This window comes from Coenobita brevimanus, chromosome 46 (genome assembly GCF_032717465.1).
Source record: "Coenobita brevimanus isolate Jiangsu-jjx chromosome 46, ASM3271746v2, whole genome shotgun sequence".
Classification (NCBI taxonomy): domain Eukaryota; kingdom Metazoa; phylum Arthropoda; class Malacostraca; order Decapoda; family Coenobitidae; genus Coenobita; species Coenobita brevimanus.
This window is the reverse complement of record NC_136999.1, coordinates 17,678,956-17,751,044: the sequence shown is the minus strand read 5'-3', so window position 1 is coordinate 17,751,044 and position 72,089 is coordinate 17,678,956.

Genomic DNA, 72,089 nt, shown 5'->3' with positions numbered 1-72,089 from the left:
TGTTCAAAAAAAAAAAAAAAAAAAAAAAAAACTTCCTGGTCACCTTTTAATACCTCTTCCTAACCTTACATTTTAAGCTAAACTAGCCAAGCTACTAATGTAACCTAACCTAACCTAGCAGTTTAACATAACCTAACTTAACAGAGATCAAAGTTGGTGTTAGTAAGTCTGTTATCTCAAACGTTTGTAAAACAATGTTATGAATGAAGATTTGCCAGTTAGGTAGTCTCGTACCTTAGAGACGTTTCTGGTACCGTGAGTTCCTGTACGAGTAAGAGTTGCCAGTTAGCCTGCTGTTTGTGAGCGTAGTTATTTCGTAAGTTATGCATCAGTGTTTGTACTCTTTTTCATTATAATATTTTATTAAAGTGATTGCTTGTTAAATTATGTAATTCAAGTTCGTATGGTAAATGACTTGGAGTGTTATGTAATGTAGGAAAACTCTAGCATGTTTTGATGTCTCGTAGTTGGCAACTGTTGTTGCTAGGGACTGATGCAAGACAGTATGTCTTAGAATGTTAGAGAATTAGAAGTTTCGAGAGTAATGCAAGCTTATATAAGGATAGGGTAGAGACTGTTTTGAGTTTTTAGTCGGGTTTCAGTTCAGTGTGAGTGAAGTGCAGTCGGTTTTGGTGCAGTGCTGTTAGTGAAGTTTGTGGAGAGTTGCTTTGCAAGCATTAAGTGTAATTACTGTCTGTGAAGATTGTATATTTTTGGTACTTGTGAAAACAGTGGCAAACAGTGACGGGTTATTGAAGTTTGTATATCATTGGAAGTTGAGAAAACAGTGAAGTGTTGAGCATTAAGTGTAATAACAGTTAGTAAAGTGTGTATAGCTCCAGTGCTTGTGAGAACAGTGAAGTTGGAAAGAATTAAGTGGAATTATTTGGAAAATAAAGACAGTGAACTTTAGGGAGCCAGTGTTTATTTTCGTCTCAGCTGATCTTGTGTACTGCACACCTAAAGGCTGACCATAAGATAACAACTCACTGGGCAACGTTCTTCCTGTACAATACTACTGCTGTTGGAGCCTGTGGCAGTGTGGGGATCGGGACGTAACACTGGTGTCAGGAGTGTGGGATTATTATTTCAGGGCTGCAATGAGTCTAACCTTCGACGTGGAAGAGGAAACGTGTGAAAACAAGGTCTCTAGCTGGACAGGAGGAGGAAATTTCCCTGGCGACAATCGTGAAGCTATTACAGGAACAAACGAAGGAGCTCAGAAACGAAATCAAAGAACAAATACAGGCACATACTAAAGAACTCAAAGAACTGATACAGGCACATATTAAAGAACTCAAGGAACAACTGCAAGCACAGTGTGAAGAACTAGAGGCACAACATGAAGAACAAAAAGAACGAGATGAACAGCTTCAAGAGGCATCAGAGGAGCAACAGAGGGAATCACAACTAAGGATGCAAGGACAGCTGGATGCTTTCATGGGGGAAATGAAGGAAAAACAGGAACAATTAAAGGAGGACGTAGATGCTAAGGACTTAGATGCTAAGCTAGAACAGCAGAAGTATGAGGTAAACTATGATGTGATGGAGTGTAAACAGCATGTAGATGACCAACTGAAGACAGCTAATGAGGAAATAGTGATAGAGTGCAAACAGCATGTGGACAACCAGCTGAAGATTACCGAGGGAATTGTGACAGAGTGCAGACAGCATGTAGATAGCCAGGTGAAGCATGTAGTCGATCATGAGAAAATAATTAGTGAGAAAATTGAGGCTGTAGAGATATATTGCATTGCTGAGCCTCAGGTTAGTGTACAGGGAGCATATGAAAGAAATGGACAGCATATGGTGAACCTTGACGGATCCTGAGCATCTGAAGATGGCATTGCAGGGTTGAATAATCAGAATGCAGAAAGTTTAAGTCCTGGACTTAATTATGATGCCTCAGTTTCTAGGCCTCAAACTAGGGAAGTGCATGGCTATAATGGGGATCCAGTTAAGAAGAAACCTCAAGAAAGTGGTGGTAGAGTATCTTGGGAAGCTTACCGTGCACATTTTGAGTTACTTGCGGATCAGAATGGTTGGGATGATAAGAAGAAGGTTGCAGAAGACCCACCACTGAAGAAATGCAAGAGAACCTTGATGAATAGTGTGCGAGAAGACAGAAGGACAGACGACATGCATCGTAGTAGGAATGGGAATCGTAGTGATGGGGCCGGTGTCAGATGGAGAAGACCTGGGGAAGATGCAGATGGAGGGTACAGATTTGCAACTGGTGCTGGAGTGGCTGCAGCGGAGTACAGTGTGACCATCATGAGGAGGTGTTTCCAGGTTGGGCCCTGTGATTGGGAGCTGCTGGAACCAGTGGGACCTTCTTCATTGCAACAGACTACTGGAGCGTCAGTGAAGACGCCCAATGGCCTCAACGAATGTTGGCAACTGGTGGTTCTGAAGAAGATGAGGTGTGAGATCGTGGATGAGTCCCATGACCAGATCAATAGTGGGCACCTGGGAGTGAAGACAATTCTAAGCCAGCTGCGACACAAGTTCTACTGGATTGGCATGCGTCATGATGTTGAAAAATGGTGTCAGACCTGTGATGTGTGCTGCGTGAAGAAGAGGACCAAGACATTCCAGGAGGAGTGGACTGTGTGGAGGAACAAGGACATCGTCGGAAGCGGAATAGAAGGAGACCTGATAACTTGAAGAATTATTTTGTGTATAGTTAGATGTTTCAGTAGGAATAAGGTTTATGTTTGTGTATATTGTGTATTTTTGTCGGGACGACAAAGAACTAGGGGGGGGGGTAGTGTTATGAATGGAGATTTGGCCGTTAGGTAGCCTCGTACCTTCGAGACGTTTCTGGTACCGTAAGTTCCTGTACAATCAGAGTTGTCAGTTAGCCTGATGTTTGTGAGCGTAGATATTTCGTAAGTTATGCATCAGTGTTTGTACTCTTTCTTTGTAATGTTTTATTTAAGTGATTGACTGTTAACTTATGTAATTCAAGTTCGTATAATAAATGATTTGGAGTGTTACGTAGTGTAGGAAAACTCTAGCATGTTTTAATGTCTCGTAGTTGGCAACTGTTGCTGCTAGGGACTGATCCAAGACAGTATGTCCTAGAATGTTGGAGAAGTAGAAGTTTCGAGAGTAATGCAAGCTTATAATTATAAGGTTGGGGCAGAGACTGTTTTGAGTTTCTAGTCGGGTTCCAGTTCAGTGTGAGTGAAGTGCAGTCGGTTTTGGTGTAGTGCTGTTAGTGAAGTTTGTGGAGAGTTGCTTTGCAAGCATTAAGTGTAATTACGGTATGTGAAAATTGTATATTTTTGGTACTTGTGAAAACTGTGGCAAACAGTGACGGGTTATTGAAGTTTGTATATCATTGGAAGTTGAGAAAACAGTGAAATGTTGAGCATTAAGTGTAATAACAGTTAGTAAAGAGTATATAGCTCCAGTGCTTGTGAGAACAGTGAAATTGGAAAGAATTAAACGGAATTATTTGGATAATAAAGACAGTGAACTTTAAAGAGTCAGTGTTTATTTTCGCCTCAGCTGATCTTGTCTCTGCACACCTAAAGGCTGACCATAAGCACAACTCACTGGGCAACGTCCTTCCTGTACTGTAAGGACGCCATATTATAAATACAATTAATTATAGAAAACATGATAGATAGATAGATAGACAGAGCACCAGGCAAGCCGGGGAACGGGATATGAGCTTGCAAGTGTAAGTGAGGAAATGTTGACAATACACCAGAAGAGCAAGTCAGGGGATGAGATAGGTAGTGTGTCAGCGAGATAAGCATACGAACTATGCCTAGTGACCATACACACACATACACACATACTCACACACAGGCTTCTAAAACATTTCAACAACAGTGTAACACACGTGACACGACCCCTCCTACACCAGAATTTAGGAAGCAGAGCTCAGAAGGAGGTTAGCTATAGAACCGACAGGTAGTGGAGAGAGTGAATAAGAAGAGGGGTCCAATTAGACTTACTTAGTATATTAAGTCTCTGTAATACATACGCTGCTCAACTTAAGACTTTCTCTGAAGATAATAAATCAAGATCAACTCCCTGTATTCATCTTTAACTCCTACTGCTATTCAATTATCAAAATAATGATAAAAACCCAAGACTCACCTATTACAAGAACAGAGAGTCACATTGGAGGCAGCGAACGTACGTACCTCGTCTACGAATCTACAGTGAATTTCTACAAAAGAAGGCGAGACTCTACATTACAAGATTAGCTTCAGTTCTACAGTGAATTCCTACAGCCTACGAGCCTATGAGCCTACAAGTCTACAAAACAACTCTATAATCTTCACGTAACTTCAAGCAGCAGCAAGAAGAATAAAAAACAAAGCAAGTAAAGAAAAAGAAAGACCAAAGCAACAAGCATACAAAACCCCAACACTCTCTCCCGCCTACCTCCATCGCTGACGCAGAGGTCAAGACACACAGCAAAACACCAGAGCCACATTTATAACGCATCTTACTCACCTTTCTTCACCCAGGTTATGCATCGCTACTCAGTTACTCACCACAGCTACAAGTGTGTAAAGCCGACGTCACCATGTGTATCTGTTGAGATGACATCACCACGCTAGTTTGCTGACAGAAGGCCATGCTAATCAACGTGTGACTGACACCTGGCACTTCTCACCCACTACTCATTACTCATTATTCACATAGCTCCTACTCATACTCATTTATTTCCACAGTATTAAGTTGGAAATTCGACGTTCTATGCTGAGGTTTGCCTGTGACTACAGCTGTTAACCACCACATGCACCAGGCCATGGAATTTCCTGAGTAATATCGTCCATCAACACAGCCCTAGAATTATCAAGAGATCTTCACTCAACCCTGCATTTTTCTTCCGAGATTGACAGCTCCATCGACACACCTCTCCGATCTGTATCAAGTGGGTGAAATTATACTTACTCATTTCTTCTCAGTGCTAAAATTAGGTACATTCAACTCCTTTACTTTTTTCTATATATACACTTATACACTCACTATCTATCATTCATTACAACTCATTTACTCATCTGTTTAGTTAGGACATAAACAAAAGGCGTATTTCATAACACCATACCTTAATGACAGGGATATTTTTTCCACCACTCACGTCAATAGCAGATGATAAACAATTAGCTCCAACAGCAGATTCACAATTAGGAGAGCACCAAGGCAACACTCCCATTGTACAAAACTCAACACAAACTAAAGATCAAGAAACAAATACGTCAGTTCTAGATGACGAATGGGAAACCCCCTCTGACGTAGCAAGTGAGGACTTTGTCTCTGACTTGCACACATATGACAATATACTTAACAGGGTTCACCGTTCAGGCCGAACCTATTCCACCATTCCCTCACACAATGATAAACAAGTCCAAGTTAAATTAACGGAGCAAACAGTGATAATGAATAATGCAACAAATAACGCAGATCAAACATCCCCACCTCATGTTTATGTTTACCATGAAGATAAAACTGCCCCAAAATTCTCTGGCACAGAACAAGATCGTATTGACGTCATTTCATTGGTCAGTCAGTGCGAACAAATCTTTATCGAAAGACACATACTAGATGAACAAGAGAAAATTGCCATTTTTTCATCTTGCATAAGCCAGGAAAGATGTCCAGCAAGCAATTTACTAAGATCAGATAAGCTCCTCAAGGCTAAGACATATGATGAATTTAAAACCGAATTTTTGAAGAAATTTTCTGGAGGTATGAAAGTCTTGCCAGGTATAATTCCAGAATTACATAAGATTGTAGATCTTGTAAGGGAGCACACTACAGACCATGTGCTCAGTGAAATAACTGCTGATGTCTCCAGAATCAAAAGAACATTGTTAGTTACTTTGGAAAATTCAAACTGGATAACAGATGATGGAAAGATGTCCCCAGACCTCGTCGTGGACATCATTGGTTATGTAGCTGCCTTGTGTAAATTACCTGATAGGACCCTTAAGATCGCCAAGACGATCGTGTACACCCCAGGCATGTGCTTACTAGACTTAATGAACGAGGTAGAGATGCAGTGCAGTAAAGCAGGGATGATCGACACACACGCACATTCTAGTAGAGAGTACCTGAGATAGTATCAGCCGTGAAAACATCTACACCGACCCCAAACAGAGAACAAAATCGATCGCGACCCGAAAGTAGGCAGAGCAAACAACTAAACGTGTCGAGGGTTCGATCACAAACACCTGGCTACAAGCAGTTTCATAAGTTTTCGCGCAGCACGAGCAGATCTCACGCCACAAACAACACTACATATGGGAAGTCACCTCGTAGGTCACAGTCAAGAGATAAGTCCATTCTATGTCATTATTGTGCAAAACGAGGACACACAAGGAATGAATGCTTTATCAAAACAGAAGAGGATAGACAAAAGACACAAGTATTTGGTCCTTACTGTAGGCATCATAGATGCCAAGGGCACTGGACCAGTAACTGCAAAACAGTAGAAAAAATTGTGTCTATGTTCAAATCGGGGGAAGACCAAGTCATGACAAAAAAGGAACAAACGTAAAGAAAAGCAAGTCTAAAATTCACACAGGAGGCATGTTGGGAAATGAGTGTATCTTGATACCAGCTGTATGTGAGGATCAAAACGTTTTCTTATTTGGCTCTCCAGTGAACTTAATAAAACAAGAAGAAATAAATAGAATTTTTAAAAATAAGAAGAAAGTAACTTTTCTTGAAGAAGCTGATTTAGATTTATATACAGTAGATGGGAAAAATATCACAGTAAAAGGTATGATAAGGTTAAATATCAGTTTCACAGAGACTACAAGACCATTCTCTGCATTTTTTTATATCGTTGAAAACTTAGCAATGAAAGCCCATATGTTACAGGGCTTAAGATGCATGAGAGCAGAGAACATAACTTTACTCCCACAAATGAATGGAATAGACTTTGACAATGAATTCATAGAGGAAATACCATCAGAGCCCTCACCGATTAGTAAAAGAGAACCAAAAAGAATTGGTAATATTAAAAGCTTAAACATAAACAAACAGATGAGTGTATAGATCCACTCCCACCACCAGCACCAGCCTCCAGAATTAGAGACCCAGATAACAGTACTGATTTATCAGTTTTTCCCACCCATCTCACCAATGATTTAGTTATACCACCTAATTACTATATGAAAGTTACCATAAACAGAAAATTAAGGAATAGTACTGTTCTTGTCTCATAAGAATTATATAAAGTAAAGGGATTGTCAGTAGAAAACGCATTATGTCAGATGAACGACGAAGGGCAAACTCAGATATTCATAATTAATCGCATGAATGGGGAAGTTCAGTTGAAAAAGGGGACTTGCATAGTTAATATTGAAAAATATCCCGCCCCTGTGAAGGAAATAGTTAAGCGGGATTGACAAGTGAGATAAAATCTACGGATAGAGAAAGCACGAAAGAGAATTTAATTCACTCAGGTGAATTTGATGAAGAAAATGATTTGTTAACCCTGCTGGAAATACACAGGGACACCGTAGCATTACCCGGAGAACAATTAGGGTGTACTAACCTGATTAATCACAAGATTAATGTGCACCCAGAAACACCACCAATTTTCGTACCAGCCTACCGTAACCCACACTCCCAACGTACACGTGCAAATCAGTATGTCGATGAAATGTTAAAACTTGGAATTATTGAGCCTTCAGTCTCCCCGTGGAATGCCCCATTATTCTTCGTGCCCAAACGAAATGGAGAAATGCGTGCGGTAGTAGATTACTGTAAACTAAACAATCACACAATCCCAGACCGATTTCCCAGACCATTGCTAAGCGACATTCTACAGAATATTGGACCGGAAAATAATATATTTTCAACACTCGATCTATTAAATGGCTATTACCAAATACCGGTTGAAGAGGAGTCACGTAAATACACTGCCTTTTCCACAAATAGAGGACACTACCAATATACAAGGATACCGATGGGACTGAGGACAGCACCCGGCACATTCCAGCGTCTTATGAATTACGTATTGTCCGGAATTTTAGGACAAGGAATATTTATTTATCTTGACGATATTATAATCGCAACGAAAAATATTACAGAACATCTCAAGAAAATAGACTTACTCTTATAAGAGCTTTGTGATGCTGGTTTAAAAATTAAGCTTTCTAAATGCAAATTTTGTTTTAAGGAAATAAATTTCTTAGGCCACAAATTAAGTTCTAATGGTATTCACACCACTGATGACAAAATACAGGCAGTGAGAGATATTCCTGAACCCACTACGACTGACGAAGTTAGATAATTTTTAGGTCTAGCTGGGTACTATAGGTCATTCGTACCACAATTCTCTCATATAGCCTTTCCTCTGTTCCAACTACTCAAAAAAGATGCTATATTCCAATGGGAAGAAGAACAAAAAAAAAAAAAATATTTAACAATCTAAAAATTAAACTAACAAATGCACCTTGTTTGGCATATCCGAATTTCACAAAATCGTTTCTTATTTGTACAGACGCATCAGTTAAAGGATTAGGGGCTGAACTGATGCAGGAAGATAAAAGAGGAAAGAATCAACCAATTGCATTTGCCAGCAGACAAACTAAAGGTGCAGAGAAAAATGATTTCACTACAGACTTAGAGGCACTTGCAGTGGTTTTTGCATTACAAAAGTTTCAAGATTTGGTATATGATTACGAAATACACTTATTCACCGACCATAAACCACGAGTGGATATGTTTAAAGAAAAACTCCTCTCTGGGAGGAGAGCAAGATGGAAATGTATAGTCGAAAACTACAATGTACAAATTCATTATATACAAGGTAAAATGAACATAGTAGCCGACGCATTATCTGGGAACCCGAACACAATTCAGGTCGCGGCATTAGATCTCAAAGGAAATATCCCAAACCACGATGATATCGCAAAAGCACAAAGACTTGACACAATATGGTCTAAAGTTATATACAAGTTAGAAAGTGGAGATGACATACAATTACCCAAACTACATATACCACTCGAACAATTCACAATAGTCAATAATACATTGTACAAGATCAACCCGAAACAACCAAAACGCCAAAGAAATCCTAACCAGTTGGTAGTACCTAATGACATGATAAACCAAGTATTAAGAACGATACACGTTAGCTCACATGCAGGACATCCTGGAAAGGATAAGACATTCAAACAAGCCCGGCTGTTATATTACTGGCCTTCATTACGAAAAGATATAAACAATCATATAGACAAATGCGAATCATGTGCAAAGCACAAAGGATGCCCAATCACACCTGCACCGATGGATAATTACCCTGTACCACATCGACCACGGGACGTTGTCGCTGTTGATTTACTCAAGATGCCATTATCATACAATAATAACCAATATCTATTCGTGGCAAAGGATCATTTTTCCCGTTATTTAATTTTAGCTCCAATTAAAGATAAAACAGCAGAGACAGTAGCAAAGGCAATAACAGATAATGTAATATGTCGCTTTACTACTCCAAAGGTACTAATAAGTGAGAATGGAGGAGAATTTAATTCTGATGTCTTAAAAGAAATATTTAAACAATACAACATCAAAAAGGTTAATGTTTTAGCCTATCACCCAGCATCTAATGGGTTAGTAGAGAGACAAAACAAAAAAGTATTAGATGTGCTACGACACATTCTCAATGAAAATTATGCAAGCTGGGATGATTGGATTCCCAGAGTAGAAGCCTCAATTAATGGATCTATAAATAAATCCATAGGTGACACACCACAGTTCATTATATATGGGACAGATAAAAAACTACCATATGAGCTCCTAGAAGGTGACAGTCTGACCATATACAATTACGATGATTACTCTAAACTCCGTTTACGTGAATTCCAGGACATACGCAAAAGAGTCAAAAGACAATTAACGATGTCCAAGGAAGAAATGACGGAGGTATTTAACAAGAAGGCAAGAGATTCACCTATCATCTTAGGAAACATTGTTTATCGTATCATTCATACGAGAGACAATAAATTATCTCCAGAATTTGAGGGCCCATACAGAGTAATTAACATAAAAGCAAACAAAGTTTTAATTAAGTCACTGTCTAGTGGCGAAGAGAAACACGTTGATATTCACCATTTAAAATAAGTTTCAAGGGAATAATCCAATAATTATTCAGCATCGGATACAACCGAACAAGCGAACGTAACTCAAGAAACCAAGCAAGAAAACAAAAATAATTACAAAAAGAAATTAAGGTCATATACCAAACAATCGAACATAGATGCAACTGTTCCGATAAAATCTACAGTACATCATTTACGAGAATTAAATATCGATTTAAACTCCTTCTATAAATGAAATAACAATCAACCGTAACGCACATCATCACTATTATCGACCACAGCATGACCATATTAGGAAATTGATCGATTTTTATGTTGGTAGGTAGCGATGAAGAGACTTATGCTATGGATTCTCCTCTACATAGCAAGAAGAAATGCGCACTTAGACCCCCAACACATAGTACCGCAAGGATGCCTCATAGCTCCAACGGCCACGACTTCAATCGTAAAAGACGTCATGAGTACTGAAATAAGGCTGGATTGCTTGTATGAATTACCTTCTTATCTAGAAAATATCGCGAGACCAATGCGAACCCTGGACTTCATGATAGGAGGCTATGTTTCACAAGCACATAATACAAAAGAAGTGAATGAAATAGTGAAGTTAGCGAAATGGAAAATAGAACAGGCTAAGTCAACTATGCTCATCATGATCCAAGATCTCCCATCTTATGAAACGGAGGTATTGAGCGACAAGAACAACATCAAACGTACTCGCCAAAATCGCAGTTTGTTCGACCTGGGTAGCACAGTTCTTGGAAACATCTTCGGATTGGCTACAGAGGAAGACCTTAAAGAAATAAACAACAAATTTAATAAAATAGCTCAGGTACTACCATACCAAGATAAATTCATCACAGGACATAACTCAGCAATGAAGACAATTGTGAAAAAACTGAAACAGACAGAAAACAGCTCTCGAAAGTGTAGATAAAATAAATGACATGGAAGGTAACATAACACTTTTCCAACACTTCTCCATCATGACAGAACATATTGACACAATTCTACTACAATTAGACAACACTAAAGTTCATTACAGGGCACTTATGCAAGGAATTTCGAATGCTGGTGATGGCAAGATCACAAATGACTTACATCCAGTTCATGAGCTAAGTCAGATAATTAGTCAAGGCATACATAAACATAAATTGAAGCCGTTGTTCCACAGTAGGGAATTCATGCAATATTATCCATATTTAGAAGCAACACTAACACCAACATCAGTAGTAGTTCATGTACCATTCATAACTGAAGACCTGTTCACAGTATACCAAATACACCCCTTCCCTTCTAAGAATAATAACACTTTGGTCATCATCATCAACATCAACACAGACACCGAACTCATCATGGTCTCCAAGAGACCATGATGAGTTCACTTTCGCAAGTGAATCAACGATTGAACGAAAGTGCTGCACATCCTTACATGCTGTTCATCTTTGTCCTGTGTACATTTTCACGTTTTAGCCTACTGATACGGTCCCTTGTGAAGTGGCTATCATCAGAAATAACAATATGCATCATCATTGTAACTTCACTTTTGCTCCAGATGAGCTTGTACACCATCAATGCATCAGACACTCACAGTTTTTTTTTATTTCACTCATAACACTTCAGTTTACATAATCTGTCCAGATATACCTCCATCTCATACTTCAGCATCAGGATTATACATAGCACCAGACTACTGTGCAGTATTTACACCATCCATGTCCACTTTATCCACCATCAATCACTACGCCATCCTCAATCATACACACAAATATTTCCACCCACTGCCTGATATGGACTTAAACATGAGCACAAGTATTTAGTTGACTTCACCTAAGTTTGAAACTATGCAGCTGATCAATGAAACAATGAAGCCCTGGGAAGATTTGAGTTTGAGTATGGTCAACCCATATTATGTGTATGGCCCAGCACCTACTGAATGAAGTGTACATATTTTGTATATTGTATTAATCATATATATATATATATATATATATATATATATATATATAGATATATATATATATATATATATATATATATATATATATATATATAAAGATAAACACCAACGTAATCAGGAACATCTTTAATAAATTGGTGACGTTTGGACAACTCGTTTGTCATTTTCAAACCTATAGAAAATACAATAAAATACAATTTTATTGTATTTTCTATAGGTTTGAAAATGACAAACGAGTTGTCCAAACGTCACCAATTTATTAAAGATCTTCCTGATTACGTTGGTGTTTATCTTCATATTGAGACTACGCTTCCCCCATGGTGAATCTATTGCATCTATATATATATATATATATATATATATATATATATATATATATATATATATATATATATATATATAATGTATATATATATATATATATATATATATATATATATATATATATATATATATATATATATATATATATATATAAATACAAAGTAGAATGACCCATGATATAGAAGTATACTATACCAGTAGCATTATCTTTAAATGAAATATTAATAGCTCTTACCATAATCTTAATTTTAAACTATTTTTTTTTTCTTGCATGTATGCATTTCACTACAATAACCAATGTACACACTGTATTACAGTTCAATAGTTTAACTTTAGTACATTTATTCAATTATGTATACAACTTGTTTAAAATGTAATATTACTAAATCATTGCAATTTACCATGAATATACCTGTACAATATTATCATAAATATTATGTCTATGCAATATTATAATCAATATTATGCACTAATAGATTAGCATATGTCAATAATGATTGCTGTCGGAGGATCTTCAGCGGCGTGACCGAGCAATGTAAGGACTCCATATTATAAATACAATTAATTATAGAAAACATGATAGATAGATAGATATATAGATAGACAGAGCACCAGGCAAGCCTGGGAACGGGATATGAGCTTGCAAGTGTAAGTGAGGAAATGTTGACAATACACCAGAAGCAGCAAGTCAGGGGATGAGATAGGTAGTGTGTCAGCGAGATAAGCATACAAACAATGCCTAGTGACCATACACACACATACACACATACTCACACACAGGCCTCTAGAACATTTCAACAACAGTGTAACACACGTGACACGACCCCTGCTACACCAGAATTTAGGAAGCAGAGCTCAGAAGGAGGTAAGCTGTAGAACCGACAGGTAGTGGAGAGAGTGAATAAGAAGTGGGGTCCAATTATACTTACTTAGTATATTAAGTCTCTGTAATACATACGCTGCTCAACTTAAAACTTTCTCTGAAGATAATAAATCAAGATCAACTCCCGGTATTCATCTTTAACTCCTACTGCTATTCAATTATCAAAATAATAATAAAAACTCAAGACTCACCTATTACACACAGTACTGTACTACGTTGTTGGAGCCTGTGGCAGTGTGGGGATCGGGACGTAACAAGGAACGTGATGATAACACGAGGAGGGAAAATCAACAGAAAACAATTCTTTACCACCATGTATATAGTCAGAAAATACAGAAAACAAACTGAAGCAATATCACGTGAATTAGCAAGGTCCTTTTTTCTACTTAAAGTAAAACGTGCATTTACTGAAGGTTTTATTGCGGCTGGTGGATCGATGATGTAGTCAGAGACTGTATAACGTTAGCTATCCCAGAAATACTTACGTCACTCAAACAAAACTATATTATGGTGGAAAAACAGTGAAATACACTAAGACAACAGCCATTGTATGAGCTATATGTAGCAGACGATGCGCAACAGTAACAATGCGAGGATATTTAAGTAAAAAGGACAGCGAGAGTGCACTTACACGCCTCCTTCAACCACGGTAGTGAGCACTTATTCCTACCGTGAATATTTATGTTTTGTAGAAATAATACGGGATAAGCATCAGATTCTTATTTCTAGAACAATTGCTAATTTAGCGTAACACAGAATCAGTGACAAATAAGCCTTGACGTTGCTGTAAATGTGAGTTGACAAGAGAAGCACGAGTATAATTGTACAGTTGTTCGTTCGTGCCCTTCCAGCTCGTTCAAACTCTATGTACGGTTACGTCGATTACATTTAATTATAGATATGTTTTCGCTGTTACCCGTCGATTTTATTATGCTTAGTGAGCGTTCTTGTACGGTTACGTCGATTACATTTAATTATAGATATGTTTTCGCTGTTACCAGTCGATTTTATTATGCTTAGTGAGCGTTCTTGTGCTGAACTAGTTAATGAAAACAGCATCTACAGTAATTACTCCATTACTTGAGTAAAATCACATGTTAGTAAACAGAAGTAAAATAAATTATACAAAACAAAGACTGCTGGCAAGGGGAGTCAAATGCCAAAAGATAGATCCTCCTCCTTCTCAGTGGAACTGACTCGTCCTTTTATTTGTAACCACTTTTATTTATATTTATCCATCCATCCATCCATCCATCCACCATCCAATTCTACGTTGCCCCATGAGAAGTGTAGAAGCCCGGGGTAGGCAATTTGGTCCTGACATTTAAAATGAGAGTGACCAGCCTCACTCATCCCTGAGTGGCATTACATGAGCAATAACCCCAGCCACCCCTTGGATATAAACCTTCACCGGCTCAATCCGATTGGAGTGCTGTAATTACCCACTAAACCACCAGGTGCCATAATTCGGTAATATGGTTACCACCCAGCGTAGTAAATGGTTTCCTGGTGTACAGGAAACCATTAGGATTGTCACTCAGTGTAGAGTCACCCATAGGCAGAAGGAAAGAAAGAAAGAAAGACAGACAAAAGAGGGAGCGTAAAGTCACCCGTAGGCAGATGGACGAGGAAAGAATGAAGTAAAGAAAGACAGAAGAGGAAGGAAGGAATGGAGAGAGGAGAGGAAAAGGCAGACACCCGAGAGCAGCACTACATCGAGTGAGTGGATGGTGAGCGCCCCCACCTATATATATATATATATATATATATATATATATATATATATATATATATATATATATATATATATATGTATATATGGATGAAAAGGTTGCAGAGACTGAAATCTTAATAAACAAAAATGATGGACAGAGTCAAAGAATAGCATATGAATCGATTAGAGAACTGAGTGGTAATGTAGGTAAACGCAAGGAAATACCAGTTAGAGACAGGGAAGGAAATTTATTGACAAAAGATGGAGATATTAAAAATAGATGGAAAGAGCATTTTGAGACAGTTCTTAATAGACCAATACCACCAGAAGAGGATATACCGTCTGCTCAGGAAGATTTAAATATAGAAACAGGAGAGTTGAGGCTTGCAGAAGTGGAGAAAGCAGTAAAACAGTTAAAGAATAATAAGGCACCAGGGGAGGATGGTTTGTTTCCGGAAATGTTTAAAGTGGAGGGGGATAGATTAATAATGATCTTGACCAAGCTATTCAATAAGATATGGGTGACGGGGTTACTACCATCAGTTTGGAAGAATGGTGTAATTGTTAAAGTTCCGAAGAAGGGAGACCTGAGTGAATGTGGTAATTGGAGGGGAATCTCTTTGTCACCGATAGCTTTGAAAGTTTTCAGTAGAGTGTTGTTAAATAGGTTGGAGCCGGTGGTTGAGGGTATTCTGAGGGATGAACAGGCTGGTTTTAGAAAGGGACGTGGTTGCAATGATCAGATCTTTATAGTTAAGCATTTGATGCAGCAAGTTAATGAAATGAGAGTACCGTTAAGTCTTTGTTTTGTTGATTTTGAAAAGGCTTTTGATAGTGTTTCGAGAGAGACTATGGGGAAGATCATGAGACATTATGGAACACCAGAGGAGTTTGTGAGGGTCATTATGAACATGCATGAGGACACATTTTGTAAAGTGATGGTTGATGGTTGTCTGAGTGATTCGTTTGAAGTCAAGTCCGGAGTAATTCAAGGTGGTGTTCTATCGCCTTTACTATTTATATTGGTCATTGATTACATTATGAAACGCGTTGGAACAGAAACCGGTGCAGGTATACTTTGGGGAGAGAACAGGAAACTTTTGGATTTAGATTATGTAGATGATATAGTTTTGATTTGTGATGGGCCAGAAGAGATGCAGAGAGTGTTGGACTGTTTGGTGAGTGAAGGTCGCAAGGTGGGTTTGGTTATTAATTGTGGAAAAACTGAAATAATCAATATGAATATGGAAAATGCGCAGGAATGTGTAATTGGAGGTATGGTTGTAAAGCAAGTTGATAGGTTTAAATATTTAGGTACTTATTTAGCCAAGGATGGTTCTTTGAACTTTGAATTCAAGGAAAGGTTAAAGAAGGCTAATCAGGCAATGGGAATGCTTAAAAATATTTGGAATAATAACAATTTTTCTGTGCATACAAAAATCAAACTTTATAAGGTAATGGTTAGGAGTATCTTAATTAATGGACACGAGTCTTGGTACAGCACAGTGACTATGGAAAATAAATTCTTGGTGTTTGAAAACAAAGCACTTAGAAGAATATTAGGAGTTAAGTGGTGGGAAAGGATACCAAATAGTAGAATTAGAGAAATAACTGGAGTGCAGCCGGTCGATGAATATGTTAGGTTCTCACGATGGAAGTGGCTAGGACATGTGTATAGGAGACAGGGAATAGTACGAGGTACACCAGGGTGGGTGGCACTTGGTAGGAGAGGTAGAGGAAGGCCAAAAGAGACGTGGGTGAGGACAATGAGAAGGGAAGCTGGAGATGAGTGTTGGGGAGATCTTGAGGAGTTAGCACAAGATAGGATGTGGTGGTGTGAGTTCATCGAGGCCCTATGCATCCCCGAGGGTGCCACAGGAAATGATTGATATATATATATATATATATATATATATATATATATATATATATATATATATATATATATATATATATATATATATATATATATATATATATATATATATATATCATTTCCGTCATGCTACACCTGCATAGTTTTAGTGAACTTAGTGATGATCTCAGTTGATGACATGGTTATATGAGGTTATATGTAACGGCTCCATTTTGATAAGAATCCCGTCATCTGAACAAAATAAGCATGCAATTGTAAGAATGAAATTAAAAGACGTCATATTGATAAAACTTAAATTAGAATGTCTTCAGTCCTTGTGAGAAAGCACATTCATAGATTCTGCAGCGGCAGATCATGTTCATTTAGCACACCATAACCTGTTGGAAAGCTGTACCGATAACTCACTTTTTATTAAGCATTTATGGCAGTCTATTCGCTATCATCACATATTATTACTTCAGCTGTTATTATTATTATTATTATTATTATTACCCAACCGTACGTTGCCCCATGGGAAGCGTAGGAGCCCGGGGCTAGGCAAGTTGATCCTGACATTTAAGATGAGAGTGGCCAGCCTCACTCATTCCTGAGTGGCATTACGTGAGTAATAGACCCCAGCCACCCCTTGGATATAAACCTTCACTGGCTCAATCCGATTGGAGTGCCTTGATTACCCACTAAACCACCAGGCGCCAATATTTGGTTGTATGGTTACCACCCAGCGTAGTAGATGGTTTCTTGGTGTACAGGAAACCATTTGGCTTGTCACTTATTGCAGAGTTACCCACAGGGAGAAAGAAGGGGAAAGAATGAAGGAAAGGAAGACAGAAGAGGAAGTGTAAAGTCACCTATAGGCAGATTATTATTATTATTATTATTATTATTATTATTATTATTATTATTATACTGGAGTATGTTGCGGTTAAAGCCAGAGGATTACAGTCGGTACAAATCAATGTTACGGAACCCCGTGTTAGACTCTTTATTCTTCACATCTTAAACAGAATAAACCAATTTGTCACTTGACGTTTGAGTCTGCGACGTTTTCCTTTGCACTGGATCTTGTACCGTATTATAGGTGGCTTTTTTTGTTTAACCAATTTATTCTCCAGCACTATTACACTTCAGGATCCTCTCGTATGTTATAGCTGCGAAATAGCCTAAAGTCCATTTTAAACCGAGTTAGTATAGAAGAGAATTTTAAGGTTTAATAAAAAATATTCCAAGGAAAAGGTGGTTGGAAATGTTGCAGATAATGTGTTTATAATTGCAGAACCACTCCGGGTTTAGGGTCGTATTCTGATTGATATAGGAGACATCACACACCACTTCCTTGGCTATTAATTTTGCATATTACACCTTACCATTCCCGTGTATGGTGCATACATTGTTTCACTACTGACATACTTTACATTAGTAACATACGAGTACAAGAGGATAATGTGAAAAATATATCGCTAAGGCTGTGTCCCGAAGTCTTCAAAGGTACTTGCAATACAGTAATAAAGGTCGTAGTCTTAAATCTTAAATCGCGAAGTGTAATGAAGACGATGATTTTTTGGCGATGCTTGAACTTTGGGGGGACCTTCTTCTATTGTTGCTGACTGCATTTTGCCCATACCTAATAACCATAAGAGTTCCGTAAATGACCCTCTAAGACACAAACTTATGATCACTGCCTTGATGTACTGTAACCGAGATTTTTTTTTTTCAGGGGGGGGGGGGGGGTGGAGGACAAGGAAAGAGAGCGGCATGTTTTTCCAGTGCAGAAACAGCCAAAATCCTGGTTACGAGGAACTGATTTGAAGTTCGTGAATTTGTCTTGCGTGCAATATCTCCGTTACGTTATTCTTTTCCATTCTCCTTTTTTCTATCTATCTATACTATATATATATATATATATATATATATATATATATATATATATATATATATATATATATATATATATTAGCCGATAGCGATAGTCTAGTCTTTTCAGCTTTGGAGAATCTTCGAACGTGACAGGTTGTTATTATTATTATTATTATTATTATTATTATTTTTATTATTATTATTATTATTATTATATCCACCAAAGTGAAGGCACTTGTGTCAACTGAACAGAATTGTGTGTCTGTGGTAAAAGTATAAAACTGGCGACAGGGTACGGAAGGGGTGAAGGTCTTGGGTTCAACACGTAGTGTTTATTGTATTATTGTCAAGCCGAAAGATTTGTCCAGCCCAGATAAGAAGTCTCCTTCACTTCCTCATTTGTCACTCTGTCTCTCTATGTAACTAGACATGCCCCTCCCAAGTAACTCATTTCCGCTGCTCTCACTCTTAATTTGTGTCCTTCCAACAAGGTCAAAGCTTCACTTGCATATGATAGAGTTGCTATCGCAATACTATCATGCAGCAACTTTTTTACTTCCATACTCAATTCCCTATTTCTTATCTCTACTAAAGAAAAAAAAAAGCAGCAACCTTTCTTCCTTTGTGTACCCCTTCAAGCACTTCAAACCCCCAAGTTCCATCCTTACTCATCGCATTACCCAAGTACTTAAATGCACTCAAATTTTCATTTTCTCATCATGCTACGTCACTGTACATTTAGTGACTCCATTTCTCTCGAAAACCATAACTTTACGCTTCCCTAGATTCACCTTTAGAGTCAGTTTCTTATACACTCTCCCAGATTCATTCACCAAGTCTTGCAGTTCCCCTTCGTCTTCACTTTACAATATCGTCTGAAAACAATAATACGGGATGTTTCCTAATGCTGCCCTCTCTCATTAGGGCCTTTCCAATATCCATTGCCCAACCTTGAATTTCTTTTATAACCCCCTCCATATACAGTGTTAACAACTACGGAGACATGACACATCCCTGTTTCTATCCAGCATTCAGATAGAAAAATTAACTCATTTCATCATCCACGCGCAGTGCAGACTTAACATCCTTATACATACTCTTCACCGCAGTCAACACCTTCCCATTGACTCCAAATATTCTTAATGTTTTCACATTCCTTGTCTATCCACTCTGTCAAATGCATTCATGAAAACCATGGAGGCCACATACAACTCTTTGCTTTCTTTAGAAACGTTTCCACTAAAAACCTAAGGATGAATACCTGATCTACAATCTCTTCCCTCCCTAAAACCTCCCTGTTCTTTCCTTTTAATTCCTCTGTTATTTTCCTTACTTTGTCAGTAAGTATCCTACATAAACTTTTCCTATTACACTCAGAAGACAAATGCCGCTATCATTACTACACATTTCTTTTTCTCATTTTCCTTTATACAGGGGAGTAATTATACCTGATTTCCGATCTTTCGGGACTCTACCTTCCTCCCAGGCCAATTTGTACATTTTCCATACCCATTCTGCTACTATATCTCCCCCATGCTTCATCCTTTCACTACACACTCCATCAGTTCCGGGGGCTTTCCCCACTTTGCTTTCTTCATTGCTTCCACTACTTCAGTCTCTCTGATCTCTTCCCTCCTTCTCACCTCCCTCCTTCTCCCAGCCATTTCCTAGCCACTTATTCTTGCATTACTTTAATTCTTTATGTTCAACAGTTCCTTATTAAAGTGTTCTCTCCATCTGCTCATTTTTTCTCACTTTCCACTATCAATCTACCATTTTTATCTTTCACTCCCCTACTAACTTCTTTATCGCCCAGTCTAATTCTCTTTACCTCCTGCCAGAACACTTTCTTACGTTCGCTGCACTTTACACTCAAACTCCTCATCCACTCTGTTTTTACTCTCCCTTACTTCTCTCTCTTACTAATCATTTCACCCATCTCTTCCTCTCTACATATGTCTCTCCTCCGTCTCTCAGCTTCCTCAATGCCTCTGCTCCCCATCCACTCACTATATGCTTTCTTCTTATTTCCTTTTGGAAAACAGCAAATATTTTCGTTTTTTTCTTTCTACTTGTTCAAAGAACGAGTTTGATATCCCAAGTTTATTTTTCTTTTTTCTCTTTTTTCAAATTTTCAAGGGGTATGGATACCCCCCAGTTAATTTAGATAAAGGTAAGAATACAGTCATTTTCGCTTCCCTACAATGAGGGGTGGAAGTACTCTAATTTGCCCGAGAACACACACACACACACACACACACACACACACACACACACACACACACACACACACACACACACACACACACACACACTGCTCGTAAAGTACCCTAACAAGCATTAACGCCCACCGTGCACACGTACTGTATATCAAGAGAAACATAAGCCAAAATGGTTCTGCACCAACACATACCAGTGTACCACTCCCTTTCTTAGTACGTTCAATGCTCAGTCTTTCATTTAGTTATTGAGGCACTCACTCACTCATCTGGATAGTTGATAGCCATTCACTGTTAGCCAAATGCATGAGAAAAGGACTGGTGACCGATAGAAAGCGAAATTAATTCCAGGTTGGGGAAAGGAACAGATATGGTTTTTGGATTTCTTATAAGAGATTTTACTGGTCTTCCAAAATACCGACCGACATGACATAAAAAACACCTTCACAAATACCATCTCACCAGTCCTGAAACAGTCCCAGTTTGGGTTCAGTATGGGCGGTAGGTATTAACAGTGTAATGCTACACACTGCGTGCAGTATAATTACTGAGCATCAGAAATTGACTTAATAGTGCATGTGGCGTATGACTGGTTGCACAGCTAAAAGAATTGTTAATCAAACATTCAACAGAGAGAGAGAGAGAGAGAGAGGGAGAAGAGTGAGGGAGGCTATTGGTATGCATTGATGAGACGAAGAGGATGTCTGTGTTGTAGCAGAGAGGGAGAGGGAGAAGGAGAGTCAGTAGAAGAGAAGAGAAGAAAGTAAGGAAGAATGAAAAAGAGGAAAGGTAAAAGGCGGGTGACAGAATGAGATGTTTAGGGTGAGAAAGATGTAGTAAAAAAAGTGAGTGAAAGAAAGAAAAAGGACAACAATTAGTAAGATTTCGTGAGAATGATTGTTCATGGGAGCGTGAAGGTTAGTGGGGGACGAAGAGAAGTAGTGAGTGACTGAAAGAGGGAGAAAAGAGTGGTATAAAGTTAGAGGATGAAAGCAAGTGATGGGATAAGTGAGCAAGTGAGAAAATGAGACAGTGAGAACAAGAAAACAGTGGGAGATTGAGTCAGTGAAAGAATGACAGCGTGTGAGTGAAGGTTAGAGAACTAAGGTAGAATGAAAATTGTGGTGAAAGGAGAAAGTGTGCAGGTGAAAAGGAAGGGGTGAGAGATAGGCAGATGTAGATATAGACAGAATGAAAGTGAAAAAAGAAAGTGATGCATATATAGCTAGATAGAATGGATGTTAGATTGGAAAGAGAAAATTTGTGATGGTGAAAAGGGAAAGTGACAGACAGACAGGTGGACAGAGGAGATTAGATTAACTGATCGGTAGACTGAGGAACAGTTGGATTTATAGAGAGATAAAGAGATGGTGAGACGACTCCAGTATTCTGTTCTACCTACTTTCATGCGTTTTTTTCAGGAAGGTATTATAAGAGAAGGGCACGTGTTTATTAGTGCCCTTTCAGTTCGAGGACGTATTTTTCACTTTAATCAGGCCGCCAAAGGACTATCTGATTCAACTAAATAAAGCTCCCGAGCACTGAAGGGGTTATTGAAGGGTATATCTAACTCTTCTACGTCGTGCATAAAAAATCTCTCCAGCTGAATAACATCGTCTATATCAAATTAAATCGTCTGGAGGTAGTGTTATCAAAAAACTATCTCCGGACTGAGGGGTTAAAGATTTCAGAACGAGAAATGCAAATATGAAGGAAAGGAACAGTAGAAGGAAGCAGGAAATATGTAAGGAAATGAAGGAGCGAAGAACACTGGAGAAAATGCCGAAGGAAGTTAATAGAAAACAAAAGAAGACTGCAAGAGAAAAGAGTTTTTGTTGCGAATGAAGAAATGGGAACAAAGTTAATGCATGAGAGAGAGAGAGAGAGAGAGAGAGAGAGAGAGAGAGAGAGAGAGAGAGAGAGAGAGAGAGAGAGAGAGAGAGAGAGAGAGAGAGAGAGAGAGCACTGAAACTAGATATGTCAAAAAGTTTGGGTGCAGGAAATCTGTGTCACGGGTGATATAGGATTTGCCGGTTTTTCGGATTTCTGGATTATAATATACCTTATGAACGGAATGGAGATGGGTGGATGGATGGAGAGAATGAGGCAGGGACGGTCGTAGAGTGTTTGGCACCCGGGAAAGACAGATACACTGGCACTTCCAGCCTCCCAGAGATGAATAATATACAAATTCATATTCACCGTAATAGTTTTATTGTAGTGTCAGAATTCAGGTTTAATGAAAATTAAGCAGCACATAAGGATTTGCTTTCTGTTCACTTTCTGATATAAATACTAAAATCCCCGAAACAGTGAAATGAAAAAGTTACCATTCAGCTAAATGGCACCCCCTTTTGACTGGCACCCGGGGCAGACCCACCTCCCCCCCCCACCGTAGTACGCCACTGGGATGAGGAGAAAGATAGCAAAAGTAGGGAGAGAGATGAAGGAAGAAAGGGGAAGGTAAACGGGAGGAGAGATGAAAGAGAGAGAAATGGGAAGGAGAAGAGGAGGGGAAGAATAATATCAGAAAGAGGATGTGGTGGAAAGGAATGGGTGATGGGATATGGAGGGGAGGGAGGAGGAAAAAACGTAATGAAAGATGGAAGGAGATAAATGATGTTGAGGAGAAATAGAATGGGAATGAGGAGGAGGAGGAGGAGAAGGAGGCAGAGAGGGATGAGTGATGGGAGATAGAGGGCGGAGGGAGGAAGGGAAGCTGTGATGGAGGAATGAGGAGAATGGATGATAGATGAGAAATAAAGTGAGGGAGGGAAGAAGAGAAAGAAGATATGGAGGAGAGAGGAAATGGCGGGGGAGAAGGAAAGAGGACAGGGAGAGGAGATAAAGTTAGTACGATAGAGAATGGGCAAGTGCATGTATTCTGAGGGTTAGGAAAGTGAAGACAGGAAGGAATGATGTGGTAATCATATTACGGGTTGTCAGGAAGTGTAAAGTGGAGACTTCGTTACCCAACTTCAGAGGTCTCCACAAGTCCTACGGTAACTGACGAAGGCTCAACAAAATTCCAGGAGAAAGCTGAAGGTATGTGCCATAAACATATGTAATTTTAATATTCTAGGACGAATAACTGATTTTTGGCAAATATTTTTTGAGAGTCTGTCGAAGCCCAAATAACCCCGCGGCACACGCAAAACATCGGTAAACATGCCTGCAGTGTAGGGGTTAATGACGTGCATTCGATCGGTCACTTTTGAAACAGTGACGAATGTTTTGAAAAGTATACCACCGAAATGGAGAGAGAAACAGTTAACTGAACGATACACAGTGAGTTTTCCACTAATAGTTCGTGGTTTCGCACAAAAGGAGAATGTCGCAAATTAGATTCGTGACATTACGCCCCTGCAAAATTAAATTTTTTCCTTATGGGAAAAAATTTGTGGATATATTTATATATGTACACATCCTAACTCAGTCACACAAGATTCACACTGTGGTGTGTGTGCTATCCTGCTGCAGGAGAAAATCACTATCGCCAATGAGCTTAAAAACCTCGTATTTACGTTAATAGAGGCAAGCTTGAGGGAAAAAACTCTGTGACGACGGTTAAAATCCTGAGCGAAAGTTCGCTACATTTACACTGATAACTAATTGTTGTGTAGCGTGGTGTATGTGATACATGGTGTAGGTGTGACAGTTGTAGTGTAACTGTACCTATGTGTAAAATGACACAGTAAATATTAATAATATGGCGACGACAAAGGCAGAGGAGAAGAGGCGGCAGCGTGCGGCAGACGATCAGCTGGCCCGCACAGCAAAACTGCTACACCCATCGCTGTACCTGCAAAATCAATTAAGGTGGAGCATCAAAAGTGTCAATGAGACAAAAATTCTTATTACATTACAATTATTCTCTCTGCCTAGCAATCAGTACATGCTACGAAAGGTACGCTCTAGCTGAAAAATACGATTGACAGCCTAAGCTTCGTACATTCGAGGTCGCCATTAATTTATTAGGTAGATTATTAACCAGGAAACGTAGTCCCTGGAAGCCGTTGTCTCGAGGACTCATGTAGTTTACTGGTTAAACTTAACTCTACACTTACGATTAGTGTTGACAAGTTGAGAATCCTTATGCAACCTCGGGCTCGTGTGTCCGCTGACACAGCCTCGAACTGCACACGGGTCCTCAACCTGTGCCTTAACCTAGTGCCTATATTAATATCGGGGAGCTGAGATTCCTTGTGCAAACTCGGGCTCGTGTGTCCGCAGACACAGCCCTGAGTCGCCTCTGCGGGGTTCTCTCTCGAACTTCCCCCTTAACCTACAGTACTTATATTAATATCGGGGAGCTGAGAATCCTTGTGCAAACTCGGGCTCGTGTGTCTGCAGACACAGCCTTGAGTCGCCTCTGCGGGTTCTCGATTTCCCTTAACTTACGGTACATAATATGTATGTACAGGCCCTGGACATGATGTGTCCTGTGGGGCCAATGGGTGAGACGTCAGGTCTGCACCAACCTCACCACTACCCTGTCTCTCAACTGACTCAGAGATTACAGGTGTGGTTACAAATGGCACAGGAAGGACATGTCCCTGAATAGTGGTACTTTGACACACACTGCAGGAACGCACGAATCTATCTATGTCTTGTCCCATCCCTGGCCAGAAAAGGTCAGCTCGGATACGGCCCTGGGTCTTCCTTTTGCCCATGTGACCTCCTGAGGCTGAACAATGACCCCATTCTAACACTGCTTGGCGGTACTTGGCGGGAACGACAAACTGCAGTCGAACCTCGCCCTCAGGTGTTCGTGACTCACGGTAGAGCCGTCCTTGTTTACGAAAGAACTTGGCTCGACCTCCCCATGAATACTCTATCACTCTACCCTTTTGTTTGTTCTGCACGGCAGCAAGTGTCGGGTCAGAATGTTGTTCTTGAACAACAAGTTGGCTACACATCAGATCTTGCGGTGATTCAATGGTCACTGGGGTGACACAGTCTGGAGCCCCAGCCATGGCTCGTGTTACTGTAGCCGAAGTCTGAGTAGCATCATGTTCGGTGCAACTATCCTTGACACTGGGAATGTTGCATATAATAAGGTCAAATAAAGGTTCTGGCATGACAATTGTGAGTGTCGTACCAGTATAAAATGGAGATGCTACCTGGATATGTGCCTCAGGGAACAATCTCACTGATCCATCAATAAGGTTTGCATGGATCTGTCGACCTGTGTACTGCTCAGGCCGAACTAAACTCTGCTCCACGAGCTTTCTCCCTGCACATGTCCTGGCGACCCCACGCATCAAGCTTCGTTCATACAAGAAAGGCGAGCGAATCGAGCCGTACATAGCTCGTTTTGAGGACATGGGAGACATGTATCAACTGGAAGAGGCAGCAAAGCGGCTCCAATTTCTTAGTTTATTTGAGGGCCCTGCCCTCGATATTCTCCACAGAATTCGTGGAGACAGCTTTGTAGGGAGCCATTATCTCTCAGGACCTTCACAGGGATGCCTCCCACAAACCCTGACTGAACAAGGAAGGTACTGTCACCTATGGGAGGGCCTGTGGAGGAAGCAGCTAGCCACTCATGGGGCTACTGAATAACTGATGCGGCAAACATGGTGCCTTGAGACTTAGAAACTTGAGGGGTCGTACTCACTGCCTGTGGAGATGGAACATTGGCCATCTGTGGAGGGGGGTTCACTGTCACTGTGGGACTAGTGAACTGTGGGGCAGTACCCGTACTGGTAGGGACGTGACCACCTTGCTGCTGCTGAGGAATGAAGGCTGTGTTTGCTTCCTGCCTCCTATTCACTTAAGCTGGTGGTGAAAAGGACGGTCCCGACGGTCGGTTGCGTGGCTGATACAGCTGCTGGTTAGGGTACCTGTTGTACTGCTTCCACTCAGGTCTCTGAGTGTTTTGTCCCTGGTCCTTCCACTGCGGTTTTGGACCTTGGCCATTACTCTGAGAATGGCCTTGTTGGTGGGGTTCAATCTGAGGTGGTTTCCCAGATTTATCAGCTTTTCTGCTGTTCCAGGTGTTTTGCTTACGAGTTTGATACCCGTATGCAATGAAATATGCGTCAGCCTTTTACCATTTGGCTGGCATCTTTCACCTGGCAGATCTTAAGCTGTGCTATGAGCTCAGCAGGCCACGACCTCTCTAGCTGTGTACGCAGCATAAGGTCAATTATCCCCTCACGCGTGGAAAGAGTTTCATCTTTCTCCATCCACTCATTTAAGTAAGCAGTGAGACGATCGAGGAACTGAACAGCTGCCTCCTTGTCTTGGAGACGAGCTCGCATGAACTGAACTTTGGCGTCGTCTACTGTGAGACCATATGCCTTAATGAGTGCGGCTTTCATCATCTCATACATGAGATTGTCTCCACGAATTCTGTGGAGAATATCAAGGGCAGGGCCCTCAAATAAACTAAGAAATTGGAGCCGCTTAGCTGCCTCATGCAGTAGATACATGTCTGCCATGTCCTCTAAATGAGCTATGTACGGCTCGATTCGCTCGCCTTCCTTGTATGAAGGAAGCTTGATGCATGGGGTCGCCAGGACATGTGCAGGGAGAACGCTTGTGGAGCTTGGACCAACTGCACCAGATGTGTCTGAAGCCAAGGAATCTCGCTTGAGCTTCAAAACCTCAAGCTCATGTTTTTCTCGTGCCTCACGTTCGGCACGTTCATATTCACGTTGTTCCCGCTCGTGTTCTAAGTCGAGTTCGCGCTGTTTTCGCTCGTGTTCGCGCTGTTCTCGCTCGTATTCGCGCTCCTTTTCGCGTTCCTCACGCTGAATTCATCGCTCTTCACAAGCATCACTCTCGTGCTGCTGGTCGTAATTAAACCATGAGAGGACGAACTCCTTGATTTCAGTTGGGTCCGTAAGACCCATATCTTTGGCTTGCTCTACATAGATGCTGGTCGACATGGCGCTAATTTACTAAGCAAGCCGAAACTGAGTACTGACTGCTGCTTCGCAAACGAATGCTAATAACACAAGTAAAGAATACAGACACAAGCTAGCGGTGACCAGTCTTATCTAGTTAACTGGTAAAAAATAAAGCAAAAATTCACATGCTAAACTAACGGTAAACACCAGTAAGCTTGTGCCTATAAACTTTAACGAGATAATACTCACTCAGAGTGAGTATTATCTCGTGAATAGCTTTAGAGCTAGGAGTTAATATCCTGGCGAGGTCACCAATTGTCACGGGGTTTTTAAAATAAAAGCAATTATTAAATGATAATGTTCAATAATAGTGAAGAGCAGGGCCAATGAACTGTCTTGCTAAATCAAGCAATGATTACTTTAAGCCGGTCCACTTCATCGACTCTCTCAGAACGAGAATTTATAAACTTTCTCAACAGTACACAGCAGAGACTAATTACTCAATTGCTATTTATTAGTACTGTTAGCCTCTGGTGAAAGTTGCTTCACCCCTGACAATAAATAACTAATACTATTAATAATATCAGGTTCTTGCTGATGCGTAATTCCTAGAAGGCACAACGGATTTTAAGCTTAATACAACAAGACTGGCCTAAGTACCAGTTATGAATAGCAAAACGTTTATGCAAGCTAGGAGCTATAAGGGAAATAAGCTTAATTGTGGAGAAATGAAACACGAGTTTACATTACATTAAGCTCAAGAAAAAGAACTGTTAAATTTATTGATTACAAAGAAATAAATTTAATGTTACATTTCAAATGAATTCATATAAAGAGATCGCACTCATTCACTCACTCAAAAACTAAATTCTTACGCTTAGAAAAAAAACAACATGCGGCGCAGCCGGCCAGCATGTGAGGAATCAGCACACTTAACTAAACTCTTAAACCTAGGAAAATACGAAAAGGAAATACTGGTCAATGAATGTAGTGTATCACCAAGGAAGGGTGGGAGCCTGGAGAACTGTAGTCTAGTGGAGTCTGGGTGCTAGCTGACCTCTCACTCTCTCACTGCTGGAGCACAGAACCTCAGTCCGTCACGACAGACACTTGACTGAATTCAAATACGATGTATGGGTAATGGACAGGCCAGCGGAAAAAGGCGTGGCCAACGGTTGAGGCAAGCAGGGGCGAACAATAAAGAAACAATAATATCGCTCAGTAGAGCACTTAATGACGTGCATTAGATTGGTCACTTTTGAAACAGTGACGAATGTTTTGAAAAGTATGCCACCGAAATGGAGAGAGAAACGGTTAACTGAACGATACACAGTGAGTTTTCCACTAATAGTTCGTGGCTTCTCACAAAAGGAAAATGTCGCGAATTTGATTCGTGACAGTGGTGAGGCGATGGTGATGGTGTTAGGCTAGTGGCATGGTGATGGTGGTGCGAGTCGTGTGGTGATGGTCATGGAGGTGTTAGTGGTGTGGTGTTAGGTCGTTTGTTAATGGTGACGGTAGCATTAATAATGTGATATTATGTGGTGTGTTGATGATGGTGATGGTAGTGTTAATTGTGTGGTGCTGGGTAGTGTGGTGATAACGATGTTAATGGTATTTTTTTGTGTGTGACTTGTTGCTAGTGATATTAATGTTGCCTGTTAGGCGGAGTGATGAGGTGATGGTTGTGTTAGTGGTGTGATGATTGTGTTTCTAGTACTTGTGGTGTGATGATAGTAGTGTTAGTGGTGATGAGTTGTTGTTGTGGTAATGACGATGGATGTGTTAGTGCTGACTTGATGGTGTAGTGCTTGTGGTGTCATCTGTGATGGTAATGGTGTTGTTAATAGTGTGATGATGAGGAGGATGGTGATAGTGGTACGCAGTAAGTGATGTGGTGATGGTAGTAATTGGTGTTGAGTTGCTGGAATGGTGTTGGTATATATGCTTTAATAAAGTAAGATAGCATCCTTTTAGTTTATTCGCATTATTACCAACAGTTTTATCAGCCTTTGAGGGACTTTTCGAACTGAAGTGGTTAGGTTTTGCTTTCCTTAAACGCATAACTACAAGACATCTGAAAGCTTAATTAAATCATCTGACAAGGATGTCATTAAAATATATAAAACTGTGTGCCATCAGGGTGAATGGTATAAAATAGTGTAAAAAGAGACCAAGGTAATGTAGTGGTGCTAAGCTTCTGGTATATACCATTAAAAGTGCGCTTTGTGAGCTCGGGACGAGCAAGCGACCGCTGTTATCACAGTTTCCCTCTGGTATATTTTTTCTTCCTGATGGTAGCTGAGCAGTAAAAAGTATACTGGAACGAAACACACACACACACACACACACACACACACACACACACACACACACACACACACACACACACAATCCCTTGGAAAACTCGAGATTCCATGGGGTTCCTGCGCCTTTATGGGTGAGTTTTTAGTTGATAACATAATAGACGTATCATATGCAGAATGAATTTCAACTTTACTTCATATAGGAGTAGAGTTATTAGCTTCTGCTGAGCCCGACGGTCGGGTCGGGTCGGGCCGTTCATATCCAAACTTAACAGAGTAAACATCGCACGCTCGCTTGTAATTATGGTGTTAAGGTGGTGATACTTATATTGTGTTTACGTTTTGGTATTAAGGTGGTGTGCATGTGTTGGTATTAAGGTGGTATATTGGTGTGGTCAAGGTGGTATAATCGTGGTATTAATGCAGTGGTATATTGGCAGTGTTAAGGTGGAACATTGATGGTTTTATGATGGTATTAAGGTGGTATATTGTTGGTATTAAGGTGGAGATAATAAAGGTGTATATTGGTGTTAAGTTGGCTGTATCAAGGTGCAGTACTGGTAAAGTTAAGGTGGTAGTGGTGGTGTTAAGGTGGTGGTATTAAGGTGGTATATCGGTGGTGTTCAAGTGGTGGTATTAAGGTGGTATATTGGTGGTAAGGTGTTGGTATTAAGTGGTATATTGGTGGTGTTAATGTGGTGGTATTAAAGTGGTATATTGTTGGTGTTAATGTGGTGGTATTTAGGCGGTTTATTGGTGGGATTAATGTGGTGGTACTAAGGTGGTATGTTGGTGGTGTCAAGATGGTGTGCCAGTGGTGTAAATACTGAAGTGTAAAGTTTCTTGTACTAAGGTTTTAGTACTGTAGTGGTAAAGTGGTGCTAAGGGATTGTTTAAGCGCTGGTGTTAAGATGGTGTAGTTTAGATCTTAAGGTGGGGATCTTAAGATGATATACTGTTGGTGTTAAGGTAGATTCCGAGTTGTGTATTGTGCTACGGTGCTGATATTATGGTGTTGGTACTGTGGTGTTAAAGTGATAATGCTTTGATAAGGTGCTAGTATTAAGGTAGTATAGTTTAGGTTGTATTGTTTAGGTGATATGCATCCTCTCCCCCCACCCTCCTCTTTCCCCTCCTTTCTCCCTCCTCTTTCCCCTCCTTTCTTTCTTTACACCCCTCCGTCTATCCCTCTACTTCTCCTGTTTCCTTCCTCCTCCCTCATCATCTCCTCCCCTTCTTCCCTCTTCTCCCTCCTTCCCTTCTTCCTTCTCTCTACCTCTATCCTCTCTTTATTTCTACTCTTCTTTCTTCTCCCTCTGCTTCACTCTCAACCTATTCTCTTTTTCTGTCTCTCCCCTCCTCCTTCCCCTCTCCTTCTTCCTTCCCTCTCACCTGCTGCAACCCTTTAATTACTTCAGTTACTGGCACAACGGCTCCATCCCGCTCTTTATACACATAAACACAGGCTACATTCAAACGCAACTGCATATGCATCACTCTACACACACACATGAACACCTGCACTCTCATTCACCTCTAAAGTAGGCAGAGAGAATCTGTCTATCTATCTATTGCCAGACGCCTTAATCCCATACGGGGTGGCCAAAAACAAATCGCCTCCACGTCACCCTGTCCCCCGCCATTTCACTGCCCTGCTCCCAATTCACACACCCCTCTTTCATATACATCTCCACTCCATCCTTCCATCTCATCCTTGGCCTTCCCCTCCCTCTCTCTCCCTACATCTCACTCACATACACTCTCCTCGTCAGTCTTTCACTCTCCATCCTCTCCACATGGCCAAACCACCTCAGTGTGTTTCTCCTAACGCTTCCTATCACATCCACATCCACACCACAACGCTCCTTCACATCCTCATTTACCAGCCTGTCTCTCCATGTAACTCCACATGCTCCTTCAAATAACTAATTTCCACAGCTCTCACTCTTGACTTGTGTCCCTCCAACAACGTCCAAGCTTCCCTTCCATACGTTAGAGTTGGAATCACAATATTGTTATGTAATAAGTTTTTCAATTCCATGCTCGCTTCCCCGTTTCTTATCACTGCCTTCAAGGAACCAGCAACCTTTCCTCCTTGTTGAGAAGATATAATAAAAACAGAGAGAAGATATGATAAAAACAGGTAGATAGGAAAGGACAGGAGTAGACTGTAGCACCAGTCGAGCAGGGCAGTACTCCCGAGGTGGATGGAAAGCTGATGACAGGGAGTGCTGGAGCTCCCGTTTCATCAGCCCTCAGGACTAGTTCCTGACCATCCCCCTTTGCTGAACTTTTTCAGTGTCTCAGTTACACAGAGAGTAGGCCAGCATGCTCTCCAGTACAAATTTCTCTATCTATCATCACCAAACTACATGCACAGTACACACTACACTTCCTATTCAAAATTCACCAAAATGGCGTCAATTCACCCAGCCTCGGAGTCCCCAGGGGGGGGGGGACCATAAATGCCCCCGCCATCTGCCCCTCTCCCGGTGACGACTCGAGGTGCCTGGAACCACTGTCTGACTCTCTTCTTCATTTCTGCAACATTCGCGGCCTTTCATCTAACTTTCGCTCTGTTGAGCACCACCTTTCCTCCTCTAAACCTCACCTTCTTTTTCTAACGGAGACTCAGCTGTCTGAGGCAACTGACAGCAAACCCTTTTCTGTATCCTCCTACTTTCTCTATACTCATTTCAAAGCCAAAGGTGGCTGTTGTGTATACATACGCAACGACTTATCTTGCTCTCGTGTTCCTGAACTTGATTCTTCTGAATTCTCCACTCTCTGGCTTCGGCTTTCCTGTCATTCTCAGACTAAATATATCTGTGCTGTTTACTTATCCCCTAATTCTACTGACTATCAAAAATTCTTCGACTATCTTACTTCTACGATGGAACACATTCTGTCCATTTCTCCTTTCTCTGAAATCTCCATTCTTGGAGATTTCAATGTTCACCACCACCTTTGGCTCTCCTCTCCTTTCACGGATCCACCTGGTGAACAAGCCTACATCTTTTCTATCCTTAATGACCTAGAGCAGCTTGTACAGCACCCTACCCGTATCCCTGACCGCCTTGGAGAGAGCTCCAACATACTTGACCTCTTCCTCACAACTAATCCTTCTGCTTACTCTGTTAATCTTTTCTCTCCGTTGGGCTCCTCCGATCACAACCTTATTACCTTAACCTGTCCTCTCGCTCCAGTACGGCCTGCGGACCCTCCAGGGAAACGTCGTCTCTGGCATTTTGGAGCCGCGGACTGGGAGGCCCTCAGGCAGTACTTCTTTGATTTTCCCTGGAATGATTATTGCTTCAATGGCCGTGAGCCATCTGAGTGTGCCTTGCGCATTACGGAGGTTATTCTCTCGGGCATGGAAGCATACATTCCTTTCTCATATCCTTTGACTAACGCAAGAAAGCCTTGGTTTAATCACGCTTGTTCTAATGCAGTCCGCAAAAAGGAGAAGGCCTACAAAAGGTACCGGAGCCAACCCACCCCTGAATCACATAATCTTTACGTTTCTGCCCGGAATCGTGCTAAGTCTGTTCTTCGCTCTACTAAAAATAATTTCATCCATACTAAATGCTCTCAACTCTCCAACTCGAATTCTTCCCGCTCCTTCTGGCACCATGCCAAAAATCTTTCTAACAACTTTACCTCATCATCCTTCCCTCCTCTTTTCTACTCTGATGGTTCTGTAGCTATTTCTTCTACTGATAAAGCAGATCTCTTCGCACAGACTTTCTCCTCCAATTCCACCTTAGACGATTCCGGTGCTGTTCCTCCATCACTTCCCCCCTCTGACTTCCTCATGGCTGACATTAAAATTTCTTCAGTTGATGTATTTTCTGCCATTACTGGCCTCAGTACTAACAAGGCATATGGGCCTGATGGGGTCCCTCCTGTTGTTCTCAAAAACTGTGCTTCTGTGCTTACACCCTGCCTAGGCAAACTATTTCGCCTTTGTCTGTCAACTTGTACCTTCCCTTCTTGCTGGAAGTTTGCTCTCATTCAGCCAGTCCCAAAGAAGGATGACCACTCCCAACCCTCCAACTATCGTCCAATTGCTTTAACGTCCTGTATTTCAAAAGTTTTCGAGTCAATTCTTAATAGAAAAATTTTAAGGCATCTTTCCTATCACAACCTTCTTTCCGATCGTCAGTATGGGTTCCGTCAGGGACGCTCCACTGGCGATCTTCTCACCTACCTTTCAGACTCCTGGTCATCCTCCTTTCGGGACTTTGGCGAAAGCTTTGCCATTGCACTTGACATCTCAAAGGCTTTCGATCGAGTCTGGCATAAATCTTTAATTTCCAAACTGCCCTCCTACGGTTTCTATCCTTCTATCTGTGCCTTCATCGCTAGCTTCCTTTCTGGTCGTTCTATAGCTGCTGTCGTAGACGGCCATCGTTCTTCTCCTAGATCTATCAACAGTGGTGTTCCTCAGGGCTCTGTCCTATCACCAACTCTCTTCCTTTTATTCATCAATGATCTAAGCTGTACATCTAACCCTATCCACTCATACGCTGATGACTCCACCCTTCACCTTTCCATTCTGTTCCCGCAACGCCCATCTCAACAGTTACTTCAAGAAACAAGGGATGAGGCTATGGCACACCTAATGTCTGACTTGGCTCATATCTCTGACTGGGGTAAAAATAATATGGTTGTCTTTAATGCATCTAAAACTCAGTTCTTACACCTATCAACCCGACAAAATCTTCCACAGGTATACCCACTAATGTTTAATAATATTCCGATTAATCCTGCATCATCCTTGAACATGCTTGGGGTTTCATTTACTCGGGACTTATCTTGGAAAGATCATATTACATCTCTTGTAAAATCTGCTTCCAAGAGATTGGGTGTGCTAAGCCGACTCCGCTCTTTCTTTACCCCTGCACAATTGTTGACTCTATACAGGGGTTTTATCCGCCCCTGTGTGGAGTACAACTCTCATATGTGGGGAGGCTCCCCACATACAGCTCTTCTCAATAGGGTGGAGTCAAAGGCTTTTCGTCTCATTAACTCTCCTCCTCTTACTGACTCCCTTCAACCTCTGTCTCTTGCCGCACTGTTGCATCTTTATCTCTTTTCTATCGCTACTTTAATGGTCACTGCTCCTCTGAACTGTCTGCTTGCATTCCTCCACCTCTACGACGGGCGCGTAGCACCCGTCTGGCAGCAAACTCTCATCCCTTTTCTGTCCAACTCTCTAATGCAAGAGTTAACCGTTACTCCCAGTCTTTCATTTATGCAACAGGTCAGCTCTGGAACTGTCTCCCTCTGTCTGTATTTCCTTCTGCCTATGATCTCCAGTCTTTCAAACGTAGTGTGTCCAGGCATCTCAAAATGATCGGATCTTGAATTTGGCTCTCTATTGTATTTTGTTTTTCTCTTTGAGGGAACTGTTACTGCGGGCTCATGGCCTTTGGTTCCTTCTTCCTCGCATAAAAAAAAAAAAAAATATATCCTACAGACACACAGACGGATACACATAGATTTGGCCGTAGGGATGGATATTGATATTCTTTGTAGTGTACAATAAGTGAAAAAACTCGGAAAGTAATTGGCACTTTAAACTATCACACACACACACACACACACACACACACACACACACACACACACACACACACACACACACACACACACACACACACACACACACACACACAAACGTCAGTACAACGGAACTTAAATTTTAAGATTCTCTATATTTTACTGTTAGTTCGTATTAACTTTAAGTTAATTTTTTCCTTTTATTTCTTTAATCATATTTGTCATTCTTTTTTATCCGTGTTGCTTTCCTAACTCCTTTCTTTAGCCATCTGTTATATCTCTCAGTTTCTCCTCCTCGTCTCATCTCTCTATTCTTCCTTTCCTCTTTCCCCCTTTCCATTCCTCCCTCCCTCCCTTCTTTGTATCCTTATTTCCCTCCTTCTTTTCTCCTTTCCTCCTTCCTTCTCTCCTTTGTCTTTGATGGTGTGTAAGTCGATGTGATACAGGCAGAGCGTGTTGATGAGGCTTGAACGAAGCACTCCACCATAACACTTAAACTATACCAAGAAGAGGGATAACAAGGGAAGAGATGAGGATGGGTGGGAGGAAGGAGCAGGGGAGAGAGAGGAAAAGAGAATAGGTTGAGACTGAAGTAGAGAGAGAAGAAAGAAGAGCAGAAATAAAGATAGGATAAAGGGGGAGAGAAGGAAGAGGGGAGGGAGGAGCGTAGGGGTGTAAAGAAAGAAAGGAGTGTGAGAGGAGGGAGAAAGGAGGGGAATGAGGAGAGAGAAAGGAGGCGAAAGAGGAGGGTGAGAGGAGAGGATGAATGGAGAAGAGGGATAAGAAGGGAAGAGATGAGGATGGGAAGAAGGAGAAGAGGAAGAGGAGAAGGTTGAAGGGGGAAGAAGAGTGAAGGGAGAAGGCTGAAGAGGGAGAGAAACGCGGGAATGAGAAGGGAGTGGAGTCAAGGAAAGAAATGGCTAAAACTATTGGTGATACATGACTGAAACATGAGTTAATTAATGACGTATTATGTCAATGAAACATGGGTGACACGTAATGAAATGGACCTGGCTTATTAAAACTTGAGAATAACTCAGTAAAACTTGGGTGTAAGGCAGTCTGGGCGTAACTGAATGAAACGTGATTCAGTATTAAACTGGAATGCAACTTAGTGAAACGTGGGTATAAACTGGGATGTAAATGAAGTATGGTGGTAATTTAGTGATCCCTAAATGTGGTTGTGAATTTAACTTATATGTAACTTGATAAAATATGGCTCTAACAGTGAAGCTTGCTGTGACTTGATGAATACAGAGCTTTCTAAATCAGAAAAAAAAAAATCTAGATCTAGATGAAATAAGTAATGTAAAAGCAATGGAGCTTGTAAATGAAACAATGAAGGAAAAATTGGACGAAGTATAATACTTAAGCGGTGAAAACACTGTACTTAAAGGAAATTGTGGTTATTGATAGTTAAGACTGATAGGTGAATGCACAGAAAAATAGATAAGTATATAAATGGATGAATAGATAAGAAAAATAGAGAGTAGTTAAATAAAAACTTGATATAGAGGACAGACATCGGATTATGTTGACAGGCCGATGCTTAGTGGAAGCTGAATAATTGTTTGACAGATGACAGGTATTCAATAAAAGATTGGTAGACAAAGCAAATTGAATAATTGGGTTATAGATTAATCTAATAGTAGATTTGTGAATATAATGATATGTGGATGAATATTAGGAGATTGACAGAGAACTGGGTAAACGTACAAAGCGGACGAAATTTCCATACGCAGATGGAAAGATAAATAGTTAGAGGGGCTCCTAGGTGAATAGGTGGATAGAATAAGCGATTTACTCCGAAATAGACAGACAGATAGATCAACAGACAAACATATGCATAGAGAGATAGGTAGATATTGTAGGCAGTTACCTCAGCAACGAAAGTTGGAGGAGTTTATGAATTCATCCCTGTTCATCAGATTGTCCACAAGTTATCGCAAGAAGTTATTGCTGAATTTTAGTGAAATCTTGTGAATATGTGGGTCATGTGCCAAGGAAGAGTTGATTAATTTTTCTGGTGATTTGAGATCGGTTCCCGGTCCAGGACTGTTTCTTCTGGAGAAATTGAAAGATGAGTGGAACGCAGTGAAAGATCGGGAAAATGGCAGTGTGGAGGAGGAATGGCAGTTGTTTAAGAGTGCTGTGGTGGAGCATGCAGAAGAGGTGTGTGGTGTGAGACGTGTGGGTGGTGGTGTAAGAAAAGGAAGTGAATGGTGGTGCGAGGAAGTAAGTATGGCTGTGGCTGAGAAGAGACTTGCATATGAAGTGTGGCTGCAGAGGAAGGATGAGATGTCATATGAAAGGTATAAGGAAAAGAGGAATAGAGCGAGAAGGGCTGTGCGTGATGCTAAAGTGGCAGCAGATGAGAGGTGGGGTAGGCGGCTGACAGAGAATTTTCAACAGAATAAGAAAATGTTTTGGAAGGAGGTGAAAAGGGTGCGAAAGGGAGAGTCTGGGAAGGAAGAACGAGTAAAAGCAGAGGATGGAAGGATGTTAATTGAGATGGATGCAGTAAGGAAGAGATGGGCAGAGTATTTTGAAAGATTGTTAAATGTAGAGGAGGAAAACGTGGCTGAGATTGTGGCAGATAGAAGGGTGCAAGGAATAAATGTGTTGGGAGAGTTGAATGATTCTTTGATCACGAAGGAGGAAGTGGAGAAGGCAGTAAAGGAGATGAAAACAGGGAAAGCTGCAGGTATGGATGGGTGTGCTGTGGAATGCCTGAAGGGTGGTGGAGTGACTATTGTTGACTGGTTAGTAAGATTATTGAATGTGTGCTTTGAGAAAAGTATGGTGCCAATTGACTGGGCAAGTGCTTGTGTGGTCCCGTTGTATAAAGGCAAGGGTGATAAGTATGAATGTACTAGCTTTAGGGGTATAAGTCTGTTGAGTGTTGTAGGTAAAGTGTATGGTAGAGTGTTAATTATGAGAGTTAGAGAGGGTACAGAGGGAGTGATTAGTGATGAGCAGTGTGGCTTTAGGAGAGGGAGGGGATGCGTTGATCAGGTGTTTGCTGTGAGACAAGTGTGTGAAAAGTATTTAGCGAAAGGCAAGGATGTGTTTTGGGCATTTATGGATTTAGAGAAAGCGTATGATAGAATTGATAGGGAGGCTTTGTGGACTGTTTTAAGATTGTATGGACTTGATGGTAGGTTACTAAAAGGGGTGAAAAGTTTTTATGTAAATAGTAGAGCGTGTGTAAGAGTGGGAAATGCTGTGAGTGATTGGTTTCCCGTGAGAGTGGGGCTGCGACAGGGATGTGTGATGTCGCCTTGGTTGTTTAATATTTACATGGATGGTGTTGTAAGGGAGGTGAATGCAAGAGTTTTAGGTGGTCTGAGTCTGGTAAATGTTGATGGAGGAGAGTGGAATCTGAAGCAACTGCTGTTTGCAGATGATACGGCATTGGTGACTGATTCAGAGGAGAAATTGAGACAGTTGGTAGAGGAGTTTGGAAGGGTGTGTGAAAGGAGGAAATTGAAAGTAAATGAGAATAAGAGTAAAGTGATGAAGTGTACGAGGTTGATAGATGGTAGGGGGATGAATATAGTTTTGAATGGTGAGTTGCTTGAGGAGGTAGATTGTTTTAAATATCTAGGGTCACATGTTGCTGTGGATGGAAGAATAGATGCAGAAGTGAAGTTTAGAATTAATGAAGTAGGAAAGGTGCTGGGAGGAATGAAAAAAGTGTTTAAATGTCGTTCGCTTAGAATGGATGTAAAGAGAAGGCTGTATGAGGGTGTTGTGGTACCGACTGCGTTATATGGGGCTGAAACATGGAATGTGGGTGTAGCAGAGAGGAAAAGTTTGAATGTAATGGAGATGAGATGTCTGAGGAGTATGTGTGGAGTGACGCGTATGGATCGAGTGCGAAATGATGAAGTGCGAAGGAGAACTGGAGTTGTTCGGGAGATGGCTGGTAGAGTTGAGCAGAGGGTGTTGCAATGGTTTGGGCATATGGAGAGAATGGATAATGAGCGATTGGTGAAAAAGATAACTAGATCTGATGTGAGAGGTGTAAGACTGAGAGGAAGACCACGAATAGGATGGATGGACAGTGTGAAGAGAGCGCTGGATGCGAGAGGGATGTCTGTTGAGCAAGGAAGAGTGGCTGTGCGTGACAGAAATAAATGGAGAGAAATTGTGAATGAATAAGTGATGACGCAGCCCTGAGGGGATATTCTCCCGCATTTGGTCTGATCAGCTAGTCAGGTCAGGTGCGGGTAAGGGGATGGGTCTGTTATGATGTGGCAGGGGTAAACCAGTTCTGCTGTCGGGCCCTGCTGTGGATGTCACTGCTTGCATTGCGCAGTTGACCCTTGTGCGGTGTGATGCGGTGAGGATCTGTCCGTTCTCCCCTTTGGGGCTAAGATGCGAATGAATGTGTTTGAATGGATGAGTAAATGGAGAGTGAGTCGTCCTGTCTCGGCTACCTCCCTTTCCTTGGGGGAAGCAGCCTAGGTATATAGATAGATAGATAGCTTGTCCAAAAGTATCTCAAAGGTTTAACGACTGATTTCAGTACAATTTTGTGGATAAGTGGGTCATGGGTGATGGAATTATTTATTCAGTTTTGATGGAGATCTGAGTTGTTTGCTATAGGCGTGGCGGAGGTATGTCCTCTGAGTTCTCTCGTGTCAGAAAAGTAATGTAGATGGACCGTGAACGATGTACTAAAATATACATACATTCATACATACTGTATATACATATATAAACCACAGAGAGAGAGAGAGAGAGAGAGAGAGAGAGAGAGAGAGAGAGCAGTGTCTGTAGGAGAAAATAATCCTGTAGGCGGTTCCGTCACGACCATCATCCGGAAGGGGTGATAAGTAGTTGTTAGGAGAAAGGATGAACTGATGGTAAAATATGTGTCCACAGACTTCACGTTCAACGCATCTCGTTTCCAGAAATGGTTCGGTGTTCATAGCTGAAATGTAGCGGTGTTTTAGTTGTTGCATACGGGAAAATAGCAACCCTGCTCTCTCTCTCTCTCTCTCTCTGGCGTTGAGTAAAAAGAAAATATCAGTAGACAGGAACATAAAATAAATCGCCAAAGAATAATGTCCCTTTTTCACAATGCCTTTTTCCTGCTTTCTTTTTTACATTCCTCCTATTTTCTCACTTTCCTTTTTACATCTGTCCTACTTTTTCAATTCCATTTTCACTTTCCTAAGTCTACTTTTTCACTCTCATTTTTAGTTTACTTTCTCATTTTCTCTTTTATTTCTCTTCTACTGCCTCACTTTCTCTAATAATAATTTACTCCTTTCTCACCTTTTTTTTTACTTCTACTTTTTATTTATTTTTTTCATTACTTTCTTTTTGTTTTTTTACTTTTCTTCAACACTCACTTTCATTTTTACTTCTACTCTCATTTTCTTATATATTTTTTTCACTTTCTTCTTTACTTCTTTCTTACCTTTTAGTTTTCATTATTACATCCTTCCTACTTTCTCTATTTGTTACGTCTCTCCTACCTTCTGACTTGATTTCTTTCCTATCTTTTCACTTTCCTTTTTACATCTCTCCGTATGTCTTTCTTCTGTACTTCTCTCATAGTTTGTCATTTTTTTACGTCTCTCTTATTTTCTCGTTTTCTTTTTTACTTCCTACCAGTGACCTATTTTCGCCCTACCTACCCACCCACCTGCCCATCTACTCTACCATACCCATCCACGCACCAACCCACTCACCTAATCTACCTATCCACTCACCAGCCCACCCACCTTCCTACACCTGCTGTCTACCCAGTCACCCACCCATCCTGCACACCCACTCACCCACACTCATTCACCCATCCTCCCCAACCACTCACCCACCCACTCTGCCTTACCACACCCACCCAGCCCTGTCCACTCACCCCACCCAAGCTGCTCCACCACACCAACCCTCCCACCCTCCCGCTTATCCATACTTCACTGACCCTGCCTTTCCACATCCACTCATCCACTGAACCTGCGCACCGACCCCCACCCAGCCAAGCCGTCCCACTATCTGACCCGTAGTAGCTAATAATGATATGGCTGTAGAAGGAAAACACGTTACGATAATTGGCTACCATGTGTCCACCAAGTTTTGATCTTGAGCACTAGGGGTGGAGGACACTTTCAGCTCTGTAATAATGTACTCGTCTTAATGCGCCATAAACATTTACACCTCTTTAGAGAGTTCTATATGCATCCCCCTCGATTTCCACAGAGAGACAGACAGATAGACAAACAGACAGACAGGCAAATATTTCTCTATTTATATGGATTTTTGATTTCCACTAATTTCGACTCATTTAATTTCCACTCATTTCTGAATAATTTCCTTAACTTTCCCCATTATTCCACCATTCCCTCATTCACATATATTTCTTCTCCACCATTTAATCATTCCCCCTCACTTTTCCTCATCGTGTCCACCGCCTAGGCAAGCATATATCACTATCACTGGCACCTCGTATTTTACATCTATTGGTATGATCATGTGTTATTGCAGTTGATGGATTTACTCATTTTTTCGGTGGCAGGTGGAAACGGCCATCATCCACTCATACTCCTGTCTACTTCTTCCTTCGCTTCTATCCTTCCTTTCTGTGTCTGCCTTCCTCTCTTCCTGTTTCTTTCATCCTTCCTGTCACGGTTTTTTACTCTTTCTGCCACTTTAAGTAACTGGACACAGAGTGGCAAGAGTAATGGTTTCCTGTATCCCAGGAAACCAGTTACAACGTTTGGTGGTAAGCGTTTAACCAAATTACTGGGCTATGTTGAGTCTACCATGGTTCCCCCTGTTAGCTGGGTGGAGAGACGCAAATGCGACGTCCATCAGTGAACCAAACCTTTACTTTCTTCCCTGCTTTTACTCTGCCAGACAGACCGCGGTTACTCAACAAGAACAACTCATTGCCTTCTCTGATTCATCTCCCAAAGCACCATTTTTCTCATTTCTAATTTCCTAATCTTTTCATCTTCTATTTCCCATTTTCCTCTTATCCTCATACACACTTATTTCCCCCGCGTGTCGGTGTTTTTTCGTCTTATTATTATTATTATTTTTTTACAAATATTATCTCGTTCCTCAATGTTCCCTTATATTTATTTCCTCTATATTACACCTTTGTTTCCATGATCATTTTGCCCACTTATTTCATTGCATATTTTGCCTTAACTCCGTCATTTCCTCGTCATTTCTTCATATTTCTCCTCATCCTCGATAAGTAATTTCCTTCCGTCAATTCATTCCCCACATATTAATCCTAGTGGTCCTAAGCTTTCCTGCTCATTTCTCATTCACCACCCATTACCTTGTCATATTTGCATTAAACTTACTTATTCCTGACCATAATTGTGTGTGTGTGTGTGTGTGTGTGTGTGTGTGTGTGTGTGTGTTTTCAAGAGGAGCGTGTTTAATCTCTCTCTCTCTCTCTCTCTCTCTCTCTCTCTCTCTCTCTCTCTCTCGCATTTTGATCTTGAGAATGGGACAGGAGATTTAGCCTTTCTCACGAGTCCAGCACAGATGAGCAAAAAAGTGAATTTAAATGAGAGAGAGAGAGAGAGAGAGAGAGAGAGAGAGAGAGAGAGAGAGAGAGAGAGAGAGAGAGAGAGAGAGAGGATGGGGGGGAAAGGAATGGGGAAAATGAATTAGAAATGAAAAAAAGGCAGAATTTAAGAAAAAAAAAAAAAGTGTAAACGAGGAAAGAAAAAGTATGAACCAGCGAATATGAAAACATGTATACAGAAAAGAATGGAGGGGGAGAGAAGAAAAGAGAAAGAAGTAAGACCAGAAAGCACATTAGACGAAAAGGAAATAGAGGAAAAATGGGAAAGCAAACAAGAATGCAATAGATATGAAGACGAAATAACATTTAATAGAGGAAAAGTTAAGAGAACAATATTCAACAAAGAAACATAACCAGAGGAACAGGGAAGAAATAAAAGATACGAAGATTTTTAATATAGTGAAAACAAAAGTCAAGACACGTTCACAATGGAAAGTTTAAAAAAGTAAAAAAAAAAAAGAGGTGGGGATGAAGGAAAAAAGATTAAAAAAATGAAAAGAAATGGAAAGCTGGATAATCCAGGGTCTCTTCCATTATAGGCTCGGAAACATTATTTAGGGTGGGAACACACACTGTTTCTCTCTCTCTCTCTCTCTCTCTCTCTCTCTCTGAGGATGGAGAAAAAACGGAGGGAGAGAGAGAGAGAGAGAGAGAGAGAGAGAAAGAGAGAGAGAATGAATTAATGAATGAAAGAATATCAGAGAGGAATAGGGAAAAAAAGAATTAGCCCTCAGAGAGGGAATGATGAAATGAGAAGGAAAAAAATTCGGCGAGTATGTAAAAAAATTACTGAAGATTAAAAAAAAAAAAAAAGTTTTTAGAAAGTAACAAGAGAAAGAGACAACAAAAGCAGGATCTACAGATGTATTAAGGCCCAGGAAATGAACACCTTCAGTCGAATTACGCCTTTTTATTGCACTTCGTTTCTCAAGATAATTTTTTCATTAGCTTAGGATACGTTTTTCCCCCAAAGAGCATGGTTTCCATATTGCCATTATTATCTTCTTCTGTATTTAGAGACTTATACGCAGTTCATTCGTCTGTTAGTAGTAAGGACGTTCAGTTTATACTTCAGAAAAGTGTCTCCGTTTCTGTTGGGAATGATAACAGCTGTGAAGTTGATGATATTGTCACGAATTCGCGCGAGCGTATTTATAAATTCGTGACATTTTACATCAGTGAGAAAACCACGAATTCTAGTGGAATTCCCACTGCGCATCACTCAGTTCAAGCTTTCTCGTATTCACTCGATTGGGATGGTTTTCAGAACATTTCTCACTGTTTCACAAGTGATCATTCTTATGCACGACATTAGTGCCTTAACTGAGTGATTTATGTTGAGCGTATATCGCTCACTTTCTTTCCGTTGACCGTTGAAGTTCTAACACGGCTCTCCCTCGCCTTCTTTCATAGTTTGAAGTTAGTCAGGTTTGGATCGTCGGGAGAGTAGGATCGTTTGTGCCCAGCGTAAGGCAGCGCTGCTGTTGTACAGCGAGTTCCTGAAATCTCCACCTAGATGGTGAATTGGGGAAGAGGGTTTAGAGAATTGCAGCATCTGATGTCCTGCACAGGTGCCCAGTTCATTTCGCTCAGCTCCCCTCCACTGACCAGTATTTCTTTCGTTTTTTCTAGGTGTAAGTGTTTAGCTTTTGAATGAGCGAGTGAGTGTATTCTCCTTGTTATTTCAATTCATTTTTGAGACTCATGTAACGTAAATTTGTCATTGTAATTAATAAATTTACAGTTCTTTTTCTTTGAGCTTAATGTAGTTAAATTCGGGTTTTTTATTTCTCCACATTAAGCTTATTTTAGTTGCCATTCCTAGTTTGCACAAACGCTTTACATTATTCATAACTGGTACTTAACCCAATTCTTTTGTATCAAGCTTAAATCCGTTGTGCCAGCCAGGAGTTAATGCACCGGCAAGAACCTGTTTATCATTATTAGCATTAGTTATTGATTGTCAGGGGTGGAGCCACTTTCTCGAGAGGCTAACAGTACGATCAAACAGCACGCGTGAGTAATTAGTTTCTGCTGTGTACTGTTGAGAAAGTTTATAAATTCTTGTCCTTAGAGAATTGGCGAAGTAAACCGGCATAAAGTAAAAGTTACTGCTTGATTATCACAAGTCAATTCCTTGTCTCTATTTTCAAGCAAACATTTAAGCATTTTTAATATATAAATTCACATCCCCCCGTGACATCTGGTGACCTCATTCCAGTATATTAACTCCTAACTCTAAAGTTATTAACGAGATAATGCTCAGTCACTCACACTTAGGTATTTATTATTAAAGTCTATAGGCACTATCTTATTGGTGGTTATTAATTCATTACTATTAATTTTATGTAATAGTTTTCACAGTCAATTGTGTTTTTTTTTTCTTTCCTTATCAGTTTAACTAGATAAAACTGGTAACCACCAACTTGTGCTTATATTCTTTACTCTTGACTATTGGCATTTCTCTGCAAAATAGCAGTCAGTACTCAGTCATTAGCCCACTCTGCCTTATTTGAGTTAGCATCATGACTACTAATGCATATGTACAGGAAGCCAAAGATATAGGGCTTAGTGACCCCGAACAAATCAAAGACTAGGTCCTCTCTCGGCTTAGTTACGAGCAGCAACGTGAGAATGATGCTCGTGAAGAGCATAGAATTCAACGTGAATACGAGCGAGAACAGTGCGAGGAACGCGAGAGAGAATGTGAACACGAGCGAGAACAATGTCAACATGAGCAAAAACAACGCGAACTCGAGTTAGAACAACGTGAGAGGGAACGTGAATATGAGCGAGAACAACGAGAGAGAGAACGAGAACACGAACGTGCCGAGCGCGAGGCACGTGAGAATCATGAACTTGAGATGTTGAAGCTCAAGCGAGATTCCTTGGCTTCAGACACATTTGGTGCAGCTAACCCAAGCTCCATGAGCTCTCTCCCTGAACATGTTCCAGTGACCCCACACATCAAGCTTCCTCCATACAAGGAAGGCAAGCGAATCGAGCCATTCATAGCTCGTTTTGAAGACATGGCTCAGCTGTACCAGCTGGATGAGGCAGCTAAGCGGCTCCAGTTTCTTAGCTTGAGGGCCTTGCCCTCGATATTTTCCACAGAATTCGTGAAGACAATCTTACGTATGAGATGATGAAGGCCGCACTCGTCAAAGTGTACGGTCTCACAGTTGACGATGCCAAGAGTCAGTTTATGAGGGCACGTTTACAAGAAATAGAGACTGCCATTCAGTTTCTTGATCGGCTTACTGCTTACTTAAATGAGTGGATGGAGAAAGATGAAACTCCTTCCACGCGTGAGGGGATAATTGACCTTTTGCTGTGCATAGAGCTAGAAAAGTCGTGGCCAGCTGAGCTTATGGCTCAACTTAAGATCTGCCAGGTAAGGGATGCCAGCCAAATGGTGGAGAAGGCTGATGCATTCTTCACTGCGTACGAGTATCAAACTCGTAAGCAACACACCTGGAACAGGAAAGCTGACAAATCTGGGAAACCGTCTCAGACTGAACCCCAGCAACAAGGCCATTCTCAGAATCATGGCCAAGGTCCAAACAAACCGCAGAAGAAGGACCAGGGGCAAAATACCCAGAAACCTGAGTGGAAGCAGTACAACAAGTACCCTAACCAGCAGCAGTATCAGCCATGGAATCAAAGGTCAGGACAATTCGTTTCAGCACCAGCCCAAGTGAATCGGAGGCAGGAGGCGAACACAGCCTTCATTCCTCAACAGCAGTATGGTGGTGTCGTCCCTAGCAGTACGGGTACTTCCCCACAGTTCACTAATCCCCCAGTGACAGTGTCTGCCGCATCATTCCAGCAGCCTCATCAGTGGCTGGCTGCTTCCTCCACAGGCCCTCCCATAGGTGACAGTGCCTTCCTTGTTCAGCCAGGGTTTGTAGGAGGCATTCCTGTAAAGGTCCTGAGAGACAATGGTTCCTCAGGTTGCTCTGTCAGGCAAAGTTTAGTTCGGCCTGACGAGTACACAGGTAAGCAGATCCAAGTTAGACTTATTGATGGATCAGTGAGATTGTTCCCTGAGGCACGTATCCAGGTGGCATCTCCATTTTACACTGGTACGACAGTCGCAGTTGTCATGCCAGAACCTTTGTTTGACCTTATTATAGGCAATATTCCAGGTGCCAAGTATAGTTACACCATAGATGATGCTACTCAGACTTCGGCTGCAGTAACATGAGCCATGGCTGGGGCTCCAAACTGTGTCACCCCAGTGACCATGCATCGCCGCAAGATCTGATTTGTAGTGAAGATGTTGTTCAAGAACAACATTCTGACCCGACACTTCCTGCCATGCAGAAGAAACAAAAGGGTAAAGTGATTAAGTATTCACAGGGAGGTCAAGCCAAGTTCCTTCGTAAGCGAGGACGGCTATACCGTGAGTCACAAACACCCAAGGGTGAGGTTCGACTGCAGTTCGCCATTCCCGCGAAGTATCGCCAAGCAGTGTTCGAATTAGGTCATTGTTCAGTGATGGGAGGTCACATGAGCAAAAGGAAAACCCAGGGCCATATCCATGCTGACTTTTTCTGGCCAGGAATGGGACCAGAAATAGATAGTTTTGTGCATTCCTGCAATGTGTGTCCACATACCACCAATCAGGGACATGTCCTTCCTGTGCCGTTTGAATCCACACCCATAATCTCTGAAGCAGTTGAGGGACAGGGCAGTGGTAATGTGGGTGCAGATCTGATGTCTCGCCCGTTGGTCCCACAGGACATATTACGTCCAGGACCTGTATATACATATGTACCGTAGGTTAAGGTGGAAGTTCGAGAACCCCGCAGAGACAATCCGAGGCTGTGTTTGAATTACCTTGTGGTGTCTCGAGCTGTGGGCTTCTCTGAAGATTCCCGGAGAATGCACAATATTCACATGAGTGTTCACACCCATGGTGGGTGTTAAAATGTGACCTGCCCGTGATTGCGTAGGGATTCTCAGCTTGCCGATGTTAATCATAAGTGTAGAGTAGGGTTTAACCAGTAAACTGGGTCCTTTGGCTTAGCAAATTGTAGCATTTGATGTCTTGCACAGGCGCCCAGTCTTTTCGCTCAGTTTGACCGCGTTTCCTGGTTAATAATAATGTAGGTTTAGGGCTTAACCAGTAAACTGGGTCCTTTGGCTTAGAGAATTGCAGCATTTGATGTTCTGCACAGGCACCCAGTCTTTTCGCTCAGTTTGACCACGTTTCCTGGTTAATGATAATGTAGGTTTAGGGTTTAACCAGTAAACTGGGTCTTTTGGTTTAGCGAATTGCAGCGTTTGGTGTCCTGCACAGGCGCCCAGTCTTATCGCTCAGTTTGACCATGTCCTGGTTAATATTGTATCCAATATGAAAATAATGGCGACCTCGAGAGTACAAAGCTTGGCTGTCTCTTAAAATTTTCAGCTAGGGCATACTTTTTATAACATACATACTGACTGCTAGGCAGAGAAATTGTTATTTAATAAAGACTGTCGCACTGACATTTTTGATGCTCCACCTTGATTGCTTTTGCAGGTGCAGCTGGCGGGTGTTGCAATTTTGTCATGGAGATCAGCTGATCATCTCTGTCACATGCTGCCGCCTCTTCTCTCCTGCCTTGTTACCTTTATTTACTATTTATTTATGTTACATAATTTTACACGTAGGCACAGTTACACCACAACTGTCACACCTAAACCGTGTATTACATACATCACGCTACATAACAGTTAGTTGTTAATGTAAATGTAGCGAACTTTTCGCTCAGTTTGACCTGAGAACAGGATTTTTCATCGTCATCACAGAGTTTTTTCCTCAAGCTTACCTCTATTAACGTAAATACAAGTTTTTTACGCTCATGGGCGACTGATTTTCTCCTGTTCCAGGGTGGTACACACACCACAGTGTGAATCTTGTGTGACTGAGTTAGGATTTATATGTATGTATATCATAAAATTTTTCTAAAGAAAAATTTTATTTTGATGGGGCATAATGTCACGAATTCGAGCGAGTGTATTTATAAATTCGTGACATTTTACATCAGTGAGAAAACCACAAATTCTAGTGGAATTCCCACTGCGCATCACTTAGTTCAACTGTCCTCGAATTCACTCAGTTGGGATGGTTTTCAGAACATTTCTCACTATTTTACATGTGATAATTCTTATGCACAATAGTGCCTTCACTGACTGATTTATAGTGAGCGTATATCGCTCACTTTCTTTCCGTTGATCGTTGATGTTCGAACACAGCCATCCCTCGCCCTCTTTCATAGTTTGAAGTTAGTCATGTTTGGATCATCGCGAGAGTAGGATCGTTTGTGCCCAGCGTAGGGCAGCGCCGCCGTTGTATAGCAAGTTCCTGAAATCTCCACCTAGACGGTGAATTGGCGAAAAGGGTTTAGCAAATTGCAGCATCTGATGTCCTGCACAGGTGCCCAGTTCATTTTGCTCAGCTCCCCTCCACTGACCAGTATTTCTTTTCATTTTTTCTAGGTTTAAGTGTTTAGCTTTTGAATGAGCAAGTGAGAGTATTCTCCTTGTTATTTGAATTCATTTTTGAGACTCATGTAACGTAAATTTATGTCATTGTAATTAATAAATTTACAGTTCTTTTTCTTTGAGCTTAATGCAGTTAAACTCGTGTTTTATTTCTCCACATTCAGTTTATTTTAGTTGCCGCTCCTAGTTTGCACAAACGCTTTACATTATTCATAACTGATACTTAGGCCAGTTCTTTTGTATCAAACATAAATCTTGAATCCAACAACTTAATAATTAGTGATAGACAATACGGTTTTCGCCACGAAAGATCCACCATTGACATACTCAATCTCTTAACTCATACCATCCATCAATCAATTGATCTTTTTGGAGAAACTCATGCAGTAGCTCTTGATATCTCTAAAGCTTTCGACAGAGTATGGCACCATTCCCTGCTGTCCAAACTCCCTTGCTATGGACTAACGTCTTTTGTTCCTTTGATTTCTTCTTATCTTTGTGACAGGAAAATAAGAGTAAAAGTAGATGATGTATATTGGAATTTCCACTCAATTAACGCCGGCGTACCTCAGGGATCAGTTCTGGTGCCAACCCAATTTCTGGTTCATATTAATGATCTCTTATCTGTCACTCACAATCCCATTCACTCATATGCAGATGACTCAACACTACATAGTTCATTCACACTCAGACATCCATTTACAAAGGTTAATATCTCTACCTCTCAACTCAGTACAGCCATCTCCATAAATCAAGCTCTATCTACAATCAGTGAATGGGGACAAAACAACCTTGTCTCTTTTAATGCTAGTAAAACTAAATATATACAGTTTACTGATAGACAGATATTGCCAGATTCGTACATTACCTTCAGTGCTACTAATATTCCCATCTCCAAAAGTATTGAAATTCTTGGTGTCTCACTTAACAGTGCCCTCAGCTGGACCTCTCATGTCAGATCACTTGCTAAAACCGCCTCAAAGAAACTTGGATTATTGTACAGAGTCCGTAACTTCTTCGCCGATGAGCAGTTGGCTATAATTTATAAGAGTCATGTGTGCTCTCAGCTTGAATATTGCTCACCCTTGTGGAATGGTTGTGGAGAGGTTGCATTAAGACAACTAGACAAAATTCAGAATAAAGCTGTTAGAATCATTAACAACCCTGCCATTACATATAAACTACCTCCCCTGCAAGTAAGAAGGAATGTTGCCTCCCTTGCATTATTTTACAGATATTTTTTTGGCAAATGCTCAGACGAAGTTGTGTCCATGGTGCCACCTCTCCGTGCCTTCCCTCGTGCTACACGGGCATCTAGTAGCGCTCATGACTGGAATGTCACTCAACCATATTGCAGAACTTCTGCCTATCAGAATTCTTTCATTCCCCGAACTGCATCTCTCTGGAACTCGCTTCCCCAGAGTTGTTTTCCTCCAAATTTTAACCCACAACTGTTCAAGTCTAACTGTTACAGATATTTTATGAACAGAGGACACCAGTAATCTGGTGTATGGATAATTTTTTTTACCCATTTGTTTTTCCTTCCTCCGTTCTGTTATTTATAAAAAAAAAAAAAAAGTGCTAGCCAGGAGTTAATGCACTGGCAATAACCTGTTTATCATTATTAGCAGTAGTTATTGATTGTCAGGGGTAGAGTCACTTTCTCGAGAGGCTAACAGTACTATCACACAGCACACGTGAGTAATTAGTTTCTGCTGTGTACTGTTGAGGAAGTTTATAAATTCTCGTCCTTAGAGAATCGGCGAAGTAAGCCGACATAAAGTAAAACTTACTGCTTGATTTTCACAAGTCAGTTCCTTGTCTCTATTTTCAAGCAAACATTTAAGCATTTTTAATATATAAATTCACCTGCATGAATTTCACAAGCCAGTTCCTTGTCTCTATTTTCAAGCAAACATTTAAGCATTTTTAATACATAAATTCACATCCCCCCGTGAGAGATATACTGATGATTGTGAACTGATAAACTTACACATTGCCGACTGGACCTTCTTCTTGGAAGGAAAATTGTAACAAAAACAATCCCCTCCCAATCTGGACAAAGAAACAAAAAGGAAGGGGTGTTTGAAGAGAGAATAAGAATAAATTTGATAGGGTGTTCTCACCTAATTTTTACCTAATTGTATCTTTACAGGAATGAGTCAAGCTCGTACTGTCCCGTGTCTTATCACATTTATCGTACATATCCTTAAATTTGTGGATTGTTTTGGCACACACTATTTCATTCGGTAGTGCATTCCATTGATCAATTGCTCTGTTTGGGAAACTGAATTTCCTTACGTCTTTATCACCTCTCTTCTTATGCAGTTTTTTGCAGTGTCCTCTTGCTGATGCTTCTCCATATGTTAAGTAATCATTTATGTCTATTTCTCCTTCCCTGATATGCACTTATATAGCATTATCATGTCACCTCTTTTCCTTCTCTCCTGTAGTGTTGGTAGATTCAGTTTATTTAGTCTTTCTTCGTAGCTTAAGTCCCTTAAGCTTGGTATCCATCTTGTAGCAGCCCTTTGAACTTTTTCAATCTTGTCTATGTGTTTTTTTAGATGAGGACTCCAGACTACTGATGCATATTCCAGGGTTGGTCTAATGAATGATGTTATTATCCTTCTTAGCATGTCTTCATTGATGTATGTGAATGTTATTCTCATATTTGCAAGCAGTATATACATGTTCCGTACCTTCTCACCGATGTGGTCAGCCGGAGATAGTCTGTTATTGATAATCACACCTAGGTCCCTCTCTCTTTCTGATGTGTATAGGGTTTTATTTCCTAACTTATAATCCCAATCAGGTCTTTTTCCACTTTTACCAAACTTGATTACATGACACTTGTCCACATTGAATTCCATTTGCCATGTATTACTCCATTCATGAAGTTTATTTAATTCTTCTTGTAGCTCTTTACAAGAGTCTGTGTTAGTAATTCTCCTTTGTATTTTTGCATCATCTGCAAACATATTCAGATAGCTCTCATTTCCAGTGTTACTGTTTATATCATTTATATACACTAAAAACATGATTGGTGCCAGCACTGAACCCTGTGGTACTCCACTAGTCACTTCTTTCCATGATGAGTAGTTTCCTCTTAGTACTGTTCTCATTTCTCTTTTTATGAGAAAATCTTGCATCCAACAAAACAGTTTGCCTCGAATTCCTCCTTGATGGTACAGTTTCCATAAAAGTCTTTGGTGTGGTACTGTGTCAAAAGCTTTCTTGAAATCTAAATTGATACTGTCCACCCATCCTTCTCTTTCCTGTATTGTGTTTGTTACTCTGTCATAGTAGCTCAACAGATTAGTTACACATGACTTTCCTTTTCTGAAACCAAACTGTCTTTCTGTTATCATACTGTGTTCTTCTAGATGATTAACCCAAGCTTTTCTTATAAGCTTTTCTAATACCTTGCTTACAACACTGGTCAGTGATACTGGTCAGTAGTTGAGTGGATTTTTTCTATTTCCTTTCTTGAATAAGGGGACAATATTTGCTTTTTTCCAAATATTAGGTAGTTTACCTTGACTCAAGGATTTCTTGAAAATTAAAAATAATGGTTTACTTAACTCCTTTGCACATTCTCGTAGTACGCAACATGAAATTTCATCAGGACCACTTGCTATTCCTCTGTCTCCTCCTGTATTACTTTTTCTGCTATTTGTATATCTGGTAGTATGTGTGGACATGCATGTTCCACATAGTCCCTCTCAAAATTTTTTTCTTCTGTAAAAACTAATTGGAAATTCTTATTTAGTGCTTCACAAATATCTTTCTCTTGTGTATAAGTGATTCCCTCGTCCGTAATGGATTGTATTATATCTTTTACTTTGGTTTTGCTTCTGATATAGCTGTAAAACAGCTTTGGTTGATCACTACTTTTATTTATTATATCCTCCTCAAACTGTGTTTGGGCTTCCCTCCTTCTTCTTGTATAATCGTTTCTTGCCTGTTTGTAATTATTATACGCCCTTTCACTATTGTGTCTTCTGTATCTATTCCACAACAAATCTCTTCTTTCTTTTGATTTTTTACATTCTGTATTGAACCATTTCTGTATTTTCTTATCTGCTTCTTTGTGCTGTGGGATGTACTTCTGGACTCCTATTTCATAAAACTCACAGAATTTTTTTAATACAGCATTTAAAATCTTGTCCTCTAAGCTCATTTTCCCAATCAACTTCTAAGAAATACTTCTTTAGGTCTTGATAATTTCCCTTTTTATAGTTTAGGCTCTTTTTGTAACTTTCATTGCTGTTAACTATGTCATATGCTATCCTGAAGTTGTAATTTAGTACTGCATGATCGCTTTTGCTGAGTGGAGGGTGATATATTAAACTGTCAATATCATTTTCTTGCCTAGTAAATATTAGATCTAGCACTGAAGGTACATCGAGTTCTCTTTTTCTGGTGGTTTCTCTCACATGTTGTGTTAGGAAAAACTCTTGCACGAGATCCAGGAGCTTTTGGTCCCAACAGCTTTCTTGGCTAATTATATCTAGCGTATTCCAATTTATATTTGTATTAAAGTCTCCAGTTAGTATAATTCTTTCCGATTTCTCTTCCATTTTATGTAGTAATGATCTTAAACTCTGAATTGTACTTTCTGCCAGGTCCTCATATTCGTCTCATTCCCATGTGTTTGATCTGGGTGGCATGCACAAATTGGCTACAATTACTTTCCCTTCAGTTGTGTTGATCTCTACTGCAATCAGTTCTACTTGTGATGGTATACCTAGTTTTATTTCATTGACTTTTAGATTTATCTTAGTTAATATTATAATTCCTCCTCCTTTTTTTACATTTCTGTCTCTTCTCCATATATTGTATTCCTCTAAGTTTAGTATGTCATTGGATATCCTTGGTGTTAATTTTGTTTCAGTTAGGCATATTATTTGTGGTTCATTTTCTCTGACATAATCATTCATCTCTAGTAATTTAGATACCATTCCATCCACATTTGAGTACATCAACTTTATCATCTTGTTTATATACTTGTCATGACATGGTTTTACTATCTTCCACCTTTTTATTCCATCCTATTTGTGTACCACTTTCGTACCTGCAATCCTATTACTTTGTAAAAAAAAAATTCTTCTTCTCCTCTTCTGATCTTCCCTCATTTTTTTTTTTTTTTGCTTCTTCCCTTTTCTCTTTCAGTAATTCTAGTTCCTCTTGTGTTAGGCATCTTTTTATCCATACATTTTTGAACTCCTCTTTTTCCATAAGATTCTTTGCATTTTTTAGTATCTCCTCCACAGTGTTTACACTCTGGAAAGTCACCTTTAGAGGTCTTGTCCTGCTTTTCTCGTATTTCCCTAACTTTTTGTGTTCCTCTATATCTTTACTACAGATTTCCTATGATACTTCTTTCAGTAAGCTCATTACATTTGCCATCTCCTTTTTGTCTCTTGTGATCTTGTTTTTTACTTCTTCCTCTTCTATACCAGTGATTACTATAGATTTTTTTATATCTACTGAATCTCTGACTAACTTTGGATTGTTTTGGATTATTCTTTTCACTTCCTGTTTAATGTTTTTTTCCTCCACCCTTGTTTCTAAGCCTTTCTTTACTTTCACCATTTCAGCATACGTGGTTTCCACATCATTTTTGTAGCTTTGCACAGCTTCATTCACCTGTGTTATCTTCTCCTCAATATCACTGCTTTGGTCTATCAGACTGCTTACTTGCCTAATTGTCTCTGTGTCATTTTTGAACGCTTCCATAACACTATCGTGATTGACTACTGTACTTGCCATTTCACTCATTTTCTTCCTAAGTGTACTCAATTCCACTGTTAGTTCACTGATGGTTGTGTCTTTCTTGTTGGCCTCCATTCCTAGTTTTTCTATTTCTTCCTCTTGCAAGTGTATCTGCTTCTTTATTTCATCAATTTCATTTTTGAAAGCCATTTCTAGTTTGTGTACACGTTCAACCAGTCTGTTGTGAGTCTCCACTTCAACCAGTTCTTGGTAGAAATCATCATTTTGCTTTCTACCTTTATCCCTTTTCTTTTCCAAATTTGCTTTAATAAAGTATGTATCCATTTTGCAATACTAAAAGTACAGAGTATGTACTTACATTCCCCGTGCTGTTGTAAACAAACCTCAGCTGACTGAGCGAATTCTTTCGTCTTGGTTCTCTTCTCTGTTTGAACAAGTCTTGTTTAACCTTCTTCGTATTTTTTTTTCTTTTAATACTGAATAATCATTTAGTTTAACCTGGTACAGAGCCTGACTCATACAAAGATACTAATTTAGGTAATGCCACTGGCCATGTTGGTTCGGTACGGAGCGCCGATGTCGCACGTCTGCCTCCTTTGACTGCCTCTGTGTATGTGTGTGTGTGTGTGTGTGTGTGTGTGTGCATTATATATATATCAATCAGTCCGGCGAAAACAAATGGTGCCATACAGAAGGATATTCATAATACTAACAGAACCCGATTAAAATGTCCGTCACTGCTTGGAGAGAGAGAGAGAGAGAGAGAGAGAGAGAGAGAGAGAGAGAGACCATAGTTAAAGAATTTGTTTCAGTGAGAGCTGAGGAACAATCTTTCTTTGGCCAAAACAAAATTCGAACGTCTCATCGTGTCCAACTTGTTCTAGATATTGTAGGCTTCTCGTTGTCTAGTATAATAATGATGAAAACAATGTCGACTTAAAAACATATAACTGACGTGCAAGAAAATACTCTGGTGTTGCATGCAAGATAAATAATATTGGAGGGATGCTACTAAGTACAGTATGCAATGGCTGCCAGAATACCATTCACTGTAGAGGGAATGATGCAGGAATATATATATATATATATATATATATATATATATATATATATATATATATATATATATATATATATATATATATATATATATATATGTGTGTGTGTGACGTGCATTTCTAACCTTTTGCCTGCCGGGTGGTTCTCTTACAACATGTTTTACGTTTTTTTTTTCTTTTTGGAGAAGACATTGATGAGAAAGTCTTTACTTAGTTTCTTTTTTACCATTCTTTTATGTAATATTAATTACTGTATATCGTTTGCGTAATCCGGGATTATCACTCATTGTCATCACCACTTTTACCTCCAGGAACACCGTCGCCACCATTACAGTCATCACTGTCATCATGACCTTTTTTTTTTCTGACAGCTGAGAATGAGGTAATATATTAATAAAGTTCGTATTGGAGGGTAAAGTATTAAGGAAGAGAGAATCATGGCACATTTTTTCTTCCTATCTCCCATTGGGGAACGATACAGCCTATGTATTTCTACCAAGTGGCTTAGGTTGTCTGGTAGAAATTGTATGTAGGGTGAGAAGTGCTTCTGTGAATGTAGTGCTGGAATGGCTTTGGATGTGTGTGTAGTCTGTGAACCAAGTGTAATCGGCCCACTCTAGGCGACTGGGTGCAAGCATACTTTATAGTACGCGACATTGGTTCAGCCATAGCGCCCCTTATGTCCGCCAAAGCAGCACGTGGCCGGAAGAACGCTCCCAAAGTTTATCACCCTGGTGGGGAGTGAACCCTCATTCTCCCATATATATATATATATATATATATATATATATATATATATATATATATATATATATATATATATATATATATATATATATATATATATATATATATATATATATATTGTTATGGAACAGAGAAAACTGTCCCGCAAAGTTCCAGGCTCAAAACAAAAGAGTTAGGTAAAATTACAAGTTAAAGTTTAATGCTCAAAGTAACAACTAAACATTCAGGACTCATAAGGATAATGTATTGGCAAAAACAGGTTAAATATATGGTTAACTGCAATAGCCTCTATTAACACGAAATTAGCAAGAGTAAATTTATCTAAGTCAGCCATGATAAAATGAGAAAACCGGATAATGCTCAGATAATGCAAGATATATTATTACAGATACAAAATATTATTACTACTGGGTGACAGTAAAAACTTTACATTAATCACAAAAACCTCACCAGGCCCACGAACCAACACCTTATGATATACAGTACAAGAAGAAATGTAATAACACTTATACTCAAATTACACAGCAGCTAGATGATTGGAGACTTCCTGAGCATTCACAAAAATAATAACAACTGTACAGGGGAGGACAGAGATGTGAACAAAATGAGGAGTAGATCTAAGTGGCAATCAATGCAGAGACTAAGCTCATTATATAGGGGCCGGCAGAGCTTGATACAACTTGTAAGAAGGACGCGCAAATGAAGCCAGAGGGGACAAAGAGTTGACACTCCTGCTCTGAACAACAAAAAGAACGACTTACTCTACTATAAGGGAGGAGGGGGGGAGTGAGGTAGAACACGCACTATGGAAGCCACGAGGCGAATCGTGATCAAATATGCAGCATACTGTACGTTAGAATTATACAAAGGATGATGAAATCATAGGCTATGTAACACCTCCCCACAAAGAAAAAGAAATTTACAAAGGAAATTTCTTATTACTCTAAAACAATCTGTCTAAAGTCTAGATAAGCAATCTGCAATAACATTTTCTTTCCCCTTCATATGTTGTATGTCTAATGAATACTCCTGAAGAAGTAGACTCCACCTTCTTAATCTCTGATTTTTATCTTTAAACTTACTAAGGAATTTCAGTGGGTTATGATCGGTATAAATGACTATGGGGTCAAAACCAGAACACAAATAAAATGAAAAATGCTGTAAACCCAAAATCAAGGCCAAAAGCTCTTTCTCAATAGTTGAGTAGTTCTTTTGAGGTGGAGTGAACTTCTTACTGTAATAAGATACAGGATGTTCAATACCCTGATCATCCTCTTGCAGCAAAACAGCCCCAGCTCCTGTATCACTTGTGTCAACAGCCATCTTAAAAGGCTTAGCAAAATTTGCAGTAGTGAGCACTGGCTGACTTAATAGGATAGCTTTAAGTTTGCTGAAAGAGGATTCACAGTTATCGGTCCAGACAAATTTAACTCCCTTTTTCAGTAGGTCTGTAAGTGGTGATACAAGAATTGAAAAATTAAGAACAAATCTCCTGTAATAACCTACCATTCCCAAAAATCTTTGTAGCTCTTTCCTACTTTTAGGTCTGGGAAGATCACTTATAACCTGAACCTTAGCTCCTGGTGGTGCAACATGTCCATCACCAATTACGTACCCAAGGTACTGAACTTTAGCTTGACCAAACTCACACTTTGATAAATTAGCTACAAGATTAGCCTGAACCAAACGCTCAAGAAATTTACTGACATGGCATAGGTCATCTTTCCAGTTGTCACTGAAGATTAATATATCATCAATATAAACAATACACCCTGCCAAACCCTCTGTTACAACATTCATGAGCTTCTGAAAAGTGGCTGGCGCATTCTTCATACCATATGGCATTACAGAACATGCAAAAGTCTTTCCTAGTGTTACAAAACATGAGATCTCCCTAGCACGTTCAGTCATAGGTACTTGCCAGTATCCCTTTAACAAATCAAACTTACTTATGTACCTAGCCTTTCCGATCTTCTCTATGCAATCTTCCACGCGAGGGAGAGGGTAAGTGTCTGTTTTGGTTATCTGATTAACACGTCTGTAGTCAATGCAAAGCCGCTGACCCACCTGGCTTAGGGACTAGAGTGACAGGAGAACTCCGCTCACTCTGACAGGGCTCAATCATCTTGTGGTCCAACAGGTAGCCAAGCTCCTTCTCGATGAGAGGAACTTTCACTGGGTTCACGCGGTAAGGAGGCAATTTAATTGGCTTTGTGTCTCCAACATCGACATCATGCATCAACACAGTGGTTCTTCCTGGAGTGGCACGGAACACTTGCGGGTACTCCTGCAGTAATGCCGAAAACTCCTGCCTTTCCTCGGGAGGTAGATGAGAAAGCTTAGTCTGGAGATCATTCATGATATCAGGATTCTTCCCCAAACTATCACTCAGGCTCATACTGCATGGGAGAGCTTCACTTGCAGACTCGGGTGGAACAGCTACAGTGCAGACTGGGTTATTTTCGTCCCGCCTGTGATATAACTTTAGCATGTTGATGTGACAAAGTTGCTTGTTCTTTCTATGATCTGGTGTGGCGATGACATAGTTGACATCACAGTTTCTTCTCCACGAAATAAGGACCACTAAACTTGGCTTGAAGAGGTTGCCCATGCACCGGTAGCAGAATCAAAACCTGATCTGGCTGAAAGTGGCGTAACCTGGACTTCTTATCAAACCATGTTTTCATCTTCTCCTGAGCAGCTCCTAAATTCTCTCTCGCCAGCTGTAAAGCAGTGGACATCCATTCTTTGAACTTCGTCACATACTCCAGCAGGTTGACGTCATCTTCCTTCGACAGCCAGCATTCCTTGAGGGGTCCTATTAGTTCATGGCCAAACAGTAGTTCAAAAGGTGAGAAGCCCAGTGATTCATTTGGAGATTCTCTTGCGGCAAATACAACGAATGGAAGACCTTTATCCCAGTCTTTCTGATGTTCCAAACAGTATTTCTTGAGCATCGATTTGAGTGTTTGATGATATCTCTCCAACGCTCCTTGGGTCTGGTGATGGTAAGCTGAAGACGTGATCTGGGTGATGCCCAACTCTTTCAGAGACTGCTTGAAAACATTTGACATGAAATTACTTCCCCAGTCTGACTGTACCTCCTTGGGCAGACCAAACTTTGTGAAGAACCCTAGCATTTCCTTAACCACGTTCTTTGCTGAGATATTTCTAAGTGGAATGGCTTCAGGATAACGAGTAGCCATATCAATCAGGGTCAACACATAAGAAAATCCTGAAGAAGTCTTAGGAAGAGGGCCCACAATATCCACCAACACACGGGTGAATGGCGCCTCAAAAGGAGGAATGGGAACTAGAGGTGCAACCTTTTCGGTCTGATTGCACTTCCCCACAACTTGACAGGTGTGACAAGACTTACAATACCAGGAAACATCTCTGAAGATACCTGGCCAGTAGAAGTGTTTCAAAATGCATGCCACAGCCTTCCTCACTCGAAGGTGTCCTGCCAAACTGGAATCATGAGCCACTCTAATGATATCCTGCCTACAAACACGAGGGATGACAGCTTGATGTACAACCTCCCATTCACAGTCGGCTGATGCTGTTGGGGGTCTCCACTTCCTCATAAGTATTCCTGACTTTAATAACAAGTAGAAGCACCAGCTGACTCTTCCTCACTGCAAGCAGAGTTAGCTAGACCTTTCAACTCAGGGTCAGCAACCTGCAACTCAACCAACTCTTGACGAGACAAATTATCAACACTACGGGGTACTGCCTCATCTGGTGAGTGGTCCAAATTAGCAAGAAAAGTGTCAGCTAGGATAACATCATCATCATCATTATCCTCTAAGTCACCAGTAACTTTAGACTTAGCCCTAGTGACAGCACATGCAGAGAACACATCAGGGCCATCACAATCCTGGGCCGCAGCCACCGGCTCAGTAGACAACTGAGGAGCTGGACACACTTGACTTCCACCAATATCATTTCCAAGTAAGAAGGTTACACCTGACATTGGGAGTGTCTCAACCAACCCAACCATAACGGAACCATTAACAAAACCAGACTCTAAATTCACTCTGCACAGAGGGACAGAGAAGTAATTATTCCCTACACCTTGTAAGATTACAGTTTCATCAGAGGAATTAACATTAGAGCCTAGAACACTGGTCAGTATAAGAGATTGGCAAGCACCTGTATCACGATATATTTTAACTGATTTCCTGTCATTACTGTCCAGAGGACTGACAATACCATCAGACAGGAAATTAGTACATGAACTCTTGAGAGTGTCACCCACGTTACTGCTCAAAAGTGGAGCTTAATCATGAGGATTTAATTTACCCCTCAAAGCAGGTTCAGTTAACTCAGTTAAAGAATTCTGGGAACTCTCAAGGGTGGACAGTAGACCAATTGACTGACTATTTAAAGACTCCTTTTTGCTCACATCACGCTGTCTCCTGAAACATTTCTCCGTAGTATGACCAAGCTTACTATAATAAGTACATTTACTTTTCTGAAATCTAGAGGTGAAGCTGGTATTTACTTCCTGAGAAACATCATCTTTATTCTCTTTCCTGTTACCTGTACTCTGAGTAGAGGCAACGTACTTACTCTCAGCTTTCCTTTTTTCTTTAGAATATCTCTTGTGAGCGAGAACATATTCATCAGCTAAAACTGCAGCATCAGACAAATTATCTGTTCTTTTCTCATCAAGATATAGGCTTGCATCTTTATTAATACACCTTTTGAAGTCCTCCAGCAAAATCATCTGCTTAAATTTATCAAAATCAGAATCCACATTCTTTGAATTTAACCACTGCTCTAACAGATCTTCTTTGATTTTTGCATACTCAACATGGGATTGCTTATCTTGCTTATAAGTTGTCCTAAATTTTACTCTATAGGCTTCAGGAACAAGCTCATAGGCCTTAAGAATCAAGCTCTTAACTACATCATAATTATCAGATTGATCCTGAGGCAAAGATGCATAAGTTACTTGAGCTTTACCGGTGAGAACAGTTTGAAGGAGTACTGGCCAATACTTTTTGGACCAATTAAAACCTGTAGCTACCCTCTCAAACAACTGAAAATACTTTGTTAAATCAGATTCATTAAAATGAGGGACAAGTTTAACATTTTTAGCCACATCAAAATCATCAGAGCTAGATGATCCAGTTCCACCTTGTTTCATGCGATACTCATGGTCTGCCTGAATCCTAGCAAGTTCAATTTGTGCCTGAGCCTGTACCTGTGCCTCCTGAATACGAGCATGCTGCAGGGCTAGCTGTGACTTAGCTAATTCAATCTGCGTTTGCTCATCTGGAGGAGTTACATTAAACAAGCTTTTATTAATTATGTCAACAATTCGATCTTTAGAATGATGAGAGGGAACAGCAATTCCCAATTGTTGAGCAACAAGCTTAAGTTCATTCTTTGTCTGTTTTCTACATCACACACTGTTTGCATATTTGACAAAAAATCTTTGGCTTCATCAAGAGTAGTAATAGTAGACATCATGAATAAATCAGTCACAAAATATTAACCAATATCCTTATGATAATATCCTGAATATCCTGGCAAGGTCGCCATATTTATGTTACGGAACAGAGAAAACTGTCCCGCAAAGTTCCAGGTTCAAAACAAAAGAGTTAGGTAAAATTACAAGTTAAAGTTTAATGCTCAAAGTAACAACTAAACATCCAGGACTCATAAGGATAATGTAATTGCAAAAACAGGTTAAATATATGATTAACTGCAATAGCCTCTATTAACACGAAATTAGCAAGAGTAAATTTATCTAAGTCAGCCCTGATAAAATGAGAAAACCGGATAATGCTCAGTTAATGCAAGATATATTATTACAGATACAAAATATTATTACTACTGGCTGACAGTAAAAACTTTACATTAATCACAAAAACCTCACCATGCCCACGAACCAACACCTAATGCTATACAGTACAAGAAAAAATGTAATAACACTTATACTCAAATTACTCAGCAGCTAGATGGTTGGAGACTTCCTGAGCACTCACAAAAATAATAACAACTGTACAGGGGAGGACAGATGTGAACAAAATGAGGAGTAGATCTAAGTGGCAATTAATGCAGAGACTGAGCTCATTATATAGGGGCCGGCAGAGCTTGATACAACTTGTAAGAAGGACGCGCAAATGAAGCCATAGGGGACAAAGAGTTGACACTCCTGCTCTGAACAACAAAAAGAACGACTTACTCTACTATAAGGGAGGAGGGGGGGAGTGAGGTAGAACACGCACTATGGAAGCCACGAGGCGAATCGTGATCAAACATGCAGCATACTGTACGTTAGAATTATACAAAGGATGATGAAATCATAGGCTATGTAACAATATATATATATATATATATATATATATATATATATATATATATATATATATATATATATATATATATATATATATATATATATATATATATATATATATATATATATATATATATATATATATATATATATATATATATATATATATATATATATATATATATATTCAAACATAGGGTATATATCATACATACATACACATCTATTCATATATACATACACACCTTCATACACACATCCATCCATCCATCCAGAGAGAGAGAGAGAGAGAGAGAGAGAGAGAGAGAGAATTTCTGTTATTTTTTTTTTATTTTGGTTTTAATTCAATTGTTTTCAGATATTAAATAATTTATTATAAAGATGATACCTAACCTACTAAATCCTAAAGATATAGACAGCTAAACCTACACTTATGATAAAATTACCTCGACCAAGAGAACACCATCGACTGCAATATATGTTATGCCTTTCTACATTACATACCTGCACTGATCACTTGCTGACTGTCAGTCGAGGCACAAAGTAGTATAGGATACATCAACATATGAGAGAACCAAAGGAGTCAGGAACTATTCCATATACGTCAACTGTAAAGTAATTACGATAACTTTTACAAGATGATATAAAGAATTTACATATATATAGAAAGTGACGGACCTCACCCAACAGAAAACCATAGACTGAAAGTGCCCCATACCGCTCTATATTGCACACTTGCACTCATCAGCTGATGATTGTCAGGCGAGGAAGGGGGTTTAATGTAGGGGACATCAATATTATAAATAGATCAGTCGGAAGCAGGAAATATTTTAATCACGTCAACTGTTAACGCTAATTAATAATAAAGTACATACATATTTACAGTCGATAAAAACCATAGCCATACAGTAAAAAGGTCACATCACTCTGATCAATCCGGTCTCTCTCAAGAAAGCCATCAATTTATCGGTCAAAACAATATCACCATCACCCAGGATGGTGGAGAGCATGATGGGGACATCTGCTGCACTGCAACAATTTTCCTTCACCCACGGTTATATATGTAACAGTTGCATACTGAAGCGTGAATTAGCAAGGCCTAACCTTAGCCATCTTCCTTGTGTAAAATCATAGATTATGTGACAGTAAGTGAACTATGGATGTATAGGCTATGCTTGTTGTGTCAAATAGTAATATACATTTATGCACAAATTTATCAATGTATTTTTTTAAATAACAGAACAGAGGAAGGAAAAACAAATGAATAAACAAAAATAATCTATACACCAGATTACTGGCGTCCTTCATTAATAAAATATCTGTAACAATTGTACTTGAACAGCTGCAGGTTGAAGTTTTGGGGGAAACAACTCAGGGGAAGCGACTTCCAGAGAGATGCAGTTCGGGGAATAAAAGAATCCTAGTAGGCAGAAGATCTGCAATATGGCTGTTTGATTTTCTAGTCATGAGCGCTACCAGATGCCCGTGTAGCACGAAGGAAGGCATGGAGAGGCGGCACAATGGACGCAACTTCATCCGAGCATTTGCTATAAAAATATCTGTAAAATAATGCGAGGGAGGCAACATTCCTTGTTACCTGTAAGGGAGGTAGGTTATTTATAATAACAGGGTTATTAATAATTCCAACAACTTTGTTCTGAATTTTGTCTAGATGTTTTAGTGCAACCTCTCCACATCCATTCCACAAGGGTGGGCAATATTCAAGCTGAGAGCGCACATGACTCTTATAAATTATAGCTAACTGCTCGTCAGTGAAGAAGTTAAGGACTCTGTACAATAATCCAAGTTTCTTTGAGCCAGTTTTAGCAATTGATCTGATGTGAGAGGTCCAGCTGAGGGCATTGTCAAGTGAAACACCGAGAACTTTAATACTTTTGGAGAAGGGAATATTAGTAGCACTGAAGGCAATCTACGAATGAGGCAATGTCTGTCTATTAGTAAACTGCATATATTTGCTTTTGCTAGCATTAAATGAGACAAGGTTCTTTTGTCCCCATTCACTGATCTTAGATAAGTCTTGATTTACAGTATGGTGATGGCTGCATTGGGATGAGAGTTTAAGTGTGAATGAACTGCAATGTGTTAAGTCATCTGCAAATGAATGGATGAGCTTGTGGGTGACAGATAAGAGATCATTAATATGAACTAGGAACAGGGGTGGCGTCATAACTATAGTCGCGGCGCGTGACTGAGGTTGTTATTATCGTGCTCTGGCAACCTACCATTCAAAAGTGCGTCTGATTTCGTGTATAATATGAGACGCATGTGATTCATGTATAATATGTTCGTGTATAATAATATTCGTGTATAATATATTCGTGCATAATAATATGATTCGTGTATAATATGACATGAAATCAGACGCACTTTTGAATGGTAGGTTGCCAGGGTACGATAAAGACAACCTCAGAGTCGTGCGCCGCGACTATAATCCCTGTGGCATACAGGCATTGAGTGGAAATTAGAACATACATCATCTATCTTTTACTCTATTTTTCTGTCACTGAGATATGAGGAAACCAGAGGAACAAAAGACGTTAGTCCATAGCAAGGGAGTTTGGACAGCAGGGAACGATGCCACAGTCTGTCGAAAGCTTTAGAAATATCAAGGGCTACTGCATGAGTTTCTCCATGCTGGTCAGTTGATTGATGGATGGTATGAGTCAGGAGAGTAAGTATGTCAATGGTGGATTTTTCATGGCAAAAACCATATTGTCTGTCACCAGTTAAGTTGCTGGATTCATTTTTTTTTTTACTGTGGTTATTTATTACAATTTCAAATACTTTACCAAGAGAAGTTGTGATAGATATTGGTCTGTAAGCAGAGGGGTCAGAGAATTTCCTTTCTTTGGTATTAGGTGGACATTGCATCTTTTCATGAATTAAGGAATGAAGAAGTACGTATGCATAGTCTGAATAATTTAGCTAGAATAGAGGCAAGTTGTGGGGAACACTTTCAAAACAACTGCAGAAATTCCATCTGGGCCTGAAGCTTTGTTCGTTGGTAAATTGTCCAGGATGGATTTTACGTATCTATTCTGTATTTTATGTGGAACAATTTTGGAAGAGTCAAGTTCATGTACTGGGACATTCTGGCTGACTTCCTCTACGAAAGAATTTCTGGCAAAAGTACCGGTAAAGATATTCGCTCTCCCACGCGGGTCATTTGTAATGTTATCATTTGAAGATTTTAGTGGGGGAATGGATGATTACTTGTTAAAGTTAGTATTGAAAGAATTGAGACTTGACCAGAATATTCTATTGTTATTTGGGTTGTAAAGTAGTTTTGATGCTTGATTTTGAAGAAAGTTTGATTTAGCGAGATTTATTACAACTTTGGCATGGTTTAAATTGACAGAGTGATTTAGATGTGTTGGAGTTTAAGTAAGATTTATATGCTAATGACTTTTGGGCCGGTGCTCTGGCACAGTTGCAATCAAACCAGTTTGGAGAGTTCGATCTATTAATGAACTGTTGACACGGTATGAATAAATTTATCCATACCAGCTAGTATTAAAATGTGCGGCTGGGTAGAACTGACATCACTAGAGAAGAAAGACTGCCATGGAATGTCAGCAATATAATTTCTAAATCCATCCCAGTTTGTCATATCAAAGTGCCATCGGGTCACCCTAAGAGATTCAGAACTGGGAGTTTTTGGGTAAGGGGGGCTGACTAATAAGGCTTTGATGAGACTGTGGTCAGAGAATCCAAGTGGTGACAGTATTTCTATCCTGTATTGATCTGGATGGTTTGTCAGGAATAAATCCAAGAGATGGGCATTATGGTCAGGATATATATATATATATATATATATATATATATATATATATATATATATATATATAGAGAGAGAGAGAGAGAGAGAGAGAGAGAGAGAGAGAGAGAGAGAGAGAGAGAGAGAGAGAACACAAGTTTCGGTAGTATGTTAGTAGAGTTGGTGAGTATGTATAAAGAGAGAAGTGTTTGAAGTCAGGAGTAGAAGGAAGGTGAGAGGATGAGAGAGAGGATTGGAAAGAGGGAATGATGCGGAAGGGAAACAGAGAGACTGGGGGAAGAGGGGATGAAGGGAGATAGAGATTAAGGTGAACTCAACTAGGCTGAGCGCAAAGAAAGACGAAAAGAATGAAATAAGAGATCGAGGAAAACAAAAAGCAAACAGTGAGTGAAAGTGAATGAATGAAGTAGAAGGAAATGGATAAGTATGGAGGAAGGAAGTGAGGCTGTGAGTGACTGGTGAGTGAATGAGACAGAGAATGAATGGTGTGTGTGTGAGACAATGAGTGCGTGAGGAGAGAGGAACATTGAGTGAGTGAGTGAGCGAGAGAGCAAGGGTATGTGGGTTTATGTTGTCTGGGAGACGAGACACACCTGAACCACTACTTAATAATGGACGCACGCAGGTAAGAGGCAGGACGGTAGGCAGGTAAACTGGTAGGTATGTAGATAAAAGGGAAATCGGGGAGAGAAGAAAGACAAGAAGGGCAAGTCATTGGCAAGGAAGGAAGGGAAGAGGGAAAGTAGAAAGGGAAGACGAGAGGCAGACAAACAGATACGTACGTTCAAGGAGAGGTCAGAGAAAAGTCAGTAAGAAGGATGGAAGTAACGTGCCATGGTGGGTACAAATGAAGGCTAATTGCATCATAGCTATTAGCTGTTGCAAATGCGACTCTTAATGGGTAGCCTGTTACTATATCAGAGAGAGAGAGAGAGAGAGAGAGAGAGATGGATGCAAATGTGTAATCAGCTGTAAACTACTGTATGCTAGTCAGCTGATGCCACTCCATTTCTTACCACAGCCAGGCAGGCAGGGAAGTAGGGAGATAAGTAAAGAATGTAGGTGGGGAGGTAGGCTGGATTGCAGGTTGGGAATTATTTGGGTAGATAGGTAAGTAAATATGTAGTGAAGCAGACGATTGGGTAGGGCAGAAGGCACGGTAAGTAGGTAGAGAGGCAGGATTGGAGTCATACGTAACTTGGCAGGTTGGTGGGTAGGATAATACTTGTAAACATGGGGTACTTTTTCGGGAGGTAGCTTAAGAGGTAGGTAAATAATCAGAGTTGTGTAAGGAAGCAGGTAGGTTAGCAGGTAGGAAGGTATGTATGTAGGTAGGTAGGTAGGCTGGCAGGCTAGCAGACTTTAAGGCTGAAAGACAGTCTACAAGGCAAACAGGTACTAAGGCAGGTAGGCTGGGAGATAGCAAGGAACGTAGAACAAAAAAATTCGGTAGGAAGGTTGAGAGTGAAGCAGAAAAACAGCATAAGCAGTAGACAGGTAGGAAATTAAGAAAGTCTGATAAAAAAAACAGCGAAATGGATTAGCAAAGAAGAAAGTGTTGTGTCTGGTAGACTGGAATGCTATATAGGTAGGTGTGACGGCAGGTAGGATAAGTTGGAATATAAGCTGGAATATAAGTTGGTATGTTAGTAGGGAAGTTTTCATGGAGGTTGGTAGTTACCGTGATACATAGATAGATAAGTAGGCAGGCAGGTAGATAAATATGCACATAGGGAGTAAGGTAATTATACGGCTAGACAGGAGACCAGATACCCTAGTAGTAATATATATATCTATATATATATATATATATATATATATATCTCTATATATTGTTTCGGAACAGCGAAAGATAATGTACACTTTAAGTAAGAATACTAAAAATCACTACTGTCCCGTAAAGTTACAGGTTCAAAACAAAAGAGTTAGATAAAATTACAAGTTAAAGTTTAATGCACAAACTAACAACAAAACATTCAGGACTCATAAGGATAATGTAATGGCAAAAACATGTTAAATATATGGTTAACTGCAATAGCCTCTATTAACACGAAATTAGCAAGAGTAAATTTATCTAAGTCAGCCCTGATAAAATGAAAATACACTGGGTAATGCTCAGTTAATGCAAGATAAATTATTACAGATACAAAATAATATTAAATCTGGCTGACAAAATGAATCCTACATAAATTACAAAAAACCACACTAGGCCTACAAATCAACAACTTATGCTATACAGTACAAGGAAAAAATGTAATAACAGTTATACTCAAATTACACAGCTGATAGATGGTTGGAGACTTCCGGAGGACTCAATAATAACTGCACAGGGGAGGACAGAGATGTTAACAAAATGAGGAGCAGATCTAGGTGGCAATGATGCAGAGACTGAGTTCATTATATAGGGGCCAGCAGAGCTTGATACAACTTGTAAGAAGGACGCGCAAATGAAGCCATGGGGACAAAGAGTTGACAATCCCGCTCTGAACAACAGAAAGGACGACTTACTCTACTATAACGGTAGAAGGGGGGGACTGAGGCAGAACACGCTCGTGATCAAACAGGCAGCACACTGTACATTAGAATTACACAAAGGATGATGAAATCATAGGCTATGTAACACCTCCCCACAAAGAAAAAGAAATTTACAAAGGAAATTTCTTATTACTCTAAAACAATCTGTCTAAAGTCTAGATAAGCAATCTGCAATAACATTTTCTTTCCCCTTGACATGTTGTATGTCTAATGAATACTCCTGAAGAAGTAGACTCCATCTTGTCAATCTCTGATTTTTATCTTTAAACTTACTAAGGAATTTCAGTGGGTTATGATCGGTATAAATGACTATGGGGTCAAAACCAGAACACAAATAAAATGAAAAATGCTGTAAACCCAAAATCAAGGCCAAAAGCTCTTTCTCAATAGTTGAGTAGTTCTTTTGAGGTAGAGTGAACTTCTTACTGTAATAAGATACAGGGTGTTCAATACCCTGATCATCCTCTTGCAGCAAAACAGCCCCAGCTCCTGTATCACTTGCATCAACACAGTGGTTCTTCCTGGAGTGGCACGGAACACTTGCGGGTACTCCTGCAGTAATGCCGAAAACTCCTGCCTTTCCTTGGGAGGTAGATGAGAAAGCTTAGTCTGGAGATCATTCATGATATCAGGATTCTTCCCCAAACTATCACTCAGGCTCATGCTGCATGGGAGAACTTCACTTGCAGACTCGGGTGGAACAGCTACAGTGCAGACTGGATTATTTTCGTCCAGCCTGTGATATAACTTTAGCATATTGATGTGACAAAGTTGCTTGCTCTTTCTACGATCTGGTGTGGCGATGACATAGTTGACATCACTGAGTTTCTTCTCCACGAAATAAGGACCACTAAACTTGGCTTGAAGAGGTTGCCCATGCACTGGTAGCAGAATCAAAACCTGATCTCCTGGCTGAAAGTGGTGTAACCTGGACTTCTTATCATATCATGTTTTCATCTTCTCCTGAGCAGCTCCTAAATTCTCTCTCGCCAGCTGTAAAGCAGTGGACAGCCGTTCTTTGAACTTCATCACATACTCCAGCAGGTTGACGTCATCTTCCTCCGACAGCCAGCATTCCTTGAGTAACTTAAGGGGTCCTCTTACTTCATGGCCAAACAGTAGTTCAAAAGGTGAGAAGCCCAGTGATTCATTTGGAGATTCTCTTGCAGCAAACACAACGAATGGAAGACCTTTATCCCAGTCTTTCTGATGTTCCAAACAGTATTTCTTGAGCATCGATTTGAGTGTTTGATGATATCTCTCCAATGCTCCTTGGGTCTGGGGATGGTAAGCTGAAGACGTGATCTGGGTGATGCCCAAGTCTTTCAGAGACTGCTTGAAAACGTTTGACATGAAATTACTTCCCCGGTCTGACTGTACCTCCTTGGGCAGACCAAACTTTGTGAAGAACCCTAGCATTTCCTTAACCACGTTCTTTGCTGAGATATTTCTAAGTGGAATGGCTTCAGGATAACGAGTAGCCATATCAATCAGGGTCAACACATAAGAAAATCCTGAAGAAGTCTTAGGAAGAGGGTCCACAATATCCACCAACACACGGGTGAAAGGCGCCTCAAAAGGAGGAATGGGAACTAGAGGTGCAACCTTTTCGGTCTGATTATACTTCCCCACAACTTGACAGGTGTGACAAGACTTACAATACCAGGAAACATCCCTGAAGATACCTGGCCAGTAGAAGCGTTTCAAAATGTATGCCACAGTCTTCCTCACTCCAAGGTGTCCTGCCAAAAAGGAATCATGAGCCACTCTAATGATATCCTGCCTACACACACAAAGGATGACAACTTGATGTACAACCTCCCATTCACAGTCGGCTGATGCTGTTGGGAGTCTCCACTTCCTCATAAGCACTCCTGACTTTATATAATAACAAGTAGAAGCACCGGCTGACCCTTCCTCACTGCAAGCAGAGTTAGCTAGACCTTTCAACTCAGGGTCAGCAACCTGCAACTCAACCAACTCTTGACGAGACAAATTATCAACACTACGGGGTACTGCCTCATCTGGTGAGTGGTCCAAATTAGCAAGAAAAGTGTCAGCTAGGATAACATCATCATCATCATTATCCTCTAAATCACTAGTAACTTTAGACTTAGCCCTAGTGACAGCACATGCAGGGAACACATCAGGGACATCACAATCCTGGGTCGCAGCCACTGGCTCACTAGACAACTGAGGAGCTGGACA